We start from the raw sequence: 72,089 nt of genomic DNA on the forward strand, positions 1-72,089 counted from the left end.
AACTTAAAGGAAAAAAAACGCAATTGGTGAACAAATTAAAACCTTAAAAATAGGTGTGACTTTCCACATCATCTCCCCCCCCCTTTTTGAATATATTATCCAAAGCGTAATTACATTCAAAAAGTGTTCTACATTTAGGCATAAAAGAAAAAACAAAAAGCCAGCACCAAATGTGCACTACAGCACTAAACATTCCAAACTGTACTTATTATAAAAAATTTTTGAGATTTTTGGCAAAAAATTGCAATTTCTTGAGCTGCTTCGCCACGTCACGTCAAATCTCATTTGAAGCAGTCCTACACTAAAATATTTTTATAAAATGTGCCATACGGCCTCACATATGAATAGTAGAACTGCTCTTAGCAGCACTCACCTGGTCTATTTCAATCCCGTACCCATGACTGAGTCATGGCTGTGGGCGGGACAGGTCCAAGCAAATGCTGCATGAAGTAAATAGCCTGTGGACAAAGCCTGATGACTTAATGTGAACAGTCACCAACCGCCAAAATCCAGACAGATGGAATACATCCCAAATTGGGGTGCATAGCAAGGTGGAGGTCAACCACCGACCAATTCAATGAAGAAAAAACAAAAAGCCAGCACCAAATGTGCACTACAGCACTAAACATTCCAAACTGTACTTATTATAAAAAATTTTTGAGATTTTTGGCAAAAAATTGCAATTTCTTGAGCTGCTTCGCCACGTCACGGCAAATCTCATTTGAAGCAGTCCTACACTAAAATATTTTTATAAAATGTGCCATACGGCCTCACATATGAATAGTAGAACTGCTCTTAGCAGCACTCACCTGGTCTATTTCAATCCCGTACCCATGACTGAGTCATGGCTGTGGGCGGGACAGGTCCAAGCAAATGCTGCATGAAGTAAATAGCCTGTGGACAAAGCCTGATGACTTAATGTGAACAGTCACCAACCGCCAAAATCCAGACAGATGGAATACATCCCAAATTGAGGTTGACCTCCACCTTGCTATGCACCCCAATTTGGGATGTATTCCATCTGTCTGGATTTTGGCGGTTGGTGACTGTTCACATTAAGTCATCAGGCTTTGTCCACAGGCTATTTACTTCATGCAGCATTTGCTTGGACCTGTCCCGCCCACAGCCATGACTCAGTCATGGGTACGGGATTGAAATAGACCAGGTGAGTGCTGCTAAGAGCAGTTCTACTATTCATATGTGAGGCCGTATGGCACATTTTATAAAAATATTTTAGTGTAGGACTGCTTCAAATGAGATTTGCCGTGACGTGGTGAAGCAGCTCAAGAAATTGCAATTTTTTGCCAAAAATCTCAAAAAATTTTTTATAATAAGTACAGTTTGGAATGTTTAGTGCTGTAGTGCACATTTGGTGCTGGCTTTTTGTTTTTTCTTCATTGAATTGGTCGGTGGTTGACCTCCACCTTGCTATGCACCCCAATTTGTGATGTATTCCATCTGTCTGGATTTTGGCGGTTGGTGACTGTTCACATTAAGTCATCAGGCTTTGTCCACAGGCTATTTACTTCATGCAGCTTTTGCTTGGACCTGTCCCGCCCACAGCCATGACTCAGTCATGGGTACGGGATTGAAATAGACCAGGTGAGTGCTGCTAAGAGCAGTTCTACTATTCATATGTGAGGCCGTATGGCACATTTTATAAAAATATTTTAGTGTAGGACTGCTTCAAATGAGATTTGCCGTGACGTGGCGAAGCAGCTCAAGAAATTGCAATTTTTTGCCAAAAATCTCAAAATTTTTTTTATAATAAGTACAGTTTGGAATGTTTAGTGCTGTAGTGCACATTTGGTGCTGGCTTTTTGTTTTTTCTTCATTTAGGCATAAAAGTCACATTGTGTAGATTGTACCTAACCGGGAACACCATAAATATCGCATTATGTGTTACCTTATAAAGGAAAACTATTTCAATGGCTTTTTAACCTTCACTTGGACCACAGAAATCTGCATTACAATATTTCATTCTATAAAAAGAAAACAGATGATTCAAGACATTAAATATCATAAACATAGAATACCATAAATCATCCACATACCTTAAACCAAATGATTGTAATTATTCATAAATTAGATTATTAATAAAGATTATAATTATTAACTAATGGTACACAGCCTGACCTCTATGCTCCAATATCTACCAATAAATCTAAACATGTCCACAATTCAATTTATTCTGTTTAGATTGAATCAGTAAAATAAAACACTATTGTAAATTACTTTTTCCAATATAATTTACAATGTATTGCTAAAAGTAGGGAAAAGTCTCCTTTTTTTCTGTCTGAGTATGTAGTAGTTCACTCAGTCTGTTGTTTAAACATTTACACAGCACATGGTTTTCTTCACACATCCCCCGTCACTTCCTTTTTTTTTTCTAAACTATGCCTCGGCCACCATGGGCTTCATCCACCATTTTAAGATCTGACCTAAAATGGCTGCCACCAGGAATAGCACATGGTTTATCACAGTATTGCGGCCTAGAGTCCCCACATCCACAACAAAGTTCACAGGCCCATACCATACCATCGCCCTTTTTGGTCACTCACAAGGTACATTTTTGTAATATACATAACTCAAATTTCTGTCTTTCTTTTTTTCCTTTCCCCTTCTACCCGATTCTCTCTATATACCGTGTTTTTCCAAAAATAAGCCCTCCCCCAAAAATAAGCCCTAGCAGGGATTTTCAGCATTTTCGGAGCAAGGCTTAATTATAAGCCCTCCCCCGAAAATAATCCATAGTCCTGGATCAATAATGAAGTGTCCGTGCAGTTAAAAAAAGGTTACAAATACTGCAGGACACTTCATTATAGACAGCGGCACCCGGCAATTACACTCACCCGATGCTGAGCGGCAGGACCTGCAGTGATCACACACCCACACACATCAGATCTCTCACACACACACAATCAGATCTCACTCACACACCAGATGTCACACGCACACAATCAGATCTCACTCACACACCAGATCTCACACACAAACATCGTATCGCACACACAGTCAGATCGCACACATAATCAGATTGCACAGATAATCAGATCGCACACACAAACATCAGATCACACGCAAACATCAAATCACACACACAAACATCGGATCGCACACACATTGGATCGCATACACACTCACCTCATCCAGCGACACCAATGTTTTCTCGCTGGCAAAATTCTGAGAGGCAGTGCAGTGAAGCACAATGAACAGGACCTGCGGCGGGACACGTGACTTGCTTTCATTCCCTGCATCCGTAAGCGCTGTGATGTGATGTGTGCGATCGATTGTGTGTCTGTGATCTGCTGTGTGTGTCTGGGATCAGCTGTGTGTGTGTGGGATGGGCTGTGTGTGTCAGTGATCTGCTGTGTGTGTCTGGGATCGGCTGTGTGTGTCTGGGATCGGCTGTGTTTTTCTGCGATCGGCTGTGTGTGTCTGCGATCGGCTGTGTGTGTGTGAGCTGCTGTGTGTGTCTGCGATCATCTGTATCTGTGATCGGCTATGTGTGCCTGTGATTGGCTGTGTGTGCCTGAGATCGGCTGTGTGTATCTGTGATCGGCTGTATGTACCTGCGAACGGCTATGTGTATCTGTGATCGGCTGTGTGTGCCTGCGATAGGCTATGTGTGTCTGCAATCTGCTGTGTGTGTGATTTGCTGTGTGTGTGATTTGCTGTGTGTGTGTGTGATCTGCTGTGTGTGTGATTTACTGTGTGTGTGATTTGCTGTGTGTGTGTGATTTGCTGTGTGTGTTTGTGTGTGTGATCTGCTGTGTGTGATTTGCTGTGTGTGTGTGATCTGCTGTGTGTGTGATCTGCTGTGTGTGTGATTTGCTGTGTGTGATTTGCTGTGTGTGATTTGCTGTGTGTGATCTGCTGTGTGTGTGATTTGCTGTGTGTGTGATTTGCTGTGTGTGATTTGCTGTGTGTGTTATTTCTGCTGTGTGTGTGATTTGCTGTGTGTGATTTCTGCTGTGTGTGTGATTTGCTGTGTGTGTGATTTCTGCTGTGTGTGTGATTTGCTGTGTGTGTGATTTGCTGTGTGTGATTTGCTGTGTGTGTGATTTGCTGTGTGTGTGATTTGCTGTGTGTGTGATTTGCTGTGTGTGATTTGCTGTGTGTGTGATTTCTGCTGTGTGTGATTTGCTGTGTGTGATTTCTGCTGTGTGTGTGATTTGCTGTGTGTGTGTGTGTGTGTGTGTGTGTGTGTGATTTGCTGTGTGTGATTTGCTGTGTGTGTCAGTGTGTCAGCCAGCAGCAGGGGAGAACGGCGTGCAGCAACCACCAGAGATCACAGGAGGACCTGGGAACCATGCAGACGTCCGGGTCTGGTGAGTATGAGTCTCCTGGGAAGTGGGGGGGGTCTGTTTTTTGGGGGGGTAAACTTACCCCCAACCGTGTTTCTCCAAGAATAAGACGTCCTCCAAAAATAAGCCCTGGTGCCTTTTTGGGGGGCAAAAAAGATATAAGGCAGTGTCTTATTTTTGGAAAAACACGGTAGACACTATATAAACTTTTAGAAACCGTTCCCCATGCACAAGCAGCAGATAACAATCCATTGTCCTCCAAAACACCTTCTTTTTTTTTTCTTCTTTTAGTGTACTAATCTATCAAAGTTCACAGTTTTGCTGCTGTTCTCTAAAAGAAAAATAAGGCAGCAGACAATAAATCACTCAAACTCAAACAAGACAAACACTAGATATAACCCATGTCTCTGTAACAATATACATTGCTGGAGAATTTTGAGACCTTACGATAGATAATACGGTTCATATATACTGTACACTAATATCCATGAAAGAAAGGAAAATCAAAATATTAATGAAATACTGGCAGTCTGTATGCAGAGTCACAAAATAAAAATATATTGTCCAAATAAATCACCATAAAAACAAAAGAAAAAACTAATTTGCATATCTCAAGAAATTTAATTCTCCATAATACACATCTCTGTTGGATCTATTTTTTTTTATTATTTTTTTTCAAATGGATATAATACCTTCTAACATGGTTACTCTTTAAATATTTTTAGATTAGCTAACATGGTACAAACATATGTATTTACCTGCCCCTATTCTATTTTAAGATATAATGCTGCCGGACGTTTAAAACACCAATTGTTCAAAATTTTCACTTATTTGTACAATAAGGGGTCCACACTTCAGAGATTCAAAGTAACAAATTTTGTACTTGTAAACTCTCTATTCTCACCAGGCTGTCCAACATATTCCTCTGATTCTTCCTGAATCTTCTGACCCCCTTGTAAAACCATTTGCTGGGCCAGTCTCCAGCATGATGTAAATTTGAATTAGCCGGGTTAACATACACCCCTGTCTCCTGCACCACCTTCTTCTATTTCAACATATCCTTCTGACTGTAACATCTGCACTACACTTTACCAAACACCTGTGCATCTTCCTGTGGCGCCCCAGGACCTGGTCGCCACAACAGCATTGCCCCTCCAAAGGGTTAATGCTGAGCCTGGAGGTAATTGGGGGAATCTTTGGCCAGTAAGTTCAACATCCAACGTAGTTTCTCCCTCAGGCCAGCAGGGGGAGCTCTGAACCTGGAGTTCCAGGGAACATTCCTTAAGTCTGACCTGAGGGAGGAGTTAGTGTTCAGTCTGTAGAGAGAGAGCAGAGAGTCCAGACGCAGAGTGTGCTGTCTTGTGGAACTGGGGCCTAGAGCTGGAATAGCTTGGCCCAGTGAAGCAAGATTTGCAGAGAGGCACAGAAGAGACTCAGACATCGGAGTCTGTGGTTGCCAGGGTATAAAATCCTTCCCTGGTGGCCGAATCCGGAGGGCAGGAGAGCTGCAAGCCCCCCTGGCCCAGTAACAATCTGGAGGTACAGCTGCATTCCAAGGGCCCGGTGTGGACTCCAGCAGAGAAGCACCAGAGAGGGCCTGCGCAGCCTACCACACAGAAAAAGGGACGAACCACCGGTCCCAGCAGCAAGAGGGCCATTGCTAAATTCAGAGTGCAGGGTCCTGTAGAAGAAAAGAAAGAACAGGGAGTAGGCCTCATACTCAACTGGCCAAGGAGATCACCCCCAGGCACTTCCAGGCCGGCCGGATCATCTTTACCACCTGTGACGGTCTCCCTGGACTACACTGTTGCCAAGTAAAAGAGGAGAAGGTAAAGAGACTACTGTTTGTGCCTGTTTCTTTCACTGCCTGTCGGCCCTGCACCGTATTATTCACACAACATCTCACCATAGACTCTCACGAGCACCAACTGTTGCCCCGGGGTACCGCTCCACCTGTGGGGAGCAGGACCATCCAAGCTGTCATTCCATCAGCCCCGGAGGCCCCATACAGCAGCGGCGGCCTAATAGCCGCAAACCACAGGTGGCGTCACGACAAATATACCCTTTAATTGACACCCACCAGGGTCACGGAGTCGGGCTCCGCCACCACTGACGACCCCCGGACTAGCCCGGCCCGGCACCGGGTGTCCCATAGCCCTGGGGTGGGCGAGTCATTCCCACAATCCTTTATCGTTCAACTTTCCTTTCTTTCCCTTCAGCGCCGCATTCCATTGTGACGGCTGTAGCCGTCCGCTCCTAGGCAAACCTAACACCTTAAAAATCTCTAAAGCATGGCGCACAACTTTCTTTTCGTCTGTCTGTCACTAAAGGCCCCATTACAGGGGAAGAGCTATCGTGCGATTGCACCCACCCACGCCGTTTGTGCGTCACGGGCAATTTGTTGCCCGTGGCGCACAAAGTCGTTTACCCCCGTCACACGTACTTACCTCCCGAACAACCTCGCTGTGGGCAGCGAACAACCTCTTCCTGAAGGGGGAGGGATGTTCGGTGTCACAGCGACGTCACACAGCGGCCGCCCAATAGAAGCGGAGGGGCGGAGATGAGCGGGACGTAACATCCAGCCCACCTCCTTCCTTCCGCATTGCCGGCGGCACGCAGGTAAGCAGTGTTTGTCGTTCCCGGGGTGTCACACGGAACGATATGTGCTGCCTCTGGAACGACGAACCACTGGCGTGCAGAAGGAGGAACGACTTTATAAAAATGAACGGCGTGTCAACGAGCACCAATAAGGTGAGTATTTTTGCTCGTTCACAGTCGTTCGTAGCTGTCACACGCTACGATATCTCTAACGATGCCGGATGTGCGTCACGGAATCTGTGACCCCGACGACATATGCGTCACGGAATCCGTGACCCCGACGACATATCGCCCGATATATCGTAGCGTGTGACGCCGCCTTAATTCTATAACATTCTGCGAACCTTCCGGCTTCTCAACTTTCTTCTTTCTCCACTTAAACATTGTTGCTGTCTTGGCGGCAGTTGGATTGCACTAATTCAAAACTATATGGTGCACGCTACAGTCCGGCCGGCACTGGGGCATTCCACCCTTACTCTAGCTCCCTCAGCTAAGTAAAAACAAAAGGTGTCCCGTGAAAGGAGGAGGATGTACAAAAATGTCACATACATGAATGTCCCACCCTCCGGACTTGGTCAGCTGTACCAATTTATTGTCCTAATCCCTATCTTCGATCACGGGTATCCCCCCCACATACTCAAAACTACGGATCGGGTCAGTCTAACCAGCTATATCCAATTGCTGCCGACTTACCCCCTACTATTCATCCTCCGGATCTCTTGTGACAATTGAAATCTACACCACAGGGTAGAATTCGAACTACTGGGCCCACAGCGGGCACCACCACAGAGTCATTATCGGGAACCTTTAACTCTGATGGGGACACAAGGCCTGTCATCCCCTCCTCTACTGAACAACCTTGTCGGCAGTGAATACACAGTATGTAACACTTACCAGGGTTGTAGGTTGATCAGGCCTGTTGGAGCAGAGGGAGGTCCTGTTCCGTGAAGTCCAAGGTATCGGGGTGTCTAGGTTTCGGGGTGCTTCTTATGGGGGCCCCACATTGGGCGCCAGATTGTTGAGGGAGACCTCCAGGTCTCTCTCAGAGTCTCGGAGGAGGATTCCAAATCAGAACAGCGCAGATGTATATGAAACAGGAAAAATGACCACACAGAGACATTTCTCTATCCAGGAGAAGCTCAATGCTCTTCTGACCCTTGTATTCAAAACATAGTATATATACACAGTTTACTCAATACATCCACGCTATCTATTAACCAACAAGCTAGCATAGTTCATTCCTTGTTTGAACAGTCTTAGCAACATTCGTTAGCAAAGCATTTCAAGTGTGTTTAAACATAGATGAGAGTCTATGAATGGAACAATGTCAGTTACTTATTCTCTTATATTCATGAATGTCAGTTACTTATTTGAAACTACAGATAAGCATTCCTCTATAAATAGAAGAATGCTAGTTACCTATCTGAAACCACAGATAAGTATCTCTTCCATTCATGAATGTCAGTTATTTATTCATGAACTAAAACTTTTTCTAATTAGCCCTAAGCATAATTAGTTTTGGTTATACATTCCGTTAATATTTCAATTAGGTATATACAGTCAGGGCCAGAAATATTTGGACAGTGACACAAGTTTTGTTATTTTAGCTGTTTACAAAAACATGTTCAGAAATACAATTATATATATAATATGGGCTGAAAGTGCACACTCCCAGCTGCAATATGAGAGTTTTCACATCCAAATCGGAGAAAGGGTTTAGGAATCATAGCTCTGTAATGCATAGCCACCTCTTTTTCAAGGGACCAAAAGTAATTGGACAAGGGACTCTAAGGGCTGCAATTAACTCTGAAGGCGTCTCCCTCGTTAACCTGTAATCAATGAAGTAGTTAAAAGGTCTGGGGTTGATTACAGGTGTGTGGTTTTGCATTTGGAAGTTGTTGCTGTGACCAGACAACATGCGGTCTAAGGAACTCTCAATTGAGGTGAAGCAGAACATCCTGAGGCTGAAAAAAAAAGAAAAAATCCTTCAGAGAGATAGCAGACATGCTTGGAGTAGCAAAATCAACAGTCGGGTACATTCTGAGAAAAAAGGAATTGACTGGTGAGCTTGGGAACTCAAAAAGGCCTGGGCGTCCACGGATGACAACAGTGGTGGATGATTGCCGCATACTTTCTTTGGTGAAGAAGAACCCGTTCACAACATCAACTGAAGTCCAGAACACTCTCAGTGAAGTAGGTGTATCTGTCTCTAAGTCAACAGTAAAGAGAAGACTCCATGAAAGTAAATACAAAGGGTTCACATCTAGATGCAAACCATTCATCAATTCCAAAAATAGACAGGCCAGAGTTAAATTTGCTGAAAAACACCTCATGAAGCCAGCTCAGTTCTGGAAAAGTATTCTATGGACAGATGAGACAAAGATCAACCTGTACCAGAATGATGGGAAGAAAAAAGTTTGGAGAAGAAAGGGAACGGCACATGATCCAAGGCACACTACATCCTCTGTAAAACATGGTGGAGGCAACGTGATGGCATGGGCATGCATGGCTTTCAATGGCACTGGGTCACTTGAGTTTATTGATGACATAACAGCAGACAAGAGTAGCCGGATGAATTCTGAAGTGTACCGGGATATACTTTCAGCCCAGATTCAGCCAAATGCCACAAAGTTGATCGGACGGCGCTTCATAGTACAGATGACCCCAAGCATGACCCCAAGCATACAGCCAAAGCTACCCAGGAGTTCATGAGTGCAAAAAAGTGGAACATTCTGCAATGGCCAAGTCAATCACCAGATCTTAACCCAATTGAGCATGCATTTCACTTGCTCAAATCCAGACTTAAGACGGAAAGACCCACAAACAAGCAAGACCTGAAGGCTGCGGCTGTAAAGGCCTGGCAAAGCATTAAGAAGGAGGAAACCCAGCGTTTGGTGATGTCCATGGGTTCCAGACTTAAGGCAGTGATTGCCTCCAAAGGATTCGCAACAAAATATTGAAAATAAAAAATTTTTTTTGGGTTTGGTTTATTTGTCCAATTACTTTTGACCTCCTAAAATGTGGAGTGTTTGTAAAGAAATGTGTACAATTCCTACAATTTCTATCAGATATTTTTGTTCAAACCTTCAAATTAAACGTTACAATCTGCACTTGAATTCTGTTGTAGAGGTTTCATTTCAAATCCAATGTGGTGGCATGCAGAGCCCAACTCGCCAAAATTGTGTCACTGTCCAAATATTTCTGGAACTGTATGGAGAAGCAATAGATAAATCATTCAAAGGACAGATTATCTTATTATACTGGACAAATGATTCATATACTAGGCCTTCACACATATAGTCAGCCTAACTAGAACAGATAGGTGTTTTGGTACCAAAACATAAAGTGTAGCATGCACGCAGTCCTGGGCCCAGCCTACCGTATCCGGGTACTATGGTGTCCAGTTGCCATTATAAGAGATTTGGAGAACCTCTCACAGAGACCAGTATAGCCAGCAACTACAGAACAGTGATCTCCAGCACAGGATGCTGCTTAAGTGTTTCTAAGGCAGCTCCTTTTCGTTGCGCACACCTCTCGCTTTCCCTTCAGCTCACACACAGCACCTCCTCCACTCTGTAAGTCCACAGCCGAAGTCTGTTGAGATGTTGCTATAGTAACCAGTGAAATGCAGATGCAAAACAGCGGCCTCTTGTGGCTGGTCAGTAACCATGCATACAATGAACAGTAAATAAGCATTTTACAGTGGGTAAAGGTCATTAATACACTATCACCCTCTCACATGGTGACCAAACAAGCACTATTATTGTTTTTATTGTGCGTATATATATTGCTGGATCGGACTTTTGTGAACATGGCAATACTAAATGTGTATTTTTTTATGTTTTTAATGGGCAAAAAGGTTGGTGGTTCAAAGATTTATATTTTTTAATTCTTCTTAAAAACTTTTTTCTTTTTACTTTATTTGGTAGACCCATGTACGTGACTTAAAGCTACAATCATCAGATCAGTTGTACTATATACTGTAATGCTATTGTTCTGTGGTATTTAGTGAAAATTTCAGTTTCCTTTGAAGCCCACCATAAACATGAGCTTCAAAAAAGGATTAAAGGGTGGCAGTGCAGAAAAATTGAACCCTGTTGTGGCGCTGAGGAGAAATTGAACACTGATTATCAGTACAGAGTCATCAAAGGGAATAAATTGTGATCACCACATTGTTAACCCCTTTGCGACATCGTCAATTTTTGATTTTGCATTTTTATTTTTTTTCCCCCTCTTCCCAAAGCCATACTTTTTTTTTAATTATTTGTCCACATAAACATATGAGGGCTTCTTTTTTTGCGGGACTTGATGTAGTTTTGAATCAATTCATTTTACCACATAGTATACTATAAGGCTAGGAACGCACTTTGCGTTCACCTACTTGCAGTTTAGAACGCACGTTTTGGGCTTAATTGATTTGACCAAAGTTGCCTTTTTCAGAAATTTAGCGCTGCAAACGCATGCGTTTTTGCCGCGTATTTGATGCGTTTTCAGCGCTTTTTATCTGCGTTTCCACCTGCGTTCTGATAGTTGCGTTTTGAACATAAAGTAACTGCTTAATAAAGTTTAAATAGTCAAAATTTTTGAAACAATGGTAAAAAAAAAAATCAAATCTATAATCATTGAAAAAATCATGAAATTAAATTATGTTCATTAAATTATTGCGGTAATATGATATTTTATGGAAAAATTGCAATAAAGTATTAATTTCCTTAATTTAAATTGTCGGACTATGTAAAGGGACATATGAAATCATTATTTTAATGATCAAAAAGTATGCGTTTTGGTAGTCCAAAACGCATGCTTTCTGCAATGAAAAAGCAGGTAAAATGCAGGAATTTGAAGAAATCTTGTTTTTTGCCATTTCTCATTGACTCCAATGTTAGCAAAACGCACCGAAAATGGCAAAAATAACTGACATGTTACTTCTTTGAACGCATGGTTTTTGCCACAAAATATGCAAATTAAATGCAGCATTTAGAAACGCAAAGTGGGGTCGGAAAATCCAATTTTTACATAGACTTTGCTGGTAAATCAAAACGCATGCCTTTTGGCATGAAAAAGGTGCTTCCCAAAATGGACCTAAAAACCACCTAAAACGCAAGTAAAAAAGCAAAGTGCGTTCCTAGCCTAAGAAAGCAAAAAATTTCCAAATGTGGAGACATTACGAAAAAAACCACAATTGACGTTTTTTTTTTTAAAATTGTTTTCACGGTGTACATGTTATGGTAAAAATATGATTTTCCTCATCAGTATTAATACAGTGATACCAAACATATCTAGTTTTATTTTATTATTTTAATGGTGAAAAAAATGAGAAACTTGCAAAAAAAAAAAAAAATTGGGGGGGGGGGGGAGTTGTGTCACAATTTTACAAGACCTGTAATGTTTTTAGTTTGATGCAATCGTGTGATATCTCATTTTTTGCATGACAAAACGACTTTTTTTTATTGATACCATTTTAGAAGTGATTTGATGTTTTGATCGCTTGTTCCGACATTTTTTGTGGTACTGCAGTCACTATAAAAGACTTAAAAAAAAATTCAAGAAAGCCAAAATTAAGTGTTTACTGATCTAATTAATAGTTTCTATTTTTTTTTTATAGATTTCAATTTTCTGAACACATCCAAACCACATATCTGTATTTTATTTATCTTTATTTTTAATGGGGCAAAAGGGGGGTGATTTGAACTTTTTTACTTCACAGTTGTTAAGGGTTCCCTTAGGAGACTATAACCTGTTATTGTCTGATCACTTGTGCTTATTTAATCGTATGAACGTATATCTTACCATCATATAAAAATAAACACCAGACAATAGACAATGATTGAAAAATATCAAAAGGATAAAAATCAAAGTCGAATATCAAGATTTTCTATGTATGCAATAGCGTTATCATTTACACTATAGAAATCCTTCTTGTCGCCATGGACATACTGTGCTCTCCATACTGTGCCCTCACACTGGCCACCATGCTGCCCCTTCTCTATACTGCTTATCCCCCCTCCCCCACTACCCAGTCTCTATTCTATGCCCCTCACACTTTTCTTTCCCAATACTGTCCAATTACAATTGTCTCCCACCATACTGCTGCCTCACACTTTCCAATGGTGCCCCCCCTGATTGCTGTGCAGGGGCAGATATGCCGCATGCCCCCCAAAGGTACGCCCCTGTACAGTGTACAGGAGAATACATGACTGGTACACGCAGGGCCGGCTCCAAGTTTTTGTGGGCCCTGGGCGAAAGAGTCTCAGTGGGCCCCATCCACACATAGACATGCACAGATACATACACATACAGGCATACGTACACATACTGTATATATTTAAATAGAAATTCACAAAAACACATAAATAGACATAAATCTAGACACAGTCATATACACTGACATACATAGATACACATTATACATGCACACACAGACACATTTTTATGTTTTTATATATATTTTTAATATTGGGAAGCCGGCAACAGTATCATTCACATCCCCGCTTGTCTCCATCCAGCTCCTCCAGGGCATGTGTCTATGCCACGCTGATTGGTGGCAGTCACTAAAGGACATGGCCGCACATAGAGCACACTAACACCGATGTATATACACATCACAAGAGAGGCCGGGGACATTCACATTACTGGGGGGCATACATATTACTGAGGAAAGGGGTATATAGCAATGGAGGGCATATAGCTCTAGAGGGGGGCAGTGGCTCTGAGGTGGGGGGACAAACAGCTCTGAGATAGGAGTGACATGCAGCTCTGGGGGTATACAGCTCTGGGGTAGAGAGGACATACAACTCTGGGGTATAGTATTATGCAGCCCCCATATTTCTCCATATAGTATTATGAAGCTCCCATAGTCCTCCATATACTATTATGCAGCCCCCATGTGTAGCACTATTCAGCCCCCATGTGGTACTATGTAGCCCCCATATGGCATTATGCATCCCGCATATGGCATTATGCATCCCCCATATGGCATTATGCAGCCCCCATATGGCATTATGCAGCCCCCATATGGCATTATGCAGCCCCCATATGGCACTATTCAGCCCCCATATTACATTAAGCAGCCCCCCATATAGTACAATGCACACCCATATAGCATTAGGCACCCTCATGTAGTACACAGCCCCTATATAGCACAGAGCAGACCCAGGTAGCATTAGGCATCCTCACGTAGTACACATCCCCTATATAGCACAGTGCAGAGCCAGATAGTATTAGGCATCTTCATGTAGTATACAGCCCCTATATAGCACAGTGCAGTACCAGACAGCATTAGGCATCCTCACGTAGTATACAGCCCGTAAATAGCAAAATGCAGACCCAGATAGCATTAGGCATCCTCATATAGTGTACAGCCCCTATATACCACAGTGCAGAGCCAGATAGCATTAGACACTCTCAGGTAGTTTACAGCCCCTATATAGCACAATGCAGACCAGATAGCATTAGGCACCTTCATGTAGTATACAGCCCCTATATAGCACAGTGCAGAACCAGATAGCATTAGGCACTTTCATGTAGTATACAGCCCATATATAGCACAGTGCAGAACCAGATAGCATTAGGCACTCTCACGTAGTACACAGCCCCTATATAGCACAGTGCAGAACCAGATAGCATTAGGCACTTTCATGTAGTATACAGCCCATATATAGCACAGTGCAGAACCAGATAGCATTAGGCACCCTCATGTAGTATACAGCCGCCATATCATTTAATACACCCCCATGGTCGTCTGGCCACAGTGATTGTACATACTCACTGCTCCTCGTTCCCCGGCTCCTCCGGTCTCCTCGGCGCGTCCATTGCTGTCGCTCGCTCTGACCTCTCAGCAGGCGCGCAGTGATCACATCACCACACTCTGCTGCAGAGCTGTCAGAGGCATACAGACACAGCGAGGAGAATCATGAGAGAGAGCGCGCCGCTCCATCTCATCATTGCTCTCAATTGTATCGGCAGCTGCAATGCTGATACAATTGAAAGCGCAATCCTTGGTGGGGGGAAGCAGCGCGGGCACCGGGCCCCCCTGACTAGCGGTATGCCACTTCTGCCACCGCGAGTGGGCCCCCCCGGCAATTGATCGGGTTTACTGTGATACAGACACCAGATGTTATAGAATATACACATTATTACATACCATCTGATGTGTGTACACAGTATATCACACTAATCTGTACACTGGATGTGGTATACCATATACACAGATATACAATATCCTGCACTGATCACACCTGGGCCTACAGGACCTCACATATTCTATATGTAATATGGGCCATATAGTGTAATCTGTGCTGCAGGCTCAGATGTGATCAGTGCAGGATCTGTGTAGTGATGTCTGTGCTGGAGATCAGTGTGGGTTATTGCAGGGGAGGGATGAGGCTGGAGCCGATGACCTGGCACTGACAGCCCGACCTGATGACCCGGCACTGACAGCCCGACCTGATGACCTGGCACTGACAGCCCGAACTGGTCTGCAGCAGTTCACACTCCGGCAATAACTCACACTGATCCCGAGCAGAGTAGCCGCTGACACTATGGAATCCCGTCTGGTGTTATCAGCGGCGTTCTGTTCCCTCCTCACTGCAGCCTCCTGCCCGCCACCATGATGGATGACCTCACACTCACCGTGATCCACCGAGGCCTCCGCTCCGGTCCTCCCACAAGCTCCTCTCCGGCAGGAAGAAGCATCAGCAGCAGGCGCGCGGTTACGTCATCCCAGCAGACGCAGCCCACACAGCATGCAGTGGGCGTGTCTGCAGCACAGTGACGGCCGGGATTGAAATTCTTTAAAGGTACAGTGTGGTCCTGAACCACTGCAGCGTTAATAAAATGGCACCCACACTGATGGTGGTGGCGGCCCCCTCAGAAGCTCTTGTGGTGGGGGCCCCGGGGCTGGAGCCCTGCCTGCCCCGCCTATAATCCGGCCCTGGTGACCATATTGGCATATCTTCAAAGCAGAGTAGATCCATTAACTCTTACCTAATGGCAGAACATTGGACAGAAGAAGATAGGAACCATCTCTAAAATTTGGCATTACTTGCAAAGGCAGACAGTTAACATAGTGAGGTATCCGACAGCTCTGTTACCGCTAAAAAGCCCAGACATGATAACTTTGGAGCATATGCCCACAGTCTAAAAACATGCCTGAGCTCATGCACCTGAAATTACTTCTTACTGGACTAGGGCATCTTAAGCCCGCTTTACACGCTACAATATATCTTACGATGTGTCGGCGGGGTCACATTGTAAGTGACGCACATCCGGCATCGTAAGGTATATTGTAGCGTGTAACAGCTACGTGCGATTGCGATTGAACGGTAAAACGTTCATCGCATGCACGTCGTTCAATTTCTAAAAATTGAACGTGCGGTTGTTCAATGTTCCCGAGGTAGCACACATCGCTGTGTGTGACACCCCGGGAACGATGAACAGATCTTACCTGCGTCCTGTGGCTCCCGGCTGGCTATGCGGAAGGAAGGAGGTGGGCGGGATTTTAACGTCCCACTCATCTCCGCCCCTCCGCTTCTGCTGGCCGGCTGCCGCGTGACGTCGCTGTGACGCCGAACGTCCCTCCCACTCCAGGAAGTGGACGTTTGCCACTCACATCGAGGTCGTATGGACGGGTAAGTACGTGTGACAAGAAATAATCGTTTGTAGAACACGTTCAACAAATTGAACGTGCTGCACACATACAATGGGGGCGGTTACGATCGCTCACGATATCGTATGCTTAATCGTAACGTGTAAAGCAGGCTTAAGACGTAAAAACTAAATATCAGGACTCGAGTCTACGAGTCTTTGTATCAATGCAGGGGAAGTGCTAAAAAGAATGAAAGTAATGAATAAATAGAATGAACATAACTCATTAGTCCAAAAAGATAGAGAAGTTTTAGGCTATGTGAGCACGTTGCGTCATTTCATGCGTTTACGCTGCTTATTGCACTGCAGTGTAAACGCATGTGTCCTGCGTGCCCAGCACAATCTATGATGATTGTGCATAATCCATCCACACGTTGCGTTTGAGAGCGTAGCGATTTGCATGCTGAAATTTTGACAAAATCGCTGCGCTCAAAAAAAGCAACATGTCACTTATTTTGTGCGCTTTGGATGCTGCTCCCACTCTGTCTATGGGAGAGGCAGCATACAGAGTGCATGAAATCGGCATCTATTCTGCAGACACACTGCATCCATAATGCAGTGTTTCTGCAGCGATTTGAAGCGCACATGTGCTGCCAAATCGCTGTAGAATTTTCAGCATGGATACTATGCCACGTGCGCACATAGCCTTAAGGCCGCTTTACACGCTGCGATCTCGCTAGTGAGATCACTAGCGAGTGTACCCGCCCCCGTCGGTTGTGCGCCATGGGCAAATCACTGCCCGTGGCGCACAACATCACTCTGACCCTTCACACTACTTACCTGTCTAGCGACGTTGCTGTGACCGGCAAACCGCCTCCTTTCTAAGGGGGCGGTTCGTTCTGCGTCACAGCGACGTCACTAAGCGGCCGCCCAATCGAAGCGGAGCGGCGGAGATGCCGGCAGCCGCAGGTAAGGTGAGGTTCCTTGTTCCTGTGGTGTCACACATAGCAATGTGTGGTGCCGCAGGTACGACGAACAACCTGTGTAATGCAAAAGCAACGATATTTGGGAACTGGACAGTGTGTCACCGATCAACGATAAGGTGAGTATTTTCGATCGTTAGCGGTCGCTCGTACGTGTAACACGCAACGACGTCGCTAACGAGGCCAGATGTTGACCCCAACGACATCTCAGTAGCTATGTTGTTGCGTGTAAAGCAGCCTTTAGTCTATGTTCACACGTTGTGTTTTTGCACCCTTTTTTTGACTGTTTTTTTCTATTCGTTTTATGCAAATACAAGCGCATCTCAAAAAATTAGAATATCATCAAAAAGTTAATTTATTTCAGTAATTCAATACAAAAAGGGAAATGCATATATTGTATAGTCATTACACACAGAGGGATCTATTCCTATATATTATATAGAGACATTACACACAGAGGAACCTATTTCATGTCTATTTCTGTTAATGTTGATGATTATGGCTTACAGCCAATGAAACCCCAAAAGTCATTATCTCAGAAAATTAGAATAATTCCCACAAAACACCTGCAAAGGCTTCATAAGCGTTTAAAATGGTCCCTTAGTCTGGTTCAGTAGGTTACACAGTCATGGGAAATTATGCTGACTTGACAGATGTCCAGAATGCAAGACTAGCATAGATAAGGAGATCTTTAGAAAAAGTATTTCTAAAGATGTTTTATCTTATGCTAATGAGCGCGGGCTTAGTCCCAAGGTAGTTATATCCCCCAACTAGCACATGGGCGTGCTAACATGCTATTCAATGCAGCATCACCATTGGTGCCTCACGTACCTGTGTTATCTGTAATTGCGCTTCCGAATGCCGGGCACATCTGGTAGTTGTGCATGTGTGATTTATCTAAGGAAGGAGATGTGAACTCTGAAACGTGTAATAAAATCACGTTTAACCATTACTGCTGACCATCTTCTTACGACAGCATGGGGGTCCACTTCTATTTGATCTCATGGTGCCTGTTGCAGCCATAACAATACACACTTTCAATAGCAATTGTGACTAATTTCACAACTGTATCAGGGCAGCACATCTGATATTTATTCCATAAACGTTTGTAACGTTAGTAGCCTATTAGCGCCTTTTTCTTTTCAGTCTCTTTCGCATTACGTACAGAGAAGGAAGAGACCTGTCAATAACTTGGAGCAGTACAGGGAGAAGACAGCCCAGGGCAGTGCTGGACTAGTCACATCTCTCACTATGGTCCTGGAGGGAAATTTAACACTGGAGCATTTCAGAGAAAAACAAATCTGGCTGCATTTGGGCTCTGATTTATTCAGCCTTTGGTTTGGTCAGCATGAATCAACTGACTAATTCCCGTACATTCGTTAACCAGTCTAGACACTGGAACTACATTAATCTTAATTTTCAGCTTTGTGCATAAGATGCAGGATGGACATAGATTCCCCAATTAATAGAAATTATCACAATTTATTCCGTCGAGAGCACCTAATATTTCTAAATAAAAATTCTTGAAGCGCTTTCCAACTAGTTTCTTGCGCTCTACAATGAGGAAGAAGTTCTCCACCCCAAGTCAAAGGAAGCGGAAAGTACGAACCCTGTGATACTGGACAGAAAGGGATACCAGGAGGCTCTATAAGATGCCCCGCTCCTGGATAACATTGCACATATACATCCTTCTTGCCATACTTCTCTGCCCGAGATTTTGCTTCTCTCGCAAAGAACAAACTATTAATATGCTGGTCTTTCTCTCCCACCATAAAGAGGATGGGGCCCCTGGCTTTCTCCAGGGGAAGTATAGAGTCTTGGTATTCTGGTTTTCTTGGATTGTCGATGATGTTGGCAATGCTATTGGACCAAAAGTCTATGCATAAAATTCTTTCCATTTTGTAAGGTATGGCTTTAATAACCAGATCACCATAACATAGGTTGATGTCATTCACGGCATTGGATCCATTGATGCATACTGTAGCAGCGATCTGAGGCAGGTAGGACGCCATAGCTAAAGCCACCTCAGCTCCTTTACATATAGCGACCACTCCAACTCCATCACCTGATACCTAAAGAGTAGAATACATTATGACATTGGTTTCTATATCTATAAGTATATAAATTGGTGCACAGTTAATAGAGCACATTCAACCTATGGCAATTACATGGTATTTAGCCGACCATTCAAACTAATGGCTATCCAGGTAATACGGGGGCGGACTTGGTCTATGACAGTGAACGCTAGACAGAGGTCCCCCTTATATAATGTCCATGTGTCCGAGCAATCAAACATGCATATGATGGGCCCCACGGGGTCTTGGGAATACTCGTAACTGGGTTGGTGAGGGTCAGGGGATGTCACGGGTGGCCCTGCCCGGTTTTATGACCCTATCGGTGTCAATAAAATGGAAGGACGAGGGGATGATGGTGGGGATGTTGAGAGTAGTTGTCTCGTGACGCCACCTGTGGTATGTGGCCAGGGATTAGCCGCCGCTGTGGGTGCTGTCCTCTGGGGCGGATGGTGTCGCAGCTCAGATGGTTTGGCTCCCCACAGGTAGAGCCTGGCCCCAGGGTAGGATGATGGTGGTGGCAGTGGCCGTTGGCGCTGAAGCGAAGGGCGCCGGCGCCGGCAAGGATGGGCTGACACAGTCGTTGCGGTTTAAGGTCTTTACTCTCTGTGTGATAGCTGCCCATAGAGTGTCGATTTCTGCTGTGATGGGCCCCAGCCGATCCCGGATAAGTCGGAGGTCAGAGTGTGTCCTTTCACAAGGGTTACCCCTTTATGAAGTGAAGAACCCGGGCTGAGTTTCCTGCTCCAAGCCTCAGGCTCTGAGACGAAAGAAGTTGAAGAGAATGGTGTCGTGTTCCCAGAACTGTAGTCCCTACTTGACTGACGGTTGTGTGAATGTCGCGGGCGGGGAGGAGGGTGTCAGAACTGCGCTCACCCCCCTGCTCGGGTCCGGCTGCGGCTGCTCAGTGGTGGCTCGAGCAATGGGCCGGATCCCGGGGGTTCTCGAGCGGCGCTCCTCGCCCGTGAGTGAAAGGGGATTTTGGGTGTAGGGATTGGTTATTGTCCGTGACGCCACCCACGGTTGTGGTGAGTTGTTGACACCACCGCTGCTCTGTGTGGGGATCCCGGGAGTGATGGTGTGAAGCAGCAAGTTGTTGTGTTGCCCCTCCGTGGGTAGGGGTTGGTGATCCCGGGGCCCAGTGATGAGGTGGGAGATGCAGGGCTTGGTGGGTGTAGGGACGCGGGGGGCAGCGCTGTGCCTTGCGGCAGTGTGGTACTCACTCAGCCTGAGACGTTGACACAGTTCTCGGTAAAACACACGGCTGGAAAGACGGTTCCCACGGACGGCTGCACTTGCTTTCCCCAGTAGGTGTCGGTGATGTCCCTTTTCCTGCACCTAATGTTGTTGATGGTTTCGATGGGTTCCCACCGGTAACCCGCTCCCCGGCTTCAAGCTGGACCGGAGGAGCTCTACTCTTTGCCCGCAGGCGCTGGCCCTTAGAAACTGGTGCCCTGGCGGTGGCGGTGTCTCTACTTTAATGGTTGGACTGTTGCCTTCAATCGGGACTTGGTTGTTGGGAGACAGACGTCCCCTTCACTGACGGATTTGGCAAATTATGGTGACTCCTAGCCTTGCCGGGGTCCGAGAGGCCCCTGCCCTGGTGCTGACTGTTCCTTGTACACTGCTCCAGACCGCCGGGCCACCACCCGTCCGCGGTCCTTCCAGGAACCTCCGAGCAGTCACCCCTGCGGACAATCACCGCCGTCTGCTGACCTTGCTGTCTCAGTCCGGGGCACACACCCAGACCAGCTTCAGGCTTTTTTACTGTCACTTTTACTCCTTTACTCCAGTTTTCTCCTTTGCTCCTCTACCACTTCTCTTCCGTCTACTTTCACTTCCTTAACTGTTCTCCATGTTTACTCCTTCACCTCCTGAACTGAACTGCCTGGTTCTTCCCGCCTCCAGAGCTGTGAACTCCTCGGTGGGCGGAGCCAACCGCCTGGCCCACCCCCTGGTGTGAACATCAGCCTCTGGAGGAAGGCAACAGGGATATTTGGGTTAGCTGGTGTGCCTAGCTGGGGTGTAGGGTGTGGTGGTGTGATGACCTGTGACCCCTGGCTTGCCCAGGGCGTCACATTCCCCCTTAGCAAAATGCAGACCGTCCGCGGGCTGCCCGTCCAACACCGGTTTTATTTTTCTGAAAATATATAAAAGGTAAACGGTAACATATTTACATTTTTAATACTTCTTCCCTTAACGGGAGGCACTTTACTTTAACGTTGCAAACGGTTTACGGTTACGGTTTCCTCTCTCTCCCACCCAAGCAACCTGGCCCTGATGCTGCCCCTAAAACCCAGACAGCACCCCTTGTCCCCAAGTCCAGCACACGTTACCCGAGCGGGATCTGTCCTTCCCCTCCAGAGGGTAGCCACCGGTCCCTGTGGTGGCTGGGCCCCAGCCGGCTCTACTGCGGGCCCTCCCTCCAACCTGCCTCTCCGGAGGCGGCAATGCGGAAACGGTAACGGTAAACAACTTATTTACAAGCCACTAACGTTTGTGGTTGCCCTGCAAGTTCACGGGCTTGTCCATGAGCAGTTCCTCATGCATAACTTTTTAAACGGTCCCCACGGGGACAACGGTGCCGGCAATGGCCGGTTTCCTCAATCACGGTAGGACAATCAGGTTACTGTTCGGTAATCTTTTTCATCATTTTTCAATAAACTTTCACACAAACTCAAACAAACTTTGGTGGTCCCAATGGGGACTGCTGCAGCGGGCATCCGCTGCCCTACTCCGAGTCCTCAGCTTCATCCGAGGGAGGGGGTGCAGAACCCACTCGGCTCTCCTGGCTGCCCATCAGTTTGGCATCCAGGGCGAACCACCCCCTCTCTCCACAGTGCCGAGTATACTGGACGATGTCGCCCGGCATTAGATTACGGCCGGGATGTTCTTCAGGCAGGTGGGCATTCACATCCCGCCGGGCTACAAACACTTCGGCCTCCAGGCCCGGTTCATAGATAAACCCGTAGCCCCGGCGGACATCAAACCGCCTCACCTTCCCCTCGTACAGCGGTCCCCGGACACGGAATGTTGCTTGTCGGAGGTTCTCCTTTTCTCTAATGGCTCGGGCCACCAGCTCGGCCTTCTTCCTCTCCCGTTCACCGATCTCCAGGCCCAACGGTACCGGCTCCCTATCCCAATATGGCGCTGCTGCGAGCTCCGGCGCACGGGTCGGACCCCGCGGGACATTCTGGACATTGCCCACTGTCAGGAATCTGGGCGGCGGGTCCCGCGGTGTCTTGGCCTTGGGCGCTGCCTTACAGCAACAACCCGGCGCTACCTCAGTCGAGGTGTGGGGGATGGGCATAGGGGCTTTCCGCTGCTGGGCCTTCGGCTCGGAGCGGGTCATCAGCTCCGGCTTGGGGGACTTTTTAGGGGATGCCTCCGGTTCAGTCTTTGGGACCTTCCATGGCAACACCTCCGGTCGACTACGGGCTCCGGCTACAGGTCGGCCCGCTTGGGCGGGGACGCTGGGTATTGCTACCGCTTGCGGTGGTAGCAGGCCTAGTGGCGGGGTCACGGCCTCCGAGACGGGTGGCGAGGGAGGCGGCGGGGGGAGAGGGCTTGGACCGGGTCCCGCAGCCGCGATGACCGGCCCTTCCAGGGCATCGGGGCGTGGGTCACTCACCCTCCCTTCCTCCGCTTCCTCCTCGCGTCTCCGCACGGCTGCTATAACGTCCGCCATGTCGGCCTCCCACTCCTCCATGAGGAGCTGCATCTTGACCTTCAGCCGTTGGTAGAGCTGCGCGGTCCGGATCTCCACCCACGCCGCGGTCCCAGGCGCAGGGGCTACGGTGTCGCGGGACGGCATCCACATGTTGCTGGCGGCTTTTCCCAGGAACAAGATGTCTGCAGAGTCCTGGCGTCCCTGCTTTTATAGCTGCGTCTACATGCAGCCAGCCGCCATCGCATCCCCCTTAGCTCTTTCCGGCCCCGCCTCTCTTGGGGCGGGTTTTGGCCTTCGCGCCTCTGCTACTCGAGAAGACGCTCGAGCGGGAACTTTTCGTGCCAAAGATGGCGGCTTCTGAAATTTTTCTGCCGGACACCTCCGGCGGTAACAAGGCGCACCTCTACCAGTCGGCAAAGCGGTAAGATCCTGTTCGTGACGCCAAGTTTTCGTGGGCGGGGAGGAGGGTGTCAGCACTGCGCTCACCCCCCTGCTCAGGTCCGGCTGCGGCTGCTCAGTGGTGGCTCGAGCGGTGGGCCGGATCCCGGGGGTTCTCGAGCGGCGCTCCTTGCCCGTGAGTGAAAGGGGATTTTTGGTGTAGGGATTGGTTATTGTCCGTGACGCCACCCACGGTTGTGGTGAGTTGTTGACACCACCGCTGCTCTGTATGGGGATCCCGGGAGTGATGGTGTGAAGCAGCAAGTTGTTGTGTTGCCCCTCCGTGGGTAGGGGTTGGTGATCCCGGGGCCCAGTGATGAGGTGGGAGATGCAGGGCTTGGTGGGTGTAGGGACGCGGGGGGCAGCGCTGTGCCTTGCGGCACTGTGGTACTCACTCAGCCTGAGACGTTGACACAGTTCTCGGTAAAACACACGGCTGGAAAGACGGTTCCCACGGACGGCTGCACTTGCTTTCCCCAGTATGTGTCGGTGATGTCCCTTTTCCTGCACCTAATGTTGTTGATGGTTTCGATGGGTTCCCACCGGTAACCCGCTCCCCGGCTTCAAGCTGGACCGGAGGAGCTCTACTCTTTGCCCGCAGGCGCTGGCCCTTAGAAACTGGTGCCCTGGCGGTGGCGGTGTCTCTACTTTAATGGTTGGACTGTTGCCTTCAATCGGGACTTGGTTGTTGGGAGACAGACGTCCCCTTCACTGACGGATTTGGCAAATTATGGCGACTCCTAACCTTGCCGGGGTCCGAGAGGCCCCTGCCCTGGTGCTGACTGTTCCTTGTACACTGCTCCAGACCGCCGGGTCACCACCCGTCCGCGGTCCTTCCAGGAACCTCCGAGCAGTCACCCCTGCGGACAATCACCGCCGTCTGCTGACCTTGCTGTCTCAGTCCGGGGCACACACCCGGACCAGCTTCAGGCTTTCTTACTGTCACTTTTACTCCTTTACTCCAGTTTTCTCCTTTGCTCCTCTACCACTTCTCTTCCGTCTACTTTCACTTCCTTAACTGTTCTCCATGTTTACTCCTTCACCTCCTGAACTGAACTGCCTGGTTCTTCCCGCCTCCAGAGCTGTGAACTCCTCGGTGGGCGGAGCCAACCGCCTGGCCCACCCCCTGGTGTGAACATCAGCCTCTGGAGGAAGGCAACAAGGATATTTGGGTTAGCTGGTGTGCCTAGCTGGGGTGTAGGGTGTGGTGGTGTGATGACCTGTGACCCCGGGCTTGCCCAGGGCGTCACATGAAGGTTGCTCCTACTTCTACCCCAAGTGGTACCCAATCCCCAGGTGGTTGTCCTAGTGACCGGGAAAGTCCCATGCCTCATGATGGCCAGCCCCAGCCTACCCTAGTGAGAAAGCACCTAAGCTGTATGTGTGACGCTTAATCAGGTCGTCACAGGGTTCTGCACAATCTTTCTCTCCAGTGCAGGTTTAAACCCCTAATGGTTCTGGGAACCTAACCTGCAGTACTGCCTCCCCCAGCATTCACAAATCCTAGATACACCTTGCACCACACCCTGTCAGGCACACAAGTGGGCTGCTTAAGCTGGAATATCACTTAAAACAAAAGGATTTCCAGCGTCTCCAGGAGGATAGAGAAATATTTAAAAGTAAATTCTCTTTATTAGATCCATAAAAACATCCATCAGTAAATACAAAAGAGGCACAAAGGAACAGGGCAGAGGATTTTTCCTACGCATTTCAACCTGTTGAGGTCTTAATCATGGAATGCGCAAAATGTCTCCAAAAGAGGTTATTTAAATTAGATGCGCGTCCTGAGACAGGTTAAAATAATTAGTCAAGATAAACACACCCAATCAAGACATTATGTGAGCAGCACAAACTGTGGTGTATATCACAGAGACAAAAAAATGCACTTTAAAACCGCACAAACAATGCATAGTGGAAACAAAAACACAAAAAAAAAGAAAAAGGTTATTAAAACAATGTACCGTAATCAAAGAAGCCATATTATTTACTTAGAAAAACATTCCTTTTGCGTTCTTAGTGAATATATATCCATTTGCTGATATTAGATAGATGTAACAGCATAAAAAATATATATTTCTGTGAAGAGACACTTTTAAAAAAGCGCCATATTTAATATGTTTGTTATAAGGCCAAAAAAAAATCTATAAAAGGAATTTTGTATTTCTGGCGCAAGTGTAGGACAAAGGAACCCCTGTTTGAAAAGGAGGAGTATTTAATTGCTCTTAAATTCAAGAAAAGAGAAACCTGAAATATAAAGAATACCAGATAAGGAAATAGTTACATGTACTGTGTTATGAGATCCTTCCTAGTATTCATACCATGTGGGATCCTAGTACCCAATTTAAATATCCAAAAGGATTCTCTGTTGAGTATGTTTCTCCTATGATCCCCTCCTCTAGCTGGTTTATACACCTTTTCAATGCCAGTAATGACTAAAGAGTCTAGACATCTGTTGTGAACAGAGACAAAGGGGTACTTTGCACGCTGCGACATCGCTAGACGATGCTTGCTATGCCGAGCCCCCATCGCACATGCGATATCGTGTGATAGCTGCCGTAGCGAACATTATCGCTACGGCAGCTTCACACGCACTTACCAGCCCTGCGACGTCGCTCTGGCCGGCGACCGCCTCCTTACTAAGGGGGCGGGTCGTGCGGTGTCATAGCGACGCCACACGGCAGGCGGCCAATAGCAGCGGAGGGGCGGAGATGAGGGGGACGTAAACATCCCGCCCACCTCCTTCCTTCCACATAGCCGGCGGGACGCAGGCAAAGAGATGTTTCTCGCTCCTGCGGCTTCACACACAGAGATGTGTGCTGCCGCAGGAAGAGGAACAACATCGTAACAGCGGTCGTCCCGAAATTATGGAAATGACCGACGCTACACAGATCGCCGATTTACGACGCTTTTGCGATCGTAAATCGGCGCATCTAGGCTTTACACGTTGCAACATCGTTACTGGCGCCGGAAGTGCGTCACTTCCGATTTGACCCCGACGATATCGCAGTAGCGATGTCGCAACGTGCAAAGTACACCAAAGTGTCTGGAAACCACAGACACATTTGTGGCAGAAGGATTGAGTGTGCCTGACATGTGTCTACGAATCCGTTTTTTGAGGGGACAACTTGTGCATCCGACATATTGTATATGGCAGGATGTACATTCGATTAAATATATAACATTAGGTGTGTTACAATTTATAAAATCTTTAATATTGTAAGAAAGACCAGTATGTGTTGAAATGAACGATTTGCTTTTTTTTGCGTGTTTGCAAGAGATACAATAATTGTGTTCGCAACCAAAAAAGCCAGTGCATGATAACCAGGTTTTGGGGGTATTATTATTTTTTTGGCTGACCACTAGACTAGGTGAGGGAATATTAGCAAGATTAGGTGCTCGTTTGGCAACAAAGTTGATTTGATTTTTGGTTAGAATATGAATAATGAAATTATCTTGTTGCAAAATAGGTAGATACTTCTGCATAATTTTAACTATTTCATAATATTGTGGAGAAAAATTGGTAGTAAAAGTTACCCTGTTGTGATTATTACTGGATTTATTTTTGTTTTTAAATAAATCGGATCTGTCAATTTTGTTGACTATTGCTTGGGCCCTATTTAAACACCAGTCTGGATATCCCCTTTATTTAAATAATTTAATTTAATTTAATTAAGATGGTTGATGAATTGATGTGCTGGGTCAACATCCCCTTTCCATATAAGTAGGAGATCGTCAATATAGCGTGTGTAAAATATTATCATCATTAAAGATGTAAAGTTCCTCAAAAATAGCCACCACAATATTAGCAAGAGAGGGGGAAAATCCCCCCCCCCCATGCTAACTCCACATTTCTGCAGAAAAAATTCCCTCTCAAATGTAAAATAGTTGGGAGTCAACAAAAAGTTAATTTCTGTAATGATAAAATTCTGGATATTAATGGGATACGAACTGTGCTTTGAGAGAAACTGTTTTAGACACTCAATGGCCACATGATGCGGTATAGAAGGGTACAGGCTAACTATATCGCAAATCAACCATATATAATCCCTGTGCCATGAAATAGAATTCATATTATTAATCAGTGATTTAGTGTCTCTCAAAAAACCTGGAAGATCGCTTACAAGAAGTTGAAGAAAATGGTCTATCCAAGCACCCAATTTTTCTCCCAGGGAGCCAATGCCAGATATAATTGGCCTGAAAGGGGGAGGGAAAATCCCTTTGTGAATTTTCAGGAGTGCATGATAAATTGGAACTTTTGTTTGGTGTCGCTCCATTGAGATTTATAAAGATGGCTGCCTGAAGAGAACATGTAAATTTCCACAGTCATTGATGATATGGGGCTGCATGTCAGGTAAAGGCACTGGGGAGATGGCTGTCATTACATCTTCAATAAATGCCCAAGTTTACATTGAAATTTTGGACACTTTTCTTATCCATCAATTGAAAGGATGTTTGGGGATGAGGAAATAATTTATCAAGATGATAATGCATCCTGCCATAGAGCAAAAACTGTGAAAACATTCCTTGATAGAAGACACATAAGGTCAATATCATGGCTTGCAAATAGTCTGGATCTCAATCCAATTGAAAATCTTTGGTGGAAGTTGAAGAAAATGGTCCATGACAAGGCTCCAACCTGCAAAGCTGATCTGGCAACAGCAATCAGAGAAAGTTGGAGCCAGATTGATGAAGAGTACTGCTTGTCACGCATTAAGTCCATGCCTCAGAGACTGCAAGCTGTTATAAAAGCCAGAGGTGGTGCAACACAATACTAGTGATGTATTGGAGTGTTGTTTTATTTGTTTGGTTTTCATGATTCCATAATGTTTTCCTCATAACTGAGTGATTCCATAATTTTTCCCCCTGTTTGGTCTTGAAAAGTAACCGTTACTGGCTAGCACATTAGGTTTTCATGATTTTTTTTTTTAGTGTTTCTTAAAGCCAGAAAGTTGCCATTTGAAATGACTTTAGTTTGGTGCCATGTCTGTGATCTGCAATTGAATGAACATCCTCAGAGCCAGGAGAGTCCATCATTTTTGCCAGGGGTTGTAAATAACTTAACACACAGCCATTACCTCTTACTGGGTACATCATGATTGTCTGGGCCTTAACGACACATGATATATAGAGATGAGCGAGCCTCTAGAGGCTCGAGTTCGGTTCGTCGAACAGAGGCCGCGTTCGAGTTCGGTTCATCGAGCCGTTCGACGAACCTCTCGAACCCCATAGAAAACAATGGGAGGCAATCACAAACACATAATAAAAACACATAGAAAACACCTTCAAAGGTGTCCAAAAGGTGACAAACAACTCCCAAGACAACACAAACACATGGGAAAGTGACAAGGACATATATTCATGTGAAAACAAAACAGCTGGACGAGGAAAAAGAGGAGGAGACACAGATAGAGGCATGTCATGTCCTTTTAAAATCATGTAAAACACAGCAAGGGGATTCCAAGCAGAGTCTCCCTTTTTTCCAAAAATTGGGTCCCACAGACACCACTTCAGTGGCATCACTTGTGCCCTAGTTGCAAACTGGATGTTTTGATTTGCATCAACCACATTACAAAATACGCCAGCCTTAACTGTCCCCAGGATGACACCGGGGTAGGTAGCAAAGTCTTTGCTGATCCGTGAGTTGTTCATCTTAGATCATTTTTAAAAACACAGCATGCAAGCGGACTCCAAGCAGAGTCTCCCTTTTTTCAAAAAATTGGGCCCCACAGACACCACTTCAGTGGCATCACTTGTGCCCCGGTTGTAAACTTCACAGGTACATTTGCATGAAGCACATTCCAAAATATGCCAGCCTTTACTCTCCCCAGGATGACACAGGGGTAGTAAAGTCCTTGCAGATCCATGACTTGTTCATCTTGATGAACGTTAGTCTGTCCACATTGTCACTGGACAGACGCGTGTGCTTATCTGTCAGCGCACACCCAGCAGCACTGAAGATACGTTCAGAGATAACGCTGGCTGCGGGACAAGACAATATGTCCAAGGCGTAAGTGGAGAGCTCTGGCCATTTTTCAAGATTTGAAGCCCAAAATGAGCAAGGCTCCATTTGCAAAGTCATGGCATTGATGTTCATTTGGAGATACTCCTGTATCATCCTCTCCAGCCGTTGACTATGTGTCAGACTTCTTGTCTCTTGTGGCCTTGCATTGAATGGTCTAAAAAAATTATGAAACGATTCCATAAAATTGCTGTTACCAGCACCAGAGACGGTGTTGCTGGTACGGTTTGACTGATAATGACAAGACAGTCCCATGCTTGGCAAGTTACAACTGGGAGATTCCCTCCCTGCACCACTGGTGTTTGGTGGAAAAGCCGAGCTAAGATCGAGTAACAGCTTCTGCTGATACTCCTGCATATGTGCGTCCCTTTCTATGGCTGGAATTATTTCACCAAATTTGGACTTGTACCGGGGATCTAATAGTGTGGCAAACCAGTAGTCATCATCACTTCTAATTTTGACAATCCGAGGGTCATGTTGTAGGTAGTGCAGCAAGAAGGCGCTCATGTGTCTTGCGCATCCATGCGGACCAAGTCCTCGCTGTGTTTGTGGCGGCAAGGTGATAACCGTGCTTTCTTCCTCTGACATCTCCCCCCAACCTCGTTCAACCGAAATTTAACCAAGGTCTCCCTCATCTGCTGAGTCTTCCATGTCCACCGAGAGTTCGTCCTCCATTTCTTCCTGGACTCCTGCACCTTCCTCAACATTTTGGCTGCTACCATGCGCCCTTGTTAATCCCTCTCCCCCATCGTCCCATGCCTGCCGCCTTGGTGATGATAAACGTCTGGACCTTGTAGATGTTGGTATCCCTTGCGCATATGAATCCTCCTGTACTTCCTCCCCTTCCTCTTGTCCCACCCCCTGACTCCGAATAGTGTTTAGCGTGTGCAGGTGGGTAGAGTGCCCGGGTTCTGTGTGTAGCAGGACAGGAAATGAACACTAACTTAGTATTCCAGACACTTTTAGGATGGCACAAAAAGTGTCAGCTCTTTGGGCAAAAAACATAGCGTGGCAAAACTGGGCAGGTGGGTACAGTGCCCGGGTTCTGTGGGTACCAGGACAGGAAAGGAACACTGTTAGTATTCCAGACACTTTTAGGATGGCACAAAAAGTGTCAGCTCTTTGGGCAAATAAAATAGCATGGCAAAACTGGGCAGGTGGGTAGAGTGCCCGGGTTCTGTGTGTATCAGGACAGGAAAGGAAGCCTCACTTTCTATCCCTGCTAATGAAAAAATGCAGCAAGGAATTTCCTGAGCTGAGGTAGCCAGACGCTGTTATCTAAAGCTATACACAGCGTTTGCACGGACCTGCCTAGCAGCTATGGCTATGAACGCCTGGAAATCAGCCCTGAAAAAAGCTGAAATAACCAGCAGTCCCTAATCCCTACAGCGCGGTGTAGATTTCACTATGTCTATAGCGCACATAGCAGGAGCGGCAGCAGCAGCGTGATTGGTGACTGTCACCCACACGCAGAAGGCAGATAATGGCGGCGAAGGGGAAAATGGCTGTATCTTATAAGGCAAGGACATGTGACATGCACAGCCTATGACACATGCCCTTGCTTGTCTGGCAAAAATCCACTTAGCTGTGTGTGTGTCTGTGATTGGCTAACATCCTGGCCCGCCCCACTGTACGCGCGGTTAGGAGAAAAAAAAAATTGCGATCGGCATTCTATCAGCACTCAGCAGCAGCACAGATCTAAACTACGTCCCCCCCAAACACTATACGCTGAAATTTGATAATAGCATGAATCACAGTGACTCACACTATTACAGTGAAAAGCCAGCTAGTAACTAGCTAGGCTTTTTGGTGATCGAACCGATCTCGAACGTAACTCGAACTGTCGAGCTTTTAGCAAAAAGCTCGAGTTTGGTCTTGAGCACCCCCCAAGATCACTCGAACATGAAATTGGTGAACCTCGAACATCGCTCAACTCTAATGATATACCCAGTATGTCATGGTGATCACTGGGGTTGTGGTGCTGTACCCATGCAATCACCGCCGAGTCTGCGGTTTATCTTGTAGCCATGACCCGGTTCTACTGCCAGTAGTAGTGCCATACCACTCCCGTCAGTTTAACCCTCAATTGTGATTGCAGCATGCAGGTGGTAGGGAGAGGATCGTACTCCTCTCCCGAGCGATTGGATCCCCGTAATGGGATCACAGGGACTCAGTTGCTGCCATGGCATCCCTGGGTAATCACCATTGCAATCCTTGAGTCACCCTGCTATGGAGAACGTCACACACCATGCCAAATGCATGGTGTATGAGGCAAAGTGTCATGCTGCCAGTGCAGCACTGTCACACAATATAATCCACTGTAATTATCGAGCATTGCAGTGGATTATATAAGAAAACAGACAAGTAAAAGTCAGTGTCCAGGAATACTAAGTAAAAAAGTTTAAAAATAAAAATTGTTAAAAATATAATAAAAATAATCTGAAAGTATAGAACAAAAACAAAATTGTTCCAATAAATAAGTAAATTTATGTGAAAAAACCCACCCACAAAAAAGTACACATATTTGCTATTGCCATGGTAAAAATAAATATCAAAAACCATGTGTTTTCATCATACAGATGAAAAAAAGTGGAATAAAACACAATCAGAAAATAATATATAAATAAAAATGGTACCATTGAAAACATGATCTAAGGCGGGCTTTGCACACTACGACATCGCAGGTGCGATGTCGGTGGGGTCAAATTGAAAATGACGTACTTCCGGCATCGCATGCGACATCGTAGTGTGTAAAGGCTCGATGATACGATTAACAAGCGCAAAAGCGTCGTAATCGTATCATCGGTGCAGCGTCGGCGTAATCCATGATTACGCTGACGCGACGGTCCGATGTTGTTCCTCGTTCCTGTGGCAGCACACATCGCTGTGTGTGAAGCCGCAGGAGCGAGGAACATCTCCTACCGGCGTCACTGCGGCTTCCGTAGGATATGCGGAAGGAAGGAGGTGGGCGGGATGTTTACATCCCGCTCATCTCCGCCCCTCCGCTCCTAGTGGCCGCCTGCCGTGTGACGTCGCAGTGACGCCATTTGACCCGCCCCCTTAATAAGGAGGCGGGTCGCCGTCCAGAGCGACGGTCGCAGGACAGGTGAGTCCATGTGAAGCTGCTGTACCGATAATGTTCGCTACGGCAGTTATCACAAGGATATCACAGCTGCGACGGGAGCGGGGACTATCGCGCTCGGCATCGCAGCATCGGCCTGCGATGTCACAGCGTGCAAAGTGTCACTTATACTGCAAAAAATCAAACTGCCATACAGCTCCATTAGCGAAAAAATAAACAGTTATAGCTATCAGAATACAGCAATGCAAAAACATTTTTTTTTCTATAAATTTGCTTTTATGGTGTAATAGCGGCAAAACATAAAAAAAACTATATAAATGTGATATCGCTCTGACCTGAGTAATAAAGGCGCTTAATCATTTGTACTGCACGATAAACGGCATAAAAAATTAAATAAATAAAGCCAGTTTTTCAACTGCTGTTGATTTCTTTATTCTGTATCCCAAAGATCTCAGTATGGCGCGGCTCATATCTATCCTGCACTCTACACTAAGCGCTTTCACTGAGTATTACGTGTAAATCTCTGAAAAACATGATTCAGACAAAATTCCAAAAAGAAAATTCCCTGTATTGAGGCAGAGGGAGTAACTTTGTGGTCCGGCGGTGTCCATCTTTTTAGGCATCATTTTACGTGTGCACAAAAGTGCGGTCATCAACAGCATTGTTCATCTTTGAAAAGATGGACACCGCTGAGGAGAGACCAAACAGAGTCCGCAGTAACGCTGCTGCCTCATTGGTGCATGGATACATCGGAATTTTCACCTGAATCACATATTTTGGACACATTGATGGAAAGCCCGATGTAAGTGCTCAACATAGAGCACAGGATAAATGTGAACTGATCCAAAATGTTCTGTACCCAAATTGCCATCAAATAGCATTCAACTAAACTCCACAAAAATATCCCACTCAGGTCTATCAGTTAATGGAAATATAGGGGCTTCCACATTACTAGTAACACAAACACTATGGCTCCCACTAAAAAGAAATCCAGCAAAATCTGTGCTCCCAAATCCAAATGCCCCCTCCCACAATTTGCCTAAACCACACTTAACATCCACATTTTTGGCATTGTAAGGCCCCTTTCACACGTCAGTGATTCTGGTACGTTTGTGCTTTTTTTTAAACGTACCAGAATCACTGACATACGCAGACCCATTGTAATGAATGGGTCTACTCACACGTCAGTGATTTTTCACTGCACGTGTCTCCGTGCAGCGTACCCGCGTGTGCGTGATTGCCGCACGGAGACATGTCCATTTTTTTCTGGCATCACTGATGTTCCACGGACCACGCAGTTGTGTGGTCCGTGAAACACGTGCCAGAAAAAAACGTGCATTTAAAATAATAAACATTTTAACTCACCCGGCGTCCAGCGATGTCCTCTGCAGCCCGTGCAGCCTGCTGCTTCTAAGCCGGCTGATTACTGTCGCGCATATTCATTATGCGCGACACAGCCGACCCGGAAGCAGCTGCTGCAGGGGTCACCGCCGGCCGGATGCTGCACCGCGGGAGGATTCAGCACCATGGAGAGCGGGAGCGGGCGCAGGTGAGTTGATTTCTAAGTGCAATCACGGGCCACGGAGAACGGAGCCCGGATTGCACTTAGACAACCCACGTGTGCCGTGATTCACAGCACACGCAGGGACATGTGCATGTTTTACACGCCAGTGAAAAACGTCTGTGTTTTTCACTGACGTGTGAAACGGGCCTTATAGTGAGGAAAATCGGCTTAATTTATAGGGTGCAGTTTTCCAGAAGCATGAGGTGGGCACAATATAGGGGCACTACAATGTACTAAGCATGATAAGGGCTTATTTGCAATTTTTAATTCTGCAAAATTCACTGCGTTTGACTCATTGGTGTTTTTCAGAGACAAAATCATCACTACACCCATAGATGAATTCCCAGAGGGTCATAACGTCCAAAATTTGTTCACTTGAATTTGTTTTTGTTGTTCTGTCACTTACAGGCTCTGCAAATGGAATCGACAAACTATTCTAGGAAAATCTGTACTCCAAAAATCAAATGGTGCTCCTTTCCTCCCGAGATCTGTAGTCTGGCCAAACAGTCACATGTGGAGTATTGCCACGTTCAGGAGAAGTTGTGGAACATATTATTTGTTGTTGTTTTTTTTTTTACCTATCTCCTTGTGAAAATTGGAAATCTGAGGTTAAAACAATATTTTAGTGGTAAAAATATATTTATTTTTTCTTCACCGCCCTATTGTATAACATTTTGTGACACCTGTGGTGTCAATATTCTCACTGCACCACTGGATTAATTCATTGAAAGGTGCAGTTTGTAAAATGTGGTCACTTGTGGGGGTTTCTGCTGTTCTGGCACCTCAGGGACTCTGCCAATGTGACATGACACCTAAAAACCATTCTAACTAAATTTGAACTCAAATATGGCACTCTTTCCTTTTCTCACTTTGCACTGTGCCTCAGGCCCCCTTCACACATTCGTGTCTCTGGTACGTGCTAGGTCTGTGTCCGTATGTACCGGAGACACGGGCACATGTATACCCATTAAAATCAATGGGTATATGTGCACGCACGTTTTCTGCCAGTGGCCGTGCCTCCGTGTGGAGTAGACATGTGCCGTGTGCTCCACACGGATGCATGTCAGTGTTTCTCCGGCAGCACGGTCCTGCACACATACCACACGGAAGTAGTGTGGATGCGGGTGCACGTGACTCGCGCCGGAGAAACACACGTGGAATTGTAAAAAATAAAAAAACACATACTCACCTCCACGAGTCCTGCAGTCTCTGCCGCGGCTGTCACCTGCATCCATCCCCCAGTGATTTTGAACAACGCGTCTTCTTCACTGGGGGCCGGAAGCAGCGTCAGCGGGGCATGGCCTGTGCCAGACGCTGTCATTCAGCACCACAAACAGGGCCGGATGATGCAGGTAGGTGGGGCTTTCCGTTCTCCGTGTGTTATTAGGTATAACACACGGTGAACAGGAATGTGCCACAAACACGGCACACGGGGAGCAAACCACCCTTTTAACACGTACGTGAAAAAACGGATCGTTTTTTTCACGGACGTGTGAAGGTGGCCTCAAGAGTAGTTTTTGACCACATATGGAGTAGTGGTGAACTCAGAAGAAATTGCACAACAAATTGTATGGTCCACTATCTCCAGTTACCATTGTGACAAAGAAAAATATGAGGTTAAAGCAGCATTATTGTGATTAAAAATATATTTTTTTCATTTTCACGGCAGAACGTTATAAAATTCTGTGAAGCACCTGGGGTTTCAAGGTGCTCAATAACTGTCTAGATATATTCCCTGAGGGGTCTAGTTTCCAAAATGAGGTCACTTGTGGGGGAGCTCCACTGTTTAGGTAAGTCAGGAGCTCTCTAAATGTGACATAACGTCCACTAGTGATTCCAGCTAATTTTGCATTCAAGAATTCAAATGGCACACTTTCCCTTCCGAGCCCTGCCGTGTGCCCAAACAGTAGATTTCCACCATATGTGAGGTATCATCAGCATACTCAGGAGAAATGGCACAATAAATTGCATGGTGCATTTTCTCTTCTTACCCTTGTAGAAATGCTACATTTGGGTCTAAAGTAACATATTTGTGGGATAAAGTAAAATTTTCATTTTTTTCTTCCACATTGCTTTAGTTCCTGTGAAACATCTAAAGGGTTAATAAACTACTTGGATGTGGTTTTGAGCAATTTGAAGGGTGCAGTTTTCAGAATGGGGTCACTTTTGGGTATGATGTGGTCCATAAAAAAATGATTTTGTAAAATTTGTTGAAAAAATTAGAAATTACTGATAAACTTTGAACCCTTCTAACTTCCTAAGAAAAAACAATTATGTTTCAAAAATTGCACTGATGTAGAGTAGACATGTGGGGAATGTTATTTATTAACTATTTTGTGTGACAGAGCTCTCGGATTCAATGTCATATAAATTCAAAGTTTGGAAATTGTGAAATTTTCAAACTTTTCTCTAAATTTTCGCTATTTTTACAAATAAGCAAAAAAGATATTGTCTTAAATTTTCCACTGTCATGAAGCACAATATAGATCTGAAAATAAGGAGCGCTGATAGTGTATCACCAAAGTGATCAGTGGGGTATACCTGGAAAATATACACTCACCTGGATCAGTTGTGACAGTCACAACCACTAGTGCGCATGAGATAATGGCGTCTGCTGCAGCCCCACGTGGATGAGCATACAAGATAAGGCAGAAAAGGGGTTAATGCTGCGCATCAGCCAAATGAAGACGTATAATGTTGATGAAGATGAGTATTCTTTTATTTCATAGGTCTACGCGTTTCAAGGTGACAACCTCTTCCTCAGGACCAATGCATCAACAACAAGGTACTTGTTGATGCATTGGTCCTGAGGAAGAGGTTGTCACCTTGAAACGCGTAGACCTATGAAATAAAAGAATACTCATCTTCATCAACATTATACGTCTTCATTTGGCTGATACGCAGCACTAACCCCTTTTCTGCCTTATCTTGTATGAAGCCCAATATGTCATGAAAAAATAGTCTCAGAATCACTGGCATCCGTTGAAGCGTTCCAGAGTTATAACCTGTCAACGGCTTCTTGGACCGTCCACTTGGCACTCACATTGAACTTGACAGGGCCCACAGAGCTCTACACCTTCTGGACCCAGATAATCCTCGCTCAACAATTATAATCTGTCGAGTCCATTTTTTTTCACTAAAAGATGTCATTTTGCAAGTAGCCCGCAAGAAACAGAACCTCTCATACAATGATCAGCTGACCAGAATTATGCTGGATCTTTCTCATTATACCCTGGCCCAAAGATAAACACTCAGGCCTTTATTGGATCTTTTATGAGATGAAGGTATTAATTTTGGCTGAGGATTTCCTTTCTCCTTAACTGTGCGAAAAGGCTCGCAATCCTTTATTCTGCATTCGCTGGTGGACTTACCAGCTTCCTTATCCGGTCTGGGCTTACCAAAAATTTCCTTACCTACTTGGCCTACCATACTCCTCGGACCCCCAGGTTCCTAGGGACAAACCAGAGTCTCCATGTCTAGCTCTCCTTCCCTCCATCTCAGAAGCTTCCTTCCCAGGGAGGGTCGACAGAATGATAAAAAAGATCCAATTCCAGATGCGAAAAGGACTAACCTGATCTCACTACCTCAAGCTAGCCTCTAGGGTTTCGAGGTGCCTATTTACTGTCCCTCTCTCTTGGTCCCCTCCAAATCCTTCAATGCTACTAGTTATTTGTGGGCGCTGATGTGGCGCCCCTGAGGCTTCAGTCGCCACAGGGTACTGCATCTCCCTTAAGATGTAGTACTCATCCCGGGTAAGGAGAGGTTAATTGCTGGTGGTTCTCACATTCACAGCCACACATAATTAGATGCCTGCCCACTGGGGGGATGGCCTAGGGTAAGAAGGGGGTTGGCCAGCATGGGACTTTTCCGGGGACTAGGACACCCACCTGGGGGGTGGGCACCACTTGGGAAAAAGGCAAGGAGCATCTTCACACATAGTTAGTTAGCCCTGGGCACAGCTTGGGGTGAGATGCACGTAGAACCTCGTTCCAATACTCTTCTACTCACAGTTCTGGGAGTGCCATAGGACCGGTGGCTTGGAGCATCCAGCTCAGCCCGGGTTCTCTACAGTTACACGAGATTCCAGGGTCTGCGGCGAGTGCAGGAAACACCCGTGACCCATTCCATATTCCACCTACTGTGGGATAGGAGGAACCCCTACCAGAAAGGACTCACAGTGGGAACACTGGTGGTGACTTCGAATTGCTCGGGATCGTCTGGGGCCCATCACAGTGCTTCGGAAGCGGCAATCGGTTACTTAAAGAACTATGAGTAAAACATGTGGGACCCGCAGAAACTGTATCCGCCGCCCTGCGCTTCGGTGCCCACCATTACTACATTCTCCACAGAACCCACTCCACCTGTGGGGAGCAGAAACACCTTAGCTGCTACTACCATCCGCCCCGGAGGACAGCGAGAGCAGCTGCGGCTAATTCCCTGGCCGCACACCGCAGGTGGCATCACAAAATCAACCTCCACCATCATCTTTCACCACCCTGTCCTTTATTGTACACCTCGGGGCCACGAAACCGGGCAGAAAGGGCCTCCCTGTGACACCTCCATTTAATCCGTTGCCCCGTGGGTGCTACACTGACGTTATTTTATTGAATGTATAACCCCAGTTACTTAGATGTGAATTGATCTTTCTTTATTTGCCTACCACATGCGATCTCAACTATTTATAAGCTACTTCTAGAGATGGATTTGGAATCTCCTCCCTCTCTCTGCAAGGCTTGGGAAACGGAACTTCACAAAACCTTTACAAAAGCGCAACAAGACAGATGTTTTTCCCTGTCTCACAAATCAATGCTCGCCTTTAAGTCCCAAGACACCAGTTTTAAGATAATATCCAGGTGGTGAAGGATTCCCTACACCTTGCACAAGTAGTTTCCAGGAGTCTCAGACTTGTCTTGGTGTTCCGGGGTGGCAGTTGGGAAAATTACAAATATATGATGGTTCTGTCTAACCCTGAATGCCTTTTGGGAGGGGGTAATTAAAGAAGCTAAAGAAATGACAGGAGTGTCCGTCCTCCCTTTCCCGGAGGCAATACTGCTATACATGTTCGTGATGTCCAAATCTATATACAAAAAGTCTTTGCTGAGACACCTTCTCCAAGCTGCCAAGATGGTCCACCGACTTTGGAGATCAGTAGACACTCCCATTTTGGAGGAATGATTTGCTGAAATCTCAGTAATCCACAGTACGGAAACACTGATAGCTAATTCCCGAAAATAAATAAACTTTGTGACAACCATATGCTTTCACTGGGAGGCCTTTCTCTCATCCCCGCTTTACCGACATGTCCTCAAGTAGTCAGAGACTGCTCTTATACTTCTTTTTCTTCCCTCTTTCTCTTTCCTTTTCTTTATGCTTCAGATGTGCTCTCTCACTTCCTTTTACCTTCCTTTTGCAGGTTGTTGTAGATACCATCATAGAGCACATTATTTCATTATGTTGTTTAATTGTTTTCATTTACTTGTTAAAACTCAATAAAACGTTAATTGAGAAAAAGTATGTACCTATGTTTACTGGGACAGTTCACTGGGTGGCCATTGCCCGGTTCCGTGACCCTGGAGGTCGCTTAAAAGGGGTTATGTACAGGGGAATAATAATAAAGGTTTTGTTGTGACGCCACTAGCGGGTTTCGGCTATATTGATGGAGCCGCCGCTGCACAGTCTCTCACCGCTGGGGCTGATGTTAATGGCAGCCTGGATGTTGTGGCCCTCCACAAGGGGACAAATGATGGTATTTGATGTTTAAGTCCTAAACAGTAACAAGGGTGCAGAAAGACAGTAGACCACACAAGGGATTGCAGTGAAACTCGTTCTTTACTCACGATGGTGATGCTTGCAACCCGATGGAGGCTGGTCGTCATCACTGGTCCCCTTAGTTCCAGTGCCGGTTTGGTAACCTGGTAGCTTCTTTCTCCTGCACCTGTCTCTGGTTGGTGGGTCCCCATGGCTAGGAGCGTCTGGGGGTCCCCTCCTGTTAGTCTTTCAGTCTTAGTCCGTACCGCGGGTAGTTTGAACCCTGTAGGGTCGGTGCTTTGTTCCGGTCTCTGGTTCTCCCGTCACTGTTGGTGCCCCAGACTTTATGGTCAGTGAGGTCCTAGATGGTCCCCTCACCGTGCAGATTTTATAAGGTTTGCCTGGAGCATTTTCCTGACCTAGGACTCTGCACCCCGTCGGTACTATGGTTCTGAAAGTACTCCACTGTACTCATTCGGCAACCACACATTTGAGCCTGACAGGTCACTGTTACACTCTCCCGTCAGTACTGTTACGTCCGTCTCCTTTCACTTCCACTTACTGACAGTCTGACCCCTCCTCCCTGGTTGTCGTCTAGTGGACTGGATCGGTTCCACCCCTAGGTGGCCATCCCTTGGGTCCAACCCTAGCCTGTCACCAGTCCTTGGGGAAGGGAAAAACAGGGATTATATGTGTGTTTTGGTGTTATCAGAACTGGCCTTCTGGGTCCCTGGGGGTAGGATCTGCATCTTTGACAGGATGCAGTTCCTTGTAGGTCCTGATAGCTTCAGGGGCACTACATATTCTTATGTAGGAGGTGTAAAATTATAATCAATATTGACCGAAATATTCACACTTTTGATTAAAAAAAACCATCGGTGCTCCTGCTCTTGCTTTGCTTTGTTTCTCACATAGCCAGGGCGCAGCTGTAGAGGAGGATCGCTGCTCCTCTTTTGACAGCACCAGGTCAACTGTCTGTATAGAGGACGGTGCAATTCTGGCGCCCCTGCGGCTTCAGGTGCCACAGGGTACTGCACCTCATCCGGGGTGCAGTATTCATCTCGGATACGGAGGAGGTCATCACTAGTAAAACCACCACAATCCACCAAAACACACAGTTTAGTTGCCCTCTCACTGGGATTGGGCTAGGGTAGAGACTTGGGGGGTGGCCATCACTAATGTAGTGGACTTTCTGCTCACTAGTTCAGGAATCAAGGGGAGGCGCTTGACACAGGGAGCAAGGCGACACACACACACACACACACACACACACACACACACACACACAGCCATTCAGTCAGTTGTCAGACCATAACGGACAGGGAACAAGTGAGACGTGGAGGACACAGTCACTGAGGAGGGAGCTACGATATAGCTCCCTCAGGAACGGGCGTACAGAGAACAGGATGCAGAGCCCTAGGCTGGTGTGCACTGCACGTCCCACCAGCAGAATCCGCTGGGCAGAGGATTTCAAGTTTTCTGGCCTACACCAAGTGCCCGGGGCACAGCAGCATATAGAGCCAGGAGTCGTGACACAATAGCGGCACCAATAACGGACTTGCACTGCCTGTCATACGGGACAGGAACGGAGTCAAATCCAAAGACACTGGTCCCAGCGTAGCTTCAAGCCTCCGGGACTCATAAAACACAGCCCAGAGAGGAAGGACTCACAGAGAAACCCACCGGATCTGACCTCCAAACTATTCAGGATCGGCTGGAGCACATGACAGCGGGGACCGGCAATCCAAAGGCAGCGACATATCAGTGAGTAAAGAACTTTGATTGCAACCCCTGTGTCGCTCCCTTTCTTCACCGCCTCCAACCCTGCGCTCCTTTAATATAGTGGACTACTACTCCTAACATCGTCCCTGGGGCCTGAGCTCTGCCTGTGGAGAACTATTCCATCCGAGCTGCGTTATCATCCGCCCCAGAGAAGACCTCCCGCAGCGACGGCTAATGCCTGCTTTACACGAGACAATAGATTGTGCGATAGCACAATCGATCGTACCGACCCCCGTCGTTTTTGCGTCACGGGCAATTAGTTGCCCATGGCACACAAACTCGTTTATCCCCCGTCACACATACTTACCTTCCGGACGACCTCGCTGTGGGCGACGAACGTCCACTTCCTGGAGTGGGAGGGACGTTCGACGTCACAGCGACATCACACGGCAGGCGGCCAATAGAAGCGGAGGGGCGGAGATGAGCGGGATGTAAACATCCCGCCCACCTCCTTCCTTCCATTAAGCCGTCGGGTGCCGCTGGAGGCAGGTAAAGCTGTTGTTCATCGTTCCCGTGGTGTCACACGGAGCAACGTGTGATGCCACGGAAACGATGAACAACCGCCGCCATTTTAATTAAACAATTTTATGAAACCTCGCGACGAGTACACGACTCATGATTTGTGAGCGATACTACGTCGCTAGGAGGTGTCACACGAGACGACGTTGTGCGGTATGCCGGATGTGCATCACGAAAACCGTGACCCCGACGACATATCGCACAATCTATCGTCTCGTGTAAAGCCCGCTTAAGGCTTGGCCGCACACCACAGGTGGCGTCACGAATAACTATGTCGCGCCCGGGGCAGCCGAGCTGCTCGGATCCGGGCGGTCCGTGGCTCGAGGGGTCCTGGACCCGAGGGCACCGTTGACCATAAAATAATAAAGTCAGACTACGCCACTCACGGTTTGCGGCCAGGGATGGTAGGGCCGCCGCTGTAGGTTCCTGCTTGGGATGATAGGTGGGGGCAGCGTGGATGGTGGATCCCTCCACGAGTAAGGCTTTTCCTCAGGGGTAGGTGAAGGGTTAACGTGGAGGCGTGCAGCAATAAGTCAGTCCAGACAGGGAGTGCAGTTTGGTTGTTTTTACTTACTGCATTCGCGCCTTGGGGACGTACTGGATCCCAGGTGTGCCCGTATCCTTACAGCTGTGCCAGCCAACCTGGTGTCACTCTACCACCGATGCACTCTGGTGTATTTGTCAGTCCTCCCTGCTGTGGAGCACTGGGAGGCCTCTCTGGTATCTAGTGCCTGCCGCAGGCAGCTTGGATATTTAAGGGAATTTCTCCTGGTCCCCTCTTTGCTGCAGTGCTGATGCCTCGGACGTTGGTGGTGGCAGATGAGTGACGCCCTGGACTAGCCAGGGGGTCACAGATAGGCCCTTACACTACACCTGTCCCCCAAAAAGGTACCAGCAGTCACCCAAAAACCCTGAGTCACCCCCATCTGTACCAGACGTCCACACCCGGGGGCGGAGTCAGGCACTTGGCTACGCCCACCGAAGAGGATTGATGGTCAGGGGCGGGGAAAACCAGACAGTTCAGTGGAGTACAGTGCAGTGGAGTACATGACAGTGGAGTTGAGGAGTCGAGGAGAGTACAGGAGAGGAGAGTGGAGTGTGAGTTAGGGAGAGGAATGGAGAAGTCTGTCAGGGCCTAGGTTGGAGCCTAGGGACCGTGTGGCCAGGAGACAGGCGGTGGTGGCCGTCTGCAGGAGGCCGGGAGTAGAACCAGCGGATCCGTCAAGGTACCGGGGCAGGGAAGCAGCCCGCTGGTATCGAATCGGGGAGTCAAACCGAAACCGGAGCACCAGGAAAGGGTACTCAGACCCCGTACAAGGCCCAGAAGCAACTGGACCAAGTCAAATGAACTGATTACGGTCTGGACTATAGGTCCATTCCCACCCCAAGTCCCGAGAGAAGGCAACAGCCCACCGAGGGGGATAGCAAGCCACCGCCCAGGCACCAAGATCCCATGGGCCAGCGCCTGCGGGCAAAAGGGCTCCTACGGCATCTATAAGTCAGGGAGCGGACTACCGGTGTTCAGGCATAGTAGTCACACAGCTTACAGAGGTGCAGATGAAAGACGGACACCATCAACCCGAGAAGGGGGAACAACGCAGCCGGCTGCGGGCACCGACCACCATCCCGTTTTTTGTTTACTAGTGACTCCAGTGTGTTTCCTCACAGTGAGTACACCAGTGCCTTCTGGCACCGCACCGCGCTATGCCGCCCCGCCATGGCATCCTCTTGTCCCCAGCGGGCCCCGGGACCCACATCCTCTACCCACGGAGGGGGTTCAACACCTAGCTGCTCCACAACACTACACCCGGGAGCCCCCACCATCACCAGCAGCGCTGGTGCCAATAATCACCACAACCCATGGGTGGCGTCACGAACAATCTCTATAGCGGCCCCGGTCGCGCAACCACCCACTCACCAAAACAACCCCTTCACAGAGCGACGTGACCCCCGGTCCGGAGACGCTCGAGCCACCAACACACACCCGAGCCCGGATCCGAGCGGCTCGGCGGCAGCAGCCAAGCGCGGGGCGGTACAGATGAGTCCTGGAAACCCACCCGCCTGGCAGAGTTAACAGATCGCTTGAAGTTTTGGTCTGTTCTGGGATCTGCACCACGTGCGTGCAAAGTACTGTGAGCCCTGGATGTCCACCCCACAGGATCCCCCTGTCCTTGGAGCTTGCTCTATCAGTCTCCAGCTACTTTTCTCCTCTGAGTGGCTGATCTTTCTACTCAGGTCTTTGCAGGTTCTGTGCTACTTTCAATGTGTCTCAAGAGTCTGTTGTCTGTCTTGACACCTTTCCTTTTACTCCTTCCTCTCTCACTCCTTCCTACTAACTCACTAACTCTTTCCTCTTTCTGTTCCGTTCTCCAACTGACTAGCCAGTAGCCACACTTCCCAGGTCACTTTCTCCTCCTCCAGGTCTGGTCCCTCCCTTCCCAGTTGGCTCCCTGTTAGCTCACAGTGCCCAGCCCTATCACCTGGCTCTAAGGGGGGTCTCCCACCATGGTTGTGAGTATAAAGGTCCTGGTGTGCTAGTGTGTGTGTACTGACTGGCACAGTCATGTAGGACCCAAGCTGTTACCTTGTTGTTACCTTGTTTTTGTGACACCTGGTTACCGCAGGGGCGTCACAACTACAACCCCCATCCTCATCATTCCCCCCCTTTATTGACACTGCGGCCGCCGGAGTGACGATTTTGCTGCATCTGGCAAAAACCGGATCAAACGCAAGTACATGCGGCACAATCCGGCGCTAATGCAAGTCTATGAGGAAAAAACGCATCCGGCGGCAAAAATAACGGATGTATTTTTTCTGCAAAGCGCCGGATTGTGAGTGATTGCAAAAAACTGATGTGTGAAAGCAGCCTAATTGATTGTGTTTGACAACTTTACTTATTTTGGGATCGTAATCCACTGATATGTGACTCAGGTTTTGGAAATAACTAGAGATGGGCGAGCCCTAAAATGCTCGGGTGCTCTATACTCGAGATGAGCAGGTCAAACGCTCTGTAAGTGCTCAATTCAAGTAACGAGTATAATGGAAGTAATTGACTGGGCAGTTCGGTTCTCTGCTCACATTAAGTCATCCATAAAAAAAGCATTTCCGGGGGAGAGAGGACAGGTTTTTTTTTTTCTCTTCACACACCACATCCAAAAATGTTACTTTAACCCCAGTGAGAGGCATTCAGAGAATTGAAAATGGGTTTCCTTGGGGTGCCTGCACCCATTATGCAGAGAAGCATGCATGTGCATTGTGGTCGTTGTTTCACGGACAAAACATCAGAGCACCCGCTATACTCATCCGAGCTCTGCAAGTACCTGAGTACCCCGATGCTCGATTGAGAAACTGCTTGCTCATCATTAGAAATACCCCTTTAGGCCCGTTTCACATGTCAGTGAAAAACACTGACGTTCTTCACTGACGTGTAAAACACGCACATGTCCCGCCGTGTTCCGTGATTCACGGCACACGTGGGTTGTCCATGTGCAATCCGTGATCCCGTGATTGCACATGGACATTACTCACCTGCCTTCATTACTGCTGTCCATGGTGCTGAAGTCTCCAGCTCTCCAGCGTCCGCCCAACGCTCTCAGCAGCTACTTCCTGGTCGGCAGTTCCTGCTCTCATGAATATTCATGAGCCAGGCAGGAGCTGCCGAGAGCGGAGCAGGCACAGCGAATCGCAGGCAAGGTAAATTAAAAATATTTAATATTTAATATGTCCGTGATTTTATGGTACGTGTTTCACTGATCACACACAGATCACACCATAGTGTGGTCCGTGGGTCATCAGTGATGCCATAAAAAAACTGACTTGTCTCCGTGCAGAATCACGGCCACGGATGTACGCTGCTCGGAGACACGTTCAGTGAAAAATCACTGATGTGTGAGCAGACCAATTGATTATAATGGGTCTGCGTATGTCAGTGATTCTGGTACGTTCAAAAAAAGGCAAAAACGTACCAGAATCACTGACGTGTGAAAGGGGCCTAAATGACATGTCAACTATTCGATGGACTCCTTAACGCTTAACACTTGCTAACATGTTCCTATTAAAAATTCTAACTTACTTTTGGATGATCACATAGAATCTGAGCGGCTTCTTCAAAATATTTTAAATCCATTTCAACAAGGAAAATAGGCAAATCATCATAAGCAAAATAAGCCAGAGCAAGAGAGGCAAAACCACGGCTGGCCAGGAGGCTACTACGATACTCTAAAAGGCCACCATTACCTCCATACATGTCAATAACTCCTGGAAAGGGTCCTTCACCTGAAGAGAATACAAAATAGAAACAAAAATAGATTTCAACCATATTGAAGGCCAATTAGAGGGACTTCCATTTATTTAAATCTATTAAAAAATGTATTGAAAATTGTTCTCGCCACCAAGCATGTTTTATATCTGTGTTTCGGGAGTCCACATCATGTTAGGAAGGTAAAAGAAAAGGCAGATCCTAAAGTTTGGAATGACGTATTAAGACAGTAGGGGAGCAGGAGACTGAGTGGGTGCAGTGTAGGTAGGTCATATTGTAGACTCACCAATTAGTGGGCAGCTCCGGAGCTGACAGTCACCTTCCAAATCTTTATCTGAGGAGTAGCGGTCTTGTCTGTAATATGAAGGTGGTGGGGGACCCCAGTGAAGTCATCTGAACGGTTTTTTTTTGCAAGAGGAATATCCCAAGAGGTGGGATGTGTACTTGGAGTTTAATTTTTATTGTATTCCACAGAGGAGACAGGTAGTGGTGCGCTCCATACATCAGGAGGATTTTCAAGTAATCACTCCCACTTTCCCCACTGTGGGAAAAAGGAGGTGGAAATATTGCTTCTTCCATGCTTTCTAGAGATACTCACTGCTAGGACCCTCCATTTAAAGCACCATTCCAGTGTTTTTGTTTTTATTTTATTTCAGCCCTAGAGTGGTGCTTTAAATTTAAGACCCTTGCCCCCTGTCTTATACTTACCCTCACTTTATCAGTAATCAGCGTTGCTCCCGTCAGTCTCCTGTGATTTGTGACCTGCCGACAGCACCACTGGGCCGCACAAGGGGTCATAACTCAATACAAGTCTATGAGAGCCTCGTTCTTGCTCTCATAGACTTGCAGTGAGAACTTGTGAAGTAACTTCTGTTTCCAGCAAGTCGAAATTTACTGTCGTAAAATGGCGCAGCAGGACTTGAGCGACACTGAAAAAAGGTAAAAATGCTGGAGGGTGATTATAAGACTGAGGGCAGTGGACTTAGACGTAAAGCACCAACCCAGCACTGAAAAAAAATGCTGGAGTGGTGCTTTAGAAAAGCTGGGAGAGTAAAGGGTGAACGAATATTGGGCAGACCAGCACTCTTCCTATATGGGCAGTGAGAGACTGGTCTGTTTGGGCAGAGTAAGAGGTCATGTATAGAAGTGAGGATGTAAGAGACTTGTGAAGATTTAGCGAGGGGTTGAAAACATTGGAGATGGGCACGACAGGTGTCTTGTAAAATCCTGTGGTCACAGCAGCATTAACATAGTTTTAACTAAATCTTCCCATGTTTTAAAGTAGTTGTATATCAATAGGTTATGGCATCAGTTTAGGTTCATCAGGGGTACAATTTCTGTATCTATGGTGCCCCTGAGGCTTCAGTTGCCACAGGGTACTGCATCTCACTTAAGGTGCAGTACTCATCCCGGGTAAGGAGAGGTTAATCGCTGGTGTTTCTCACATTCACAAACCACACACAGTTAGGTGCTTCCCCACTGGGAGAATGGCCTGGGGTAGATAGGGGGGTGGCCATCATGAAGCATGGGACTTTCCTGGTCACTAGGACAACCACCTGGGGGACGGGTACCACTTGGGGAAAAAGGAAGGAGTATTCTCACACTTAGGGAGTCAACCCCAGGCACAGCTTGGGGTGAGGAACACAGTTGGGACCTCGGTCCAATCTTCTTTTACCTTACACTTCTGGGAGTACCATAGGACCCGCGGCTTGGAACAGGTAGCTCAGCCCGGGTTCTCTACAGCTACATGGGATTCCAGGGTCTGCGGAGAGTGTAAGAAACACCTGCAGCCCGTTCCACATTCCACATACACCAGGATTGGAGGGACCCCGACCAGAAAGGACTCACAGTGGGAACACCGGTGGTGACCTTCGAATTGCTCATGATCGACTGGGGCCCAGCACGGTGGAGACTGGTACTCCAGGAGTGGCAGCCGGGACTGTGAGTAAAGAAACCTTGAAACCACAGAGACTGTGTCCGCCTGTCCTTGCTGGCTCCGGCGCCCCGCGCTTTCAGCGCCAGCGGCCATTACTTTTCTCATCATCCTCCCTGGGTCCCACTCCACCTCTGGGGAGCAGAACCATCTTAGCTGCTACAACCATCCGCCCCGGAGGACAGCGACAGCAGCGGCGGCTAATCCCTGGCCGCTTACCGCAGGTGCCATCACGAGACAAACTATCCTATCCTCCATTCATCATCCCCTTTTTATTGTACGCCTCGGAGCCACGAAGCCGGGCAGGGCCACCCATGACATCCCCAGACCCGACATCACCAGGCCCGTCGACGAGTAAACAGTTATCCCCTTGCCCCGTCGGTGCTTCATATACCCATACAATCCCAAGAAGTGGTGTAGGGCATCCTCACATTTTCCTTTTTACCTGCACAGCCGCATTGCTGCCCAACTGGAGCGATCTTCATTCACTTAAACGCAATGGTGATAAAACAGCGAAGGCACAGTGCACTACACTACTGTTGCTTGTCCCTGCATTATTTGGGTTGAGGTCCTAGTGAAGACATCACTTTAGAGCATGGGAACCTAAACATTGGTGTGTAACATGAGCTAATGGGACATTAACTACTCTTGCCAAAAAGGACACCACATATTACATAACTAGAAAAGAAAGATAGCGCATATGAGAAGCACCCGTGGAATGAATCTAAGGTTTGAATATAGAACTGCTCACCTTAGGAGGTTGTGCGCCCCCACACAACCCCAGTTGTATGTGTATAAATCCTCCAGGTAAGGGTACTGATTTGCTGAAAGCGTTGTGTAATAACAGGAGCTCATCTTTTCTATAAAACTGGCAGCTACTTCAATAGCGCTCTATCAGACCGAAACACCTATCCTGTTATAAGACCACATATTACATAGCACTCATGGATTACAACCCCCCCAAAATCTTAATAGTAACTGTATTAACCTGATAATTAGGCCCTAATTTTGTTATGGGTTTCTTTTCATACTCTTACCTACCAGGTGGCAGAAAAAGTGCTCCTCGTACCCGTCCTTCTCTTATTAATATTCTCTGGACTCCGGGAGCTGAGTACCATCTTTCAATGACCTTGCTGGCAGCAGGTTCATCTTCATGGGGCTTGAACACCAATGAGGAATATAGCTCCAGATGAATTAAGAAAGGACTTCCTATTACATCACGTTTTATCAGCTTTTTAAATGGGGTTGTTGGTTTAAGGGCCCAGAATAATCCCATTGGACAGACTCCATGGAAGTCTCCACCAGTGGCGGGAGATTTCTCCAAATCAACCTTCCCTTCCATGTCTGTCTTGTAGAAAGCTCTGGAGTGAAATATATGACCTTTCTCATCCTTCAGCCATGCTCTAAGAGTGATTACCAGGTCGGGGGGAAGGCCCCAAGCTTGGATCTTCACAGGTTCATCCGCCAAGGAGATCTCAGGAGAAACGGATAGACCAACCATATCTGAAGATCAAGGAGTCTTAAAAGGGAAACAAGGGTCAAGAAGACACAATTAAGAAAAGTATTTATTGTCCTAGAGTTTCCACATACAACACTTCATACATTCAAATAAAATAACACTGTGTACTTATGAGGCGCAAGAAAATACTAGTCATGTTGTCTCTTGACCGGAGTTCAGACAGCCATACAGTAATTTCACCAGCACTCAATGTATTATGATTATTAGGGTGTCTAAGAACAAAGGAAAACTTAGCAGGTAGGGTTTCTTTTTGCACAATTTAGGCAAAAACTTTAAAAAGAGTCAACTTGAAACAAAAATTGTTGTAAAAATAGTGGTAACGGTAATCCTGACCCATGTACCGAGAAGTCCTCTAATTTGTGTGTGCATCACAGGTCACGGCAATAATGCCATGTGCTTCTACAGACAGGAAGAACATCTTTACATGGCGCTGTATGGTGGCACCAAAGCTGGGGCTTAGATTAGAGTTGGCCTCCAATGTGGGTCTTCTGATCTACAGATATCGACATCTGTCTTGGGTCTCAACAACTCCCCATTTTAAGAGCTTAGCCAAACTTTTTCTTTATCTATGATCATCTGTGATAGCTTACCCTTGTGGTGGTTGCACACAGCCAATTTTAAAAGAAGCATTGCAAAAAGTAGCACACCACTAACTCCTTCACCATCCTAAACCATATCCTATTACACTAAAGAATGCTATACCATCCTAGACCACCATGGACAATGGGAATAATTAACATTTTTCACCATAGATCACAATATACATGGGTTAACATATTCTGTTGTATTAGCATGGGCGTTGTGGTTTCCATACACATGTTACATGGCTGTGCCAGATCTGAAGCCCGTTGGATACTAGCAATAGACCCAACTGATTTAATAGGGGCATATGACATCCACCATAACGCCGAATGGAGTGTTATCTGCCCAACGTGAAGCTGTGAAAAAGTCCCTGAATAGAGACCCAGATGACGCAGATGTCAGCTGCATTTTCATGATGTATTGATTGCGAGGTCATAATAGGTGCAAAGCTACTGAAAAATAAGAATAGATTAATACTTGCATCTTGGATGGGGAACCTGAAGGTTTTGTCCAATTATGGTGCAGTGTCCTTAGCAGCTGGAGACTTGTGAAGTGAGTCGGCAGGCAACTGATGACTTTGCTTGACTGTAATACATGCGACTTCATTCTAAAATGCTAATGGAGGGATGGGAAACGTAAACAAAATTGTCTTCATGGTATTGAGTCTTATGATGTAAGTAGCAGCTTAAGGCTGAAGATCATAAACTGCCTTGTGATCTTTTTTAGATTAAAACCTTGGCTGTGTTTATCTTGTGTCATAAGTGAGCATTAGAAAGTCTCATCTGTTTGCAGGTTATATGCACTCTGCAGGCAGTCAGCCTGAGGAAGTAGGGCGAGACGCACGTTGGGACGCAGGGACGCACACTCCAGGCAACTTATTGCAGGCTATCGCATCCACATAGATTGACGCTTTTCTCTTATTGTGCACTTTGTTTGCATCTGTCAGCTACTATGTCTTTACCAGTACAAGTAATACTTTAATGTAACATGCACTTTAGGCTGGGTTCACATCTACTGAAGTAATCTGTTATCAAGGATAGAGATTAGAGAACCCCCTGCAGTTCGGTTCGCGGAACTGGACCAAACAAGGGGTGCGTTCGCGAACCTTTATCGACCCGAACTTCGAACCTTTCCGAACCCCATTGGATTCAATGTAAGGCCAAATGTAAAGCACAGAAAACACCTTTAGGGGGGTCGAAAAGCTTCAAAAACGGCAAAAATATGCTTTACAGACCAGCACCACTGTTTTGGCTTAGCCATTAGTTTCCAATGCTATTGACAGAAGAAATATAGAGGTGAATGAGAGACAGGTGTAGGGCTGGTGCTCCCATAACCCTGCTAGTACAGACACGAAACAACTTGGAAACAAAACCTATGTAGTAGTTTTGACATTAATAATCCTTCCAGGGATATAGCGGTACAATAGCATCAATTGACCCCCCTCTACATGCTACAGTAACCGGTAAAGGACTCTTGGTCACAGAATCCTGGCACTACCCACAAGACATATGTCCCCCCCCCATTTTATAGCCTGGACATTAAAAATCCTTCCAGGGGCACAGTGGTACAATAGCATCAATTGTCCTCCTCCCCATAGGGCGTTAAAAGAGCAGGGAGGTATGGTCCATGTGTACCGCCCCGCGCTCGGCTGCAACCGAGCCGCTTGGGTCCGGACTCGCCGGATGGTGGCTTGAGCGTCTCTGGACCTGGGGGCCCCGTGGTCCACTTCGATCTGAAGGGAGACTGGCGCTTTAAGGGGACGTAGCTGTACGGCCGGAGTCGTGTTTTAAATTCGTGATGCCACCCACGGGCTGTGGTGAAGGTGGACACCACCGCTGCGGTTACTGGGCACCCAGGGGAGATGTTGCGCAGCAAGATGTTAACCCTTCCATGGGTAGGGATGGTGGCCCCGGGACCCGTTGGGTGCTGTGTGATGGGCGGTGCAGGGAGATGCGCAGCCGGAGGGCACTGTTGTACTCACGATTAGTAACACACACAAGTCTCTGGTAAACCAAGATGATGGTGGTCGGTGCCCGCAGCCGGCTGCGTCTGGTCCCCCACCCGGTTGGTGGTCTCTGCCTTTCTCCTGAACCGTGTTGTGTATCATGGGCTGCCTGCGCTTCAGCGTCAGGAGTCCACTCCCCGGTTTTGCGGATGTCGGGAGAGCCCTTTGCCCACAGATGCTGGCCCGTGGGATCTCTCTGCCTGTGCGGTGGCTTTCTATCCCCCTCGTTGGGCTGTTGTCTTCAGTCGGGACTTTGGGTGGGAAAGGACCTAAAGTCCTAGCCTCAATCAGTTAATTAGCTAGTCCCCAGTAGCTTTTGGACCTAGCTTCAGGGTCTGAGTACCCCCCTTTGTGCTCCGGTTTCCAGTCAGTTCCCCGGGTCGGTACCGGCGGGCCACTACCCTGTCCCGGTCCACCACGGTTCCACCGAGCCGTTTTCCCGGCTCCTGCAGGCGGAGGCCACCATATGCCTCCTAGCCAAAGGTGCCCGTGCTCCAACCCAGACACCTGTCACAAAGTTGCAGACCTTGGCACAGGCCTGCCTCTAGACTTGAACTTCACACTCCTCTCCCAACTACTGACTGCCTTCTGTTTTCCTGCCTCAGGACCTGTGAACTCCTTGGTGGGCGTGGCCAACCACCTGGCTCTGCCCCTTGGTGTGAACATCAAACCCTGAGGGAGGTGAGTAGGGTTTAATGTGGTTGGCTGATGTTACCTTGTGAGGGACAGGTGTTATGCGGGGCGCTATCTGTTACTACCTGGCTAGTCCAGGGTGTCACATTCCCCCTTGGTTAACCACAGACCGTCCACGGGCTGTCCGACCACCACCATTTATTTTTGCAACTGAAAAAGATAAAAGAGAGACAAGTATACAAGTATACTAACATATTTACATCACGCAGGCTTAGTAATCATCCCGTACGGGAGGCATTTTGCTTTAACGTTTCATAATAAAACATTTTTATTAACCGGGAACGGGACGGGACCGGGTCCTTTCATTTGCCCACCCAGCAAACCTAGCCTTGATGCTGCCTCTAAAAACAGGTCAGCATCCCTTTTCCCCAGTCCAGGAAACGGGTTCAGGTCCGGGTGTTGCCCATACGGGCTGTGTAAAAAGTTCCTTACCCGGCAGTCTCTCAGAGGCCCCACGTCCAGGGGACCCCTGACCTGGAGGGTAGTCACCGGTTTCCATGGTGACGGGACCCCAGCCTACTCCACCGCAGGCTCTTCCTCCAACCAGCCTCTCTGGAGACTGTAGGGATGAAAGGGTGGTCCAGGGGTTATTTACATGGCCCAATAGTTTTTGGGTGGCCTGCAAGTTCTCGGCCTTGTCTTTATGTAAATGGGGGGTAAAACACGGGAACATTAACATAGTCCCAACGGGGACTTGCAATATGGTAGCCGGAACCGCTACCTACTCAAACTTTCTTTTTTTTCTTATAAACACGGGCATGCACATCCGTTCTCCTGCTCAGAAGCCAGGCCCACTTGGGTGCCCCCGGTGCCGGCTACGACCGGCCTCTCATACTGCCGTGGGCCCCACCAATCAGTGGCCTGCTCTGCCTCTCTGCAGGTGTACACCGGATGCTCCACAGCCGGGATGGGGTACCTGGGAGCAGCCAGCACCGTGGCTGGGGTAGACCTCCGGTCGGGGGCTGCCTCTGTTGCGGCCAGGCTCGGGGTCGGATGGGATGTCATCAGTGGTGCTGGAGCGATGGTGACGGCAAGGCCTGAGGGCCCAGTAGCTGGGTCCTCCCCCGTTGATGGTAGGGGCTCCGCTGTCACGGACCGGGGCAGCGGGTCGGTCGGAGCGGTGGCTGCGGACACGGGCGACGAGGGAGATGGTGTGGAGGATGGGAGCAGGCCGGGTCCCTCAGCCGAGACGGCCGGTTCCTGGGGAACATAGGGGCGTGGGTCACTGCTTATCCGCTCCTCTGAGATCATCTCCACTTTGCGCGCCCGGACAACTGCAGCCAGGTCCTTCATCTCCGATGCCCACTTCGCCAGCATGAAGTGGGCTTGAGCCTGCATACTCCGACACATCCTGCCGCGTTGGTATCCAGGAAAGGGTTGCCGCAGAGTCCTGGCGTCCCTGCACTTCACAGCGTTAGTTACATGCCGCTTATCTTCACCCGCTCCCCCTTGGTCTTTTCGCGGCACTCCCTTCTCGGGCTGGTAAGTTTCGTTTTGCGACTTCCGGCTCTTCGGCACGGCCGTGTTTCCAGGGGGCGGGGCTTCAATTCTCACGCTCTTGGGGAAGACGGCTTTGGCGGGAATCTTTGCGCCAAAAGATGGCGGCAAGATGGCGGATTTTGAAAATTTTACAACGGGTCACCGCTGACTTCAACTTCAAGGCGCACTTCACTAGGTAAGTGAATGGGTAAGTATCCTTTTCGTGACGCCAGAAGAGTCGATGTGTACCGCCCCATAGTCGGCTGCAACCGAGCCGCTCAGGTCCGGACTCACCGGGTGGTGGCTCAAGCATCTCCGGACCTGGGGGCCCGTGGTCCACTTCGATCTGAAGGGGGACTGGTGCTTTAAGGGGACGTAGGTGTACGGCCGGAGCCGTGTTTTAAGTTTGTGACGCCACCCATGGGTTGTGGTGAAGGTGGACACCACCGCTGCGGTTACTGGGCACCCGAGGGAGATGTTGCGCAGCAAGATGTTAACCCCCTTCGTGGGTAGGGATGGTGGCCCCGGGACCCGTTGGGTGCTCTGTGATGGGCGGTGCAGGGAGGTGCGCGGCCGGAGGGCACTGTTGTACTCACGATTAGTAACACACACAAGTCTCTGGTAAACAAAGATGATGGTGGTCGGTGCCCGCAGCCGGCTGCGTCTGGTCCCCCACCCGGTTGGTGGTCTCTGCCTTTCTCCTGCACCGTGTTCTGTATCATGGGCTGCCTGCGCTTCAGTGTCGGAAAAAAACAATTGAGATAAAGAATCGGGTTTGATGCTGCGCTAAAAACCACAATGTCCAAGGTTGTAAAAAACTTTTTCTTTATTTCCAAAGGTCTACGCGTTTCAAAGGCATGTCCGCCTTCTTCATCAGGACAAGGAAAAATAAAAGAACAGCCTAACACATGCTGCACCCAGAGGATACATATATACCACTAAAAGGGAGTGGTCATGTATGCGGAAATGACATCATCTGTCAAATGACTAAGCTGCACATGAAGCAAACAGAAAACAGTGAAAAAAATGGGGGAAGTTTATACATAAGGGAAGAAAGAAAAAAGTAAATTGGTGTAAGTGAAGAGAAATTGTTACCAGTAAAAATATAAATAAGAAAAAATAAAAATCAAAAATGAAATGCAAAAAATGTTTGAAATTTTTTTTTTTTTTTAAAAAATAGATGTACACATATAAAAATATATATATACATATTCATATACAGTGAGTGTGTCCTATGGTGGTTTAAAGTGCAGAAAGGATAAAACCTTGTGAACTAGAAAAAAGCTGTGCCCAATTTTCAAGTATTGAACCTTTAAAAAGGAACAAATAAAAAAACTTTCCATATAAAAAGGGGGAATCATGATGAATTTAATGTGAAATATGCAGTATGCATGTGTATCCAGACAGAAGTGTTGAGTGAGAAAAATAAACGTAACATGAAAAACCCATCGCGCGTGCGCAGGCAAAGGTTCCTAGAAAGAAGGAGACCAATTGACTGAGAGAGGTAAAAAAAGGTCAGGAGCGTGGGAAAAAATGAAATGCGCGTGCGCACCATGCTCACTGCTAGAACACCGGCACTCCTGAAGGGGTGAAACAGAGTTCAAAAAAAGAGAAAAAGAAAAAAAAAAAAACCAATTGGTGCTGCTGCTTAGCAGCATACAGTTAGGTCCAGAAATATTTGGACAGTGACACAAGTTTTGTTATTTAAACTGTTTACAAAAACATGTTCAGAAATAAAATTATATATATAATATGGGCTGAAAGTGCACACTCCCAGCTGCAATATGAGAGTTTTCACATCCAAATCGGAGAAAGGGTTTAGGAATCATAGCTCTGTAATGCATAGCCTCTTCTTTTTCAAGGGACCAAAAGTAATTGGACAAGGGACTCTAAGGGCTGCAATTAACTCTGAAGGCGTCTCCCTCGTTAACCTGTAATCAATGAAGTAGTTAAAAGGTCTGGGGTTGATTACAGGTGTGTGGTTTTGCATTTGGAAGCTGTTGCTGTGACCAGACAACATGCGGTCTAAGGAACTCTCAATTGAGGTGATGCAGAACATCCTGAGGCTGAAAAAAAAGAAAAAATCCATTATAGAGATAGCAGACATGCTTGGAGTAGCAAAATCAACAGTCGGGTACATTCTGAGAAAAAAGGAATTTACTGGTGAGCTTGGGAACTCAAAAAGGCCTGGGCGTCCACGGATGACAACAGTGGTGGATGATCGCCGCATACTTTCTTTGGTGAAGAAGAACCCGTTCACAACATCAACTGAAGTCCAGAACACTCTCAGTGAAGTAGGTGTATCTGTCTCTAAGTCAACAGTAAAGAGAAAACTCCATGAAAGTAAATACAAAGGGTTCACATCTAGATGCAAACCATTCATCAATTCCAAAAATAGACAGGCCAGAGTTAAATTTGCTGAAAAACACCTCATGAAGCCAGCTCAGTTCTGGAAAAGTATTCTATGGACAGATGAGACAAAGATCAACCTGTACCAGAATGATTGGAAGAAAAAAGTTTGGAGAAGAAAGGGAACGGCACATGATCCAAGGCACACCACATCCTCTGTAAAACATGGTGGAGGCAACGTGATGGCATGGGCATGCATGGCTTTCAATGGCACTGGGTCACTTGTGTTTATTGATGACATAACAGCAGACAAGAGTAGCCGGATGAATTCTGAAGTGTACCGGGATATACTTTCAGACCACATTCAGCCAAATGCCGCAAAGTTGATCGGACGGCGCTTCATAGTACAGATGGACAATGACCCCAAGCATACAGCCAAAGCTACCCAGGAGTTCATGAGTGCAAAAAAGTGGAACATTCTGCAATGGCCAAGTCAATCACCAGATCTTAACCCAATTGAGCATGCATTTCACTTGCTCAAATCCAGACTTAAGACGGAAAGACCCACAAACAAGCAAGACCTGAAGACTGCGGCTGTAAAGGCCTGGCAAAGCATTAAGAAGGAGGGAACCCAGCGTTTGATGATGTCCATGGGTTCCAGACTTAAGGCAGTGATTGCCTCCAAAGGATTTGCAACAAAATATTGAAAATAAAAATTTTTGTTTGGGTTTGGTTTATTTGTCCAATTACTTTTGACCTCCTAAAATGTGGAGTGTTTGTAAAGAAATGTGACAATTCCTACAATTTCTATCAGATATTTTTGTTCAAACCTTCAAATTAAACGTTACAATCTGCACTTGAATTCTGTTGTAGAGGTTTCATTTCAAATCCAATGTGGTGGCATGCAGAGCCCAACTCGCAAAAATTGTGTCACTGTCCAAATATTTCTGGACCTAACTGTATGCCCGTGGTAGGGAATGAAACTGCTCAGCAGCGGGGAAAAAAAAAAACCAGATAAAAGGGTGTTAAGGTAGTGAAACAAAAAGAAAGAGAACGGAATAAGGGTATAAAAATACCTGATAGAAATACAGATGTGCGGGGTTTGAACAAAGAGGAAAATGTATAGTGAAAAAGAAAAAGAAATACATGTACACTTGGGTACTAAAAACACACGATGCTCCATTAAAACAAACACACTTATAAAAACATTATCTGTAAAAAAAGAAATAATGATTACAATCATATAAAACATGTGGATAAAGGACATATGTTAGACATATAAAATTTAAAAGAAACGCGCTCGATTTAAAAGAATAGGTAAACTGACACATGTAATAAAAGACAATCCAAATGACCCATACAGGAAAAAGAACTATAACCATCTCCAGGTGACATTGACCTCCGTAACTCAATGTGTAGATGCAACCAAAAGATAATCGTAATAAATGACCATAGATAAAGATATGGATAAAAACATTAACATATAGTGAAAAGGTATGAAAAATAAATATAAAAAAAAATTAAAAAATTAAATATAAAAAGATATAAAAAAATATATATAAAAATGTATATATATATATATATATATATATATATATATATATGGGAAAAAAACAAAGGGGGGGAACTGATATAATATGATATGGTATGATATGACTGCTTAGGATATATAAAAACGGGGATGCAAAACAAACAAGAAAAAATGAAAAATAAAAATAGAGGACAGAAGGTCAATAAAAAAGGTCAGTGACCTCATTGAGACCATGAGGTTTTAAGGTACCCATCAGGGTGATTTTGAGAGACCACATTTTATTGTGAAATAAGGCACAATGTCTAGAGAGACCATGCAGCATGAAACCGACCTTCACATTATGCCGATGGGAATTTAGTCTGTTGTGTAGAGCCTGACTAGTCCTCCCCACATACTGTTTGCCGCAAAAACAAATTAAGAGCAAACCCATTATCCGTAAGGCATGTATTTACTGAAAAGAGCATTTAATACGACCAGATCTTTGGAGCAAAAGGATCTCCTCACCTCCAAAAAATCCCCAAAAGAATCCCCATTTTCTCGAATTGGGGCTAAAAATGAGACCCTTACGGATAATGGGTTTGCTCTTAATTTCATTACAACGTATAGTAGTGATAACCTCAGTATCAGGAAAATATTTTCCAAGCATTGGAATATCCTTTTAAATGACCCGATTCTCAGAGACACTTTTTTTATATCTTTTTATATTTAATTTTTTAATTTTTTTTTTTTTTTTATATTTATTTTTCATACCTTTTCACTATATGTTAATGTTTTTATCCATATCTTTATCTATGGTCATTTATTACGATTATCTTTTGGTTGCATCTACACATTGAGTTACGGAGGTCAATGTCACCTGGAGATGGTTATAGTTCTTTTTCCTGTAGGGGTCATTTGGATTGTCTTTTACTACATGTGTCAGTTTACCTATTCTTTTAAATCGAGCGCGCTTCTTTTAAATTTTATATGTCTAACATATGTCCTTTATCCACATGTTTTATATGATTGTAATCATTATTTCTTTTTTACAGATAATGTTTTTATAAGTGTGTTTGTTTTAATGGAGCATCGTGTGTTTTTAGTACCCAAGTGTACATGTATTTCTTTTTCTTTTTCACTATACATTTTCCTCTTTGTTCAAACCCCGCACATCTGTATTTCTATCAGGTATTTTTATACCCTTATTCCGTTCTCTTTCTTTTTGTTTCACTACCTAAACACCCTTTTATCTGTTTTTTTTTTTTTTCCCCGCTCCTGAGCAGTTTCATTCCCTACCACGACGGGCATATGCTGCTAAGCAGCAGCACCAATTGGTTTTTTTTTTCTCTTTTTTTGAACTCCGTTTCACCCCTTCAGGAGTGCCAGTGTTCTAGCAATGAGCATGGTGCGCACGCGCATTTCATTTTTTCCCACGCTCCTGACCTTTTTTTTACCTCTCTCAGTCAATTGGTCTCCTTCTTTCTAGGAACCTTTGCCTGCGCACGCGCGATGGGTTTTTCATGTTACGTTTATTTTTCTCACTCAACACTTCTGTCTGGATACACATGCATACTGCATATTTCACATTAAATTCATCATGATTCCCCCTTTTTATATGGAAAGTTTTTTTATTTGTTCCTTTTTAAAGGTTCAATACTTGAAAATTGGGCACAGCTTTTTTCTAGTTCACAAGGTTTTATCCTTTCTGCACTTTAAACCATCATAGGACACACTCACTGTATATGAATATGTATATATATATTTTTATATGTGTATATCTATTTTTTTAAAAAAAAAAAATTTTCAAAAATTTTTTGCATTTCATTTTTGATTTTTATTTTTTCTTATTTATATTTTTACTGGTAACAATTTCTCTTCACTTACACCAATTTACTTTTTTCTTTTTTCCCTTATGTATAAACTTCCCCCATTTTTTTCACTGTTTTCTGTTTGCTTCATGTGCAGCTTAGTCATTTGACAGATGATGTCATTTCCGCATACATGACCACTCCCTTTTAGTGGTATATATGTATCCTCTGGGTGCAGCATGTGTTAGGCTGTTCTTTTATTTTTCCTTGTCCTGATGAAGAAGGCGGACATGCCTTTGAAACGCGTAGCCCTTTGGAAATAAAGAAAAAGTTTTTTTACAACCTTGGACATTGTGGTTTTTAGCGCAGCATCAAACCCGATTCTTTATCTCAATTGTTTTTTCTCCACGGCTATATCGGGGCTGCAGCTGACCGCTTTCTTTACATTCAATTGTTTTGGCTTTCCCAGGAGTTGTGCCTGTCACAACCACAGCAGGTGAGTACCTGTCCTGTTTGTTATATCTCCATTTATCATCGGATAAGACCCCATGTGCGCTTTTTTCCACAGTTCTTTCTGCGCTTCAGTGTCAGGAGTCCGCTCCCCGGCTTTGTGGATGTCGGGAGAGCCCTTTGCCTGCAGACGCTGGCCCGTGGGATCTCTCTGCCTGTGCGGTGGCTTTCTATCCCCCTCGTTGGGCTGTTGTCTTCAGTCAGGACTTTGGGTGGGAAAGGACCTAAAGTCCTAGCCTCAATCAGTTAATTAGCTAGTCCCCAGTAGCTTTTGGACCTAGCTTCAGGGTCTGAGTACCCCCCTTTGTGCTCCGGTTTCCAGTCGGTTCCCCGGGTCGGTACCGGCGGGCCACTACCCTGTCCCGGTCCACCACGGTTCCACTGAGCCATCTTCCTGGCTCCTGCAGGCGGAGGCCACCGTATGCCTCCTAGCCAAAGGTGCCCGGGCTCCAACCCAGACACCTGTCACAGAGTTGCAGACCTTGGCACAGGCCTGCCTCTAGACTTGAACTTCACACTCCTCTCCCAACTACTGACTGCCTTCTGTTTTCCTGCCTCAGGACCTGTGAACTCCACGGTGGGCGTGGCCAACCGCCTGGCTCCACCCCCTGGTGTGAACATCAAACCCTGAGGGAGGTGACTAGGGTTTAATGTGGTTGGCTGATGTTATCTTGTGAGGGACAGGTGTTATGCGGGGCACTTTCTGTGACTACCTGGCTAGTCCAGGGCGTCACACATGCAACACACTGGCCTGTGGGCCAGCATTACAATTAGAAAAAGGAATACATGCTACATTGACTGGTCTAGGCCTCTTGATCACAGAAGCCTGAAACTACCCACAAGACATAAGTTTCACCCCCATTTTGTAGTCTGGACATTAAAAATACTTCCAGGGACACAGAGGTACAATAGCATCAATTGCCCCACCTCCACATACTACAGTAACTGGTCAAGGACTCTTGGTCACAGAATCCTGGCACTACCCACAAGACAGTTGAAATGCCCGCGTCGGGGCTTTCAGGGCTCGCACGGTCACCGGGCCGGTGGTATTCAGGGTCAGGTTGTGAGTGGCTCGACCCGGCTTCCGTGACCCCTGGCGGGTTTCAATAAAAGGGAAAGTCCGACAGTCAGTCCGGTGTGACAAGGGGAATGGAAGGAGGGTAACGGGGATCCTGGGGAGCTTGCCATCACTCACGGCGGCCACTGAGGTCTCATCCTCCTCTACCACCGCTCTCCCCCAGGAAACGGTACAGGATGAGAACGGGGGATGCAAGCAGCGCCACCCGTGGTATGCGGCCAGGTGTTCAGCCGCCACTGGCGTGGGGGAGCCTCGGGAGGTTAATGAGACCCAGAGCAACAGTCCTCAGGGACACTGGGGGCACAGGGTGGCGGCATTACTCATACCAGTCACGGAGTGCGGGTTCCAGTTTCTCTTTATTTACAGTCCGTTCCACATCGCACCCGGGTGATGGTCCTCGCCGCCTGTAGCCTTTGGTCGGTCCCGGGCAGGTAGGAGGAAAGGGGGGGGGTGTCCGGTGATGTGTTCTGGGGGTCTCTCCCTTTCGTGTGCGTTAGTGCCGTCCCCATGGCATGGAGCATCTTGGGAACTCGCCGTCTCTGTCTCTCTCTTGCCCGGTAGCGGGCACTACACCAACTGCCACCGGGTACAACATTGTCCAGGGATCCCCAGTCCTCAGCTCCATTCGCTTCCTCTAGATGTTATCAGCCCTGGTCTCGTGGCATCTCCTCAACAGGAGCTGTCCTGTGTAAGTCTGCACTCTCTAGCAGCCTCTGACGTTCTGACTAAGGGCGGCTTTGCACACTACGACATCGCAGGTGCGATGTCGGTGGGGTCAAATTGAAAGTGACGCACATCCGGCATCGCATGCGATATCGTAGTGTGTAAAGCCTTGATGATATGATTAACGAACGCAAAATCGTATCATCGTTGCAGCGTCGGCGTAATTCATAATTACGCTGACGCAACGGTCCGATGTTGTTCCTCGCTCCTGCGGCAGCACACATCGCTGTGTGTGAAGCCGCAGGAGCGAGGAACATCTCCTACCGGCGTCACTGCGGCTTCCGTAGGATATGCGGAAGGAAGGAGCTGGGAAGGATGTTTACATCCTGCTCATCTCCGCCCCTCCGCTCCTATTGGCCGCCTGCCGTGTGACGTCGCTGTGACGCCGCACGACCTGCCCCCTTAGGAAGGAGGCGGGTCGCCGGCCAGAGCGACGGTCGCAGGGCAGGTGAGTGCGTGTGAAGCTGGCGTAGCGATAGTTTTCGCTACGCCAGCTATCACACGATATCGTACCAGCGACGGGGGCGGGCACTATCGCGTGCGACATCGCAGCATCGGCCTGCGATGTCGCAACGTGCAAAGCCCGCCTAAGACTTCTTTGTGCTCTGCACTAAACTCACTCCCATTCAGGCCCCCCTCCCCTTGGGTCATCATGGAAACCTGTGCAGACACCTGCTCATTAAGGAGACAGGATGAGTCATGGATTCAAAACTACATGCTGCAAAAGCTATTAACTCCTTCCTGCCAGTGTGATGTGAGTGTGTGTGTGGAATTCACTCCTCCTGCCAGGAAAAAATGGGGTAACATTTAATACCCTGTAACGATCCAGTTGCAGGGGCGTTACACATATGTCCTCCCCATTTTGTAGTCTGGACATTAAAAATCCTTCCAGGGACACAGCAGTACAAGACCATCAATTGCCCTCCTCCACATAGGGCTTTAAAAGAGCAGGGAAGTACAGTCCATGCTGCGGGCCGCTATTTATTTTTAAATGAAGACATGCATTAGTTGTATGCATAGGCCTCTGTTTCCAAGAACACTGGCAGTAACCTCTACACAACATTTGGAGACACATCTTGTTGTCTCTGCCTTCCAAAACAGCAGTACATTACCATCAATTGCTCTGTCCCCATAGGGCTTTAAAACACCAGTGAGTAACGGTCCATGCAACACAGGCTGTGGGCCGGTATTTTTTTTTAAACAGTGAAGACATGCATTACATTATTGTCCACTAATGAAGAATGTTGTGTAAAGATCACATAATTTTGGTAGTTATAAATTCTTGGCAAAACCTCATTAATGACAACTTTGAGTGGGACACCCAACTACTAGGCTCATGAGTGGTTGATCACAGGGGAAGGAAGCAGCAGATGCACATAAATGGTAGTCTGCATTTTAACACTGCGAGATTACCACAGTATTGCATGTTGTTTGTGTGGCACCCCTGAGGCAGCAGGTGCCACAGGGTACTGTATCCAGTTACAGGTGCAGTACTTATCCGGGGTTCCTGGGAGACCAGTGCCGGTAAACACCAAACAACACCATTTAAAACACACATATTTGTTTCGCCTTTTTCCAGACTGGGTAACAGGCAAGAGATGAATCTGATGGATGGTCACCTATTGGTCGGGACTTATCCAATCCCACTTGTCAGAAACCCTGGAGGAGGAGGGGCTAGTCTGCATTTTAACACTGTGAGATTACCACAGTATTGCATGTTGTTTGTGTGGCACCCCTGAGGCAGCAGGTGCCACAGGGTACTGTATCCAGTTACAGGTGCAGTACTTATCCGGGGTTCCTGGGAGACCAGTGCCGGTAAACACCAAACAACACCATTTAAAACACACACATTTGTTTTGCCTTTTTCCAGACTGGGTAACAGGCAAGAGACGAATCTGATGGATGGTCACCTATTGGTCGGGACTTATCCAATCCCACTTGTCAGAAACCCTGGAGGGGGAGGGGCTAGTCTGGACAGTTGACATGGACATTTGAAAGTCAGTCAGGAATTGACAGTGAGTCAGGGAGGGTGTGAGGAGACTCAGGTCCAGTGAGAAACACGAGGAGTGACATCGGTGGGCTAAAGGAGTATTGTCGCCGGGTAGAGAACAGTGTTAGTACTCACGGGACCTAGCACAGGTGGGGTGCAGAGCCCTAGTTCAGGAGGACGCTTTAGGCTCACCTGTTAAATCTGCCAGGTGAGGGGATCATCAAGGTTCCTCGCTGACTTTAGAGTCCGGGGCAAAGCAGCAAAGAGGGAACCTGGGAACTGGGACAGACATCCAACCCATTGATAGGTTCAAGCTGCCTGCCAGGACTGTGAGACTAGGAAAGGACCCTAAAACGCTTCAGGCCATGGGGACCCACCAATTACAGAAGGGGGCATGGAGGAAGAGCTCACCAGGTCATTACACCGGCTCCGGGAAAAAAGGAAAACAGGATCACCTTAGACTCACATTGGCAGAGACCAGCACCAGGTGGGTGGCTGTACTACAGAACCAGTGAGTAAAGAACAAGTTGAACCGTAGTTCCTGTGTCGTCTGATTTCTTCCCGTACCTCTGCATCACCAACTTTCGCTATACTACAACTATCATCATTCTTCCCTGGGGCTTAGCTCTACTTGTGGAGGGCCATAATAACCAAGCTGCCTAATACCAATAGCCGTGAGAGACTACGCAGTATCGGCTCCCTCTTATAGCCACATACCGCAAGTGGCATCTTGAAAGACATTTTTTTTATTTTATTATTTTTTCCTTTATCATTTTCAAGCGGCCACCAGGGCCACGGAACCAGGCACCGGCCATCCGTGACACGTCCCTGTGATTCAATGCCCGGTACCGAGTATCCCACAGGCCCTGGGGTGTGTCATTTGCGCATGTGTCAGTTCATGCATGTAGTAGTCAAATTTATTCAGTTTTTGCCTCTACTGAGTAATTTTTCATAAAACTGCCTGATAACAAAGATAATCTTGAGGTAGATGATAGACAGGTTTAGGGCTGCTGCTCCCATACCCATGCCACTACAGACAAGACCCAACATCGAGACCCATCTTTGATCCTTGAGATTAAAAAAACTTTCAGGCAGACAGCAGAACAGAGTAATAGCATCAATTGCCCCTCCCCATAGGGCTTTAAAACACCAGGGAGTTACGGTCCATGCAACACAGGCTGTGTTTTTTTTTTGTTTTTGTTTTTTTTTTAAATCAAGACATGCATTGTTGGGCCAGTGGCAGGCGTGGGCCTCTCTTTCCAAGAACACTGGCAATAACCTCTACACAACATTTGGAGACACATCTTTTATTCTTTGTTTTCCAAAGCAGCAGTACATTACCATCAATTGCCCCCTCCCCATAGGGAATTGTGCCCTCCTCATAGGACTGGAAAACACCAGGGCGTTATGGTCCATGCAACACAGGCTGTGGGCCGGTATTTTTATTTATTTTATTTTTTTTAAACAGTGAAAACATGCATTACACTATTGTCCATGAATGAAGAATGTTGTGTAAAGATCATAGAATTTTGGTAGTTCTAAATTCTTGGCAAAACCTCATTAATGACAACTTTGAGTGGGACACCCATCTACTGGGCTCATGAGGGGTTTATCACAGGAGAAGGAAGCAGCAGATGCAGTTGATTTGGTGACCGGTGGTTGGGTAGACATGGTAGTCTGCAGTGAGATTACCACAGTAATGCATGTTGTTTGAGCATGTGCCAGGTCATTCATGTGGTAGTCAAATGCATTCAGTTTTTGCCTCTATTGAGTAGTTTTTCATAATGTTGGCAGATAAGGAAGGAAACATTGAAGTGGATGGCACACAGGTATAGGGCTGGTGCTCCCATACCCATGCCACTACAGACAATACCCAAATTGGAGACCCATCTTAGAGACTCAAGATTCAAAACCCTTTCAGGCAGACAGCAGAGCAGTATAGTAGCATTAATTTCCCCCTCCCCATAGGGCGTTAAAACACCAGGGAGTTACAGTCATATGAAAAGGTTTGGGCACCCCTATTAATGTTAACCTTTTTTCTTTATAACAATTTGGGTTTTTCAACAGCTATTTCAGTTTCAAATATCTAATAACTGATGGACTTAGTAATATTTCTGAATTGAAATGAGATTTATTGTACTAACAGAAAATGTGCAATCTGCTTTTAAACTAAATTTGACAGGTGCATAAGTATGGGCACCCTTATCAATTTCTTGATTTGAACACTCCTATCTACTTTTTACTGACTTACTAAAGCACTAAATTGGTTTTGTAACCTCATTGAGCTTTGATCTTCATAGGCAGGTGTATCCAATCATGAGAAAAGGTATTTAAGGTGGCCACTTGCAAGTTGTTCTCCTATTTGAATCTCCTATGAAGAGTGGCATCATGGGCTCCTCAAAATAACTCTCAAATGATTTGAAAACAAAAATTATTCAACATAGTTGTTCAGGGGAAAGATACAAAAAGTTGTCTCAGAGATTTAAACTGTCAGTTTCCACTGTGAGGAACATAGTAAGGAAATGGAAGAACACAGGTACAGTTTTTGTTAAGCCCAGAAGTGGCAGGCCAAGAAAAATATCAGAAAGGCAGAGAAGAAGAATGGTGAGAACAGTCAAGCACAATCCACAGATCACCTCCAAAGACCTGCAGCATCATCGGTCAACAATACAGCGCACTTTGCACAAGGAGAAGCTGTATGGGAGAGTGATGCGAAAGAAGCCGTTTCTGCAAGCACGCCTGAGGTGTGCAAAAGCACATTTGGACAAGCCAGTTACATTTCGGACGAAGGTCCTGTGGACTGATGAAACAAAGATTGAGTTGTTTAGTCATACAAAAAGGCGTTATGCATGGAGGCAAAAAAACACAGCATTCCAAGAAAAGCACTTGCTACCCACAGTATAATTTGGTGGAGGTTCCATCATGCTTTGGGGCTGTGTGGCCAATGCCGGCACTGGGAATCTTGTTAAAGTTGAGGGTCGCATGGATTCAACTCAGTATCAGCAGATTCTTGACAATAATGTGCAAGAATCCGTGACGAAGTTGAAGTTACGCAGGGGATGGATATTTCAGCAAGACAATGATCCAAAACACCGCTCCAAATCTACTCAGCCATTCATGCAGAGGAACAATTACAATGTCCTGGAATGGCCATCCCAGTCCCCAGACCTGAATATCATTGAACATCTGTGGGATGATTTGAAGCGTGCGGTCCATGCTCGGCGACCATCAAACTTAACTGAACTGGAATTGTTTTGTAAACAGGAATGGTCAAATATACCTTCATCCAGGATCCAGGAACTCATTAAAATCTACAGGAAGCGACTAGAGGCTGTGATTTTTGCAAAAGGAGGATCTACAAAATATTAATGTCACTTTTATGTTGAGGTGCCCATACTTATGCACCTGTCAAATTTAGTTTAAATGCAGATTGCACATTTTCTGTTAGTACAATAAACCTCATTTCAATTCAGAAATATTACTGAGTCCATCATGTATTAGTCATATGAAACTGAAATAGCTATTGCAAAAACCCAAATTGTTATAAAGAAAAAAAGTTAACATTTATAGGGGTGCCCAAACTTTTTCATATGACTGTATCATCCATGCAACACATGTGGCCCAGCATTTCAATTTTAAAAATCAAGACATGCCTGAGTGCCAGGTGTAGGCCTCTTACCCCCATAAGACTGGCACTAGAGACCAAAGCTAACTTGGAGACCCTACTTGGGGTCTTCACATTTCCAAAAATTAAGATGAGGCAACAGTTAAAATTTCCACAATTGTCACACAATACCGATAGGCCAACAAAGCAACATGGCTGTGTGGAACCAGCACTGGAACAAGGCCTGAAACAGCATTTGTTTTGTCACAAGAGCAAACAAGATGATAGACAGGTGTAGGCCTCTTGCTCCCACAAGCCTGCCAAGATAGAACAAAGCAAACTTGGAGACCCTACTTTAGGTTTCCACATTTCCAAAAATTAAGGTGAGGCAACAGGAAGAGTGGCCACAATTAGCACACAATACACAGAGGCCAACAAAGCAATATGGCTGCGTGGGACGAGCACCAAAACAGCGCCTGAAACATTTGTTTTGTCACCAGAGCAAGCAAGATGACAGACAGGCGTAGGCCTCTTGCTCACAGAAGCCTGGCACTACACCATTGCCTAAACTGTACAGTCTGGGACTGGGATGGCAAAGTCACTGGACATCCATGACTTGTTCATCTTTATGATTGTTAGGCGGTCTACAGTTTTAGGGGACAGCTGGCTGTGCTTATCCGTCAATACACAACCAGCAATGCTCAAGACACGTTCTGAGAGAATGCTGGCTGCCGGGCAGGCCAAAACTTCCAAGGCGTGAGTGGTGAGTTCAGGCCACTCTTCCATTTTTGAATACCAAAATTCAAAAGGGTCCAATCCCCCCTCATATTGCATCCATATTGAGCTCTAGATAATCTAGCACCATCCTTTCTAGTCGTTGACTATGTGTTAAGGCCACGTCTCACTAAAGGCCACGTCTCACTAAGCAACATCGCTAGCAACATCGCTGCTGAGGCCCGACTTTTATGACGTAACAGCGACGTTGCTAGCGATATTGTTGTGTGTGACATCCAGCAACAACCTGGCCCCTGCTGTGAGGTCGCTGGTTGTTGCTGAATGTCCTGGACCATTTTTTAGTTGTTGCTCTCCTGCTGTGAAGCGCACATCGCTGTGTGTGACAGCGACAGAGCAACAACTAAATGTGCAGTGAGCAGGGAGCCGGCTTCTGCGGACGCTGGTAACCAATGTAAATATCGGGTAACCAAGAAGCCCTTTCCTTGGTTACCCGGTATTTACCTTTGTTACCAGCGTCCGCCGCTCTCACGCTGTCAGCTCCCTGCTCCCTGCACACATAGCCAGACTACACATCGGGTAATTAACCCGATGTGTACTCTGGCTAGGAGTGCAGGGAGCCAGTGCTAAGCGGTGTGCGCTGGTAACCAAGGTAAATATCGGGTTGGTTACCCGATATTTACCTTAGTTACCAAGCGCAGCAACGCTTCCACGCGTCGCTGCTGGCTGGGGGCTGGTCACTGATTGCTGGTGAGATCTGCCTGTGTGACAGCTCACCAGCAACCCGTGTAGCGACGCTCCAGCGATCCCTGCCAGGTCAGGTTGCTGGTGGGATCGCTGGAACGTCGCTTAGTGTGATGGTACCTTTAGACTTCTAGCCTGTTCTGCTGCTGCATGCGATGGTGTAACAAATGTGTTCCAACAAGCATATACTGTATATTGGTTCTGGCACTTGAACTGCTGCTGCTAATGTTTCTGTGTTGAGAAAATTACGTTCCCGTGGTTGGAATCATAGAACTGCCATGCACGCTGTGTGCGTCCCTGCTGTGTTAGGGAAAACTACTGTTAGGTTGGTCTACAAGCTTGTTTCGATACTCCAGCATCCGCATGTCCCTTTCAAGGGTTGGAAGCAACTTGCTAAATTGACTCTTGTACTGTGGATCTGACAGAGTGGCAACCCAGTATTCAACACTATTTCTAATCTTAACGATACGGATATCAAGTTGCAAATAGTGCAGCAAGAAGGCACTCATATGTCGGATGCTTCCATGTGGTCCAAGTCCATGTTGGGTTGGTGGCAGGTTAACTCTCAAGCTTCCTCACACCAAACACGGACAAAAGAGACGGGACCAATATCTTCTACTGCAGGCAGCCTGCAACCGCTGCTAGCCACAGCTACATCCCCAAAACAGGAGAAACACGAGTTTTTGCAGTGCAAACAATACATAATTTATTTAGTGAACATGGTGACAAAGACTTGAAAAAGTTAAAATGAGCACTAAAAGCCGGATCAAAAAATTAGATTTTACATGTACCGAATATAGTAGGTCCAATACATCCATAAGAAATGTCCCTCTGTTTACAACATATAAAGGTATGTAAAACCATATTCATATATAACCAAGAGGGAACATTAGTGTACCTAAGTCAATAATGGATGTATCAGGGCAAATGGCAGGCAATAGGGCATAAAGTCAGAAAAATGGGTCCAGTACACCCCCAGAAAATGTCCCTCTGTTCACAACAAATAGGTAAGATTGTACACAAGCATATTCACATATAGTACAGAGGGAACATTATTATACTCAAATGGAGAGAGGATGTACCGGAACCCATGACAAATGCAGGAGCATGCAGTTAGATCATAACATTCAATCATTAGCGTTCCTAGTAAGTCCCGGATTTAAGTAGGCACAATGCAGGAAACATCCGACCGCAACTCACACCCCTTATCTGCCAGGCCCACGTCCGATAACAAGTGCTGTAATGAGGATTTTGATCCGGAAAGGAGGCCCCAGATAGCCCAACGTACGTTTCGATGAAGGTATTCAATCTTCTTCAGGGGAGGGATGCCATGAGGTACGTGGCGAAATGCCGGTTTTTAAATGGTGGCGGTGTTTTTCCGATCCCGGAAATCACGTAATGGCGCATGCGCAGATCCACCCGCGAAGTCTCGCGTGATGCGCCGCCGTCATATCATCCCGCGCATGCGCGGGAGCGGGGACGCGCATGTCCGGGTCCCCCTGCCTGTGTCTCCGTGATTGTCGCCGCCGTCTGGTGTCGGGCGCATGCGCGGGAGCTATGGTGACGCGTCCCCGCTCCCGCGCATGCGCGGGATCGGAAAAACACCGCCACCATTTAAAAACCGGCATTTCGCCACGTACCTCATGGCATCCCTCCCCTGAAGAAGATTGAATACCTTCATCGAAACGTACGTTGGGCTATCTGGGGCCTCCTTTCCGGATCAAAATCCTCATTACAGCACTTGTTATCGGACGTGGGCCTGGCAGATAAGGGGTGTGAGTTGCGGTCGGATGTTTCCTGCATTGTGCCTACTTAAATCCGGGACTTACTAGGAACGCTAATGATTGAATGTTATGATCTAACTGCATGCTCCTGCATTTGTCATGGGTTCCGGTACATCCTCTCTCCATTTGAGTATAATAATGTTCCCTCTGTACTATATGTGAATATGCTTGTGTACAATCTTACCTATTTGTTGTGAACAGAGGGACATTTTCTGGGGGTGTACTGGACCCATTTTTCTGACTTTATGCCCTATTGCCTGCCATTTGCCCTGATACATCCATTATTGACTTAGGTACACTAATGTTCCCTCTTGGTTATATATGAATATGGTTTTACATACCTTTATATGTTGTAAACAGAGGGACATTTCTTATGGATGTATTGGACCTACTATATTCGGTACATGTAAAATCTAATTTT

At 46.7% G+C, this 72,089-nt stretch overlaps 1 protein-coding gene across 1 annotated transcript; it reads right to left on the minus strand.

Moving 5' to 3' along the window:
- Positions 1-17,819: 17,819 nt before the first annotated feature.
- Positions 17,820-51,222, minus strand: LOC142256207 (acyl-coenzyme A amino acid N-acyltransferase 1-like). The gene is made up of 4 exons (XM_075327777.1): positions 51,137-51,222; positions 49,600-50,077; positions 46,440-46,642; positions 17,820-19,545 (listed from the first exon to the last, which is right to left on the minus strand). Exons 2-4 carry the CDS (start codon positions 50,057-50,059, stop codon positions 18,949-18,951), a joined length of 1,260 nt encoding a protein of 419 aa, XP_075183892.1. The 5' UTR covers positions 50,060-50,077; positions 51,137-51,222; the 3' UTR covers positions 17,820-18,948.
- Positions 51,223-72,089: the final 20,867 nt, after the last annotated feature.

This window comes from Anomaloglossus baeobatrachus, chromosome 1 (assembly GCF_048569485.1).
Source record: "Anomaloglossus baeobatrachus isolate aAnoBae1 chromosome 1, aAnoBae1.hap1, whole genome shotgun sequence".
Taxonomy (NCBI): Eukaryota; Metazoa; Chordata; class Amphibia; order Anura; family Aromobatidae; genus Anomaloglossus; species Anomaloglossus baeobatrachus.

Bases quoted from the DNA above. Each gene is read 5' to 3' on its own strand.
- LOC142256207 (XM_075327777.1), bottom strand. From the start codon at position 50,059: ATGGTTGGTCTATCCGTTTCTCCTGAGATCTCCTTGGCGGATGAACCT. The intron at 46,643-49,599 runs GTAGGTAAGAGT...TATTCTCTTCAG, and splicing joins AGCACTTTTTCTGCCACCTG to GTGAAGGACCCTTTCCAGGA. The intron at 19,546-46,439 runs GTAAGTTAGAAT...TCTACTCTTTAG, and splicing joins TTCTATGTGATCATCCAAAA to GTATCAGGTGATGGAGTTGG.